The following is a 71544-nucleotide window of genomic DNA, read 5'->3' on the forward strand; positions in this document are numbered from 1 at the left end:
CTCAGTCACACTAGAGTAAAAATAAGACTGCATGCTCACTGCGACTAGAAACAATCTGTACTTGCCTGGTGATTGCACTGATTTTTTTCACACTCAGTGACATATTGCAAGTAGTTGCTGCAACCAAGTGAATACCCAGAGGTTGAGCTTGCAACACAGCAGCCTCTGTCTGAACCATCCCGATCTGATTTGGACACACTGAAATCCCTCTCAGACAGTTTGCAAATAATTGCCATTTAATTTAAGGATAAATGCAATTTCCAACATGTTTCAATCAAACTAAGTCAGTCTGCACTGACTCTACATGATATCTATTTGTCTGATAGACGTCACTTTGCAATAGGTGACTCAACTCAGCTGGTTGCCAGGTATTTGTATTGTGGTTATTGTGTTACCGAGCATCCGTGTCATTTTGCACTTGCTGTCCCGCAGCAACTGTGCCACTATTTGTTGAGGAATTCCTGAAATTCTGTTTCAGATCTATGAGGTTCTGCCTCGATATTGAATGTAAGACGTTTGTTTCTGTGTATGTAAATGACAATCAATTTGTGATTTTTTGATGATTTCTAACAGTTACCAGTTGGTCCCAGACCAAAAGGAATGAGATCACTAGGTCATTGCACAAAGCTTCAACCATTTTGGTCAGTCAGGTCAGTCTTTGTCGTGAGCTAAGTGAACTGTTGCGGTTCGCTTGTGGGGTGGTTGTGGCTCAGGAAGTAATTGGAAGGCTGGTGGTTTGATCCCTCTGTGCATACCAAATCATGCTTGGGGAATATACTGAACCCCAACCTGCTCCCATAGTGTTCATCAGAGTGTGAATAACATAGACTTTATTTATCGCACACTGGGAAAATTCAGTTGTTACAGAAGCACAATGGTCAGCAAGAAAAAGTGAATTAGGGATATATTAGACACATTAAAAATGTAAATAAATAAGAAAAAGGTATAAATTATCTTTTTAAAAGGCAAAAACTTGAATATGTGTAATGTACATGAAGGAGCTGTGATAGCACTCTGCAGTTTACAGCTGAAGGAGCTGCTCAGGGCCTCTACAGTCGAATGCAGCAGGTGAGAGGTGTTGTTCATAATGGATATGAGATTGGCTAACATCCTCCTCTCACCCACCACCTCTATGTAATCAGGGGAATTGTCCAGGACAGACTGGCCCTCCTTACCAGTCTATTAAGCCATATGTGTGTAATGTGTATGAATGTTAGACAGAAAGCCCTTAAGCATAGAGAAAAAAAATCTGGTGTGAATGGCGCTTGTAATAAACACTTTGAGTGCTCAAACAGGGCAGAAAAGTATTGTATAAGAACCAGTCCATTTATTTGCTGTATACATCTTGTTATTTAAAAAAACAACGTTAACTATCTGATACAATTTTGTTAACTTGGAAAACTAAAGTAAATTAATATATTGATGCAATATTCTTATTTTTAGTATTTGATTGTTGAATGAAATGACTAAAACTAATAAAATCAAACTAACCTAAACATTTTCACACAAGAAAAACTAAACTCTTCTCTAAAGAATATGTTGATCCAACAGATGACTAATTATTTTTTTTTAAAACATTAAAGGTTTGTCATTCAGAAATGATTCCACCATCTGTTACATCTGTATGCCTCTAGCATACATGAGTCATCGCTGAAATTTCAGACGCAGGTGTAAAAGGTTCAAGAAGCATTTAACTATTCAAAGTGTGTTTAGTAATTATTTTTGCTTTCCTAACACATTTGAACATGAGAAAGCGCCTTAATGTTTTTTGTTTGTTTGTTTTTTTCGCCCTGTGGGAGTTTATGAACAAAGAACAGCTGACATCAGCTGCCCCAGCTCCCCTTTAGAGACTGCCAAGTGCACATACCTTTTATCTAAATCCACCTTTGCACATTATGTTACAGATACTTGCATTGTGATTTAAGCCCCTAAAACAAACAGTGCCATGAGAACTGCGCTGTCAAGGGACCTTATATCGACTCTGTGCTCAAGGTCACACATTTATCAGTGGGTGACCTTGATCCCTGCACAGAGCTAATGGCACACTGTTCACAGTGTAGCAGATAGAAGGATGTGGCTTACAGTGGATGGCAGTCTTGTGTGATTTATGATGTTAAACTTCATGAATCTGTTCTTTAACCAGCTTATCTACCAGCTGCACCAGCAGCACCATGCACATGAAAATTCTGAATCTGATATGAGCTGTGCAGACATTCACTGTACAGCCCCCAGTGCAACCAAGACAGACCCTCAAATAGCCTCCTTCACAATGGTGGCGGGGCAAAGTGATATTATCATGTCAAGAATATATCCAGTCATTTTCCTTTGAGGGAGACATGTGAAGTGTGCCTAATGTTTTGCGAGAGGGAGGGTAGGAGACTGGGAAATCTCACTGAATTACTACAGAAGAGCGCTCATCCTTGAGGAATTTCAGGTCGTCCTTGTGAAAGGCTACCATCTTACACACACACACACACACCAGCCCCCCACCGCTCCTCCTGCATCCCTGTCTCCACCCCTTCCAACGAAAACCCCCCTTTCCATCCTCCCTCCACCCTCCGCTTGCAGATCACCGTATTGGTCGCTGGGATGGAGCGGCGACTGCGCTCCAGCGAGCGGTTAGCGCATGATCATGCGTTTGGCCGGTCCTTGCGTGGGATGCTGTACAAGTCCGCGGAATAAGTGGACAGGTGTAACGCGCCTTGTTGAATGGGGGAGGCTAAGAAAAACGCCAAGACACACTCTCATCTTACCTTATTCGTGAGCGCACAGCAGCCACTGGCTGCGCCCCGTATCCGCAGCCGTGAAGGGTTTCCCCCCCTCCCGTTGTAATATTTATGACAAAACGGAGGCAAATTATTCCGGTCACGTTTTTGGCTGACAGCCGGCTGTCCTGGAGAGAGCTGGAGTGAATCGGGGGTCCAGTGCTCGAGAAAGCGCAGCGCACCGACACCTGCAGTAGGATGTAAAGGGAATTCCCATTAACCAAGCTGGTAAGTTTAACATCTGTCTAAGGCACTTTTTCTCATTAGACTTGCTTTTATTAATTCCTAGTATCTTAGGCATAAGATACTAGTCTCATTTGACTAGAAAGGTTTTTGGCTGTCAAACGGATACTGCAAAATAAAACAAATGCTGGGTCTCTTATGGCGGGATAAGACAGTTTTATTGCATCTTACAGGCAACAATAACAAATCACCCTGGTGTCAGAACAGCACATTAGGGGGATCTTTTTAATCGCTTTTTTTCGTTCTCAAATATAAAGTGATCAGCAGGACAGCAATCTTTCAGTTTGTGACGGTGTAGATAGGCTTCATCGTTCTGTTCAGTAACAGCAGACAATAAGTTTCTTGTATTGCAGTAAAAAATAAATCTAAATCAAACCTTTTTTTCTTGTTTCTTTTTTTTGGGGGGGGGGGCACTGTGCTGTTTTTTGCTCTTTTTCTCTGATTCTTTTTGAATATGATCAGATGATGATTTTCATCCTCCAAGTCCCCCATTTTTCAGAGACCCACAGTGATTGTTATGCTTCAGCCACATGCATGCGCCACGCTTGGTGAAGGTGCACCGTTTGATCGTTTTAAGAGCGAGGACTCGGTGCATAAACTAACGTTTTGACGTTTAATGTTTTAGTCAGATAAAATTATTCCACATTAAACATGATTTGTTGGTCTCCAACTGTTATAACCCACTGATATCATGATTTCAAAGGACATTTTATCAAGGCTCTCCTGCATTTATTTACATATCTTACATTTATGCATATATGCTTAATAGCATAATATTTTTGGCCGAGCTGCTGCCCTTCATCAAAGCCTGCGAAAAATATCAATATTAATGACTGGATGGTTTGTGCTGTAGAGTTTTGATTTTATGTAAAAAGAAAAAAAAATGTGATGATGTCTCACCGTTAAGCTCCCCGGTCTACCTTAAATTTCCTGGAGGAAATAGCAATGTTTTTTAAAGTCTACATTATTATGTTGATAGTTTCCCGCAGACTGTCTCTTTGAGTGAGGAGCAGGACTGTTTTAAACACTCCTCTCTTCTTCATTAGATATAAAATAGGAGAGCATTGGTACACTGGTCTTGTGAGATAGGTTTCTGTCTGCCAAACAACTTTGCACCTGCAAAGCAACACATTTTCCAGTAGTTACAGTGGTGCTGCCCGTTTGCAAGAAGTCATCTGCATGATAAAAATGAAGGAAAATATTTTGCTACATAGAATCATATTTGTGCATAGCAGGAAGCTTTTTATTATTGCATTAATTAATTCATTAATATGAATTAAGAATTTTTATCAACTTTTTTTGTTCACTCATTTCTCACATTCTCCCGCATTATTGCACTGAATTCCTCTTTCACACACCCTCTGACATGTCGTAATCACTTGTAACACCTAGCGCTATATATACTGCAATAATGTGTCAGCTAATTACAATTTCTGCTGAGCTCAGCCTAAAATACTGGGGCATTGTTTTTATCTCAGTGAATCTAACTAGAAAAAAATACATATAAAAGGGGGGTCACTGTTTATTTTTTACAAAGATAAACAAAACGCATTCAAAATCCAGCTAAAAGGGGCTTGAAGAGTACTCTTCAGGAACACAACCATATCAGTTTTGGTAACTTTTAACCCTTTTTTGGACAAAGATGCATATATAGTAACTTGATTTGGAACATAACAATAAAACCTGTTTTTAAAAAGTCTTGTAATAACAAAAAAGATGAACTCTCTCTGTTGTTAAATTGTATGTTACACAAGACAGATAGATGTATTTCACATGTAGCTTCATGTTGAGTGTCATGTATCAGGAGTACAAGCATGCAAAAAACTACGAGTGAAAACCTTGTTTTTGTACATGTGTGCTCATTTAAGAGCTCTGTTTCTTTTGCATTCCCCGCTGTGAGTCTCAAAAGGGCTAATTGTTTCAGTGTTTTTCCATTTCCATTCACTCTTATATAGTAGCAGCTTGTATGTTTGCTTTGCATATGGGTCATTATGTGTTTGCGATTATGCGTGTATTTATAGAGGAGCTTTGATGCTGCTGGTGGGGACGCATCACGCATGTCACTCTAGATGTCGCAGCACAGTCAAAAGCAGCAATAATTTGTTTCAGCGCAATAAGCAATGGAGTACTGTACTTATAATCTGACATGCTGATTTATATATCAACACTGAAGTGGAGATGATTAAAGGGTACTGCAGGACAACATCAGTGTGGGAAAAGTACACAAGATTTATGGGAGAGCTGTTCCTTTGCTATAGTAAGTTCCCAGTTTCTCTGTTGGCAGAATCTTGTTCTAACACAACTGATTGTTTTATTATATCCCTTTACTTTTTATATGTAAGGAATGTGTCAAATTTGTGTTTAATTGTCAATGAAACTTTCAACGAGTTAAGTGTCACGTTCAATTTTTGTTTGCTTGTTTGTCGTGAATACGTTTTGATGGATGTGTGCAAAATCACTCTGCAGTCACTGAAAATCTAATTTACTGCTGTCCAAGCCTCCAGCAAGGTTTAAAAGCAGCTGTAATTAAGGACATCTGTAGTTAAATTAATCAAACAGTGTCTATATTTGTATGTACCTAATTAGAACAATATTTCCACTGCACTGGTCACATCCTTTTTTCGGTTAACCTGAATCATTGATAAAAGCTGTCAGACCTCTGTGCTATTTTTGAACATGAGGTATAAATGCGCCCACATTCGTGCATAAAATTGTCAGAAATTAAAAATATTTTTTAAAGAAAAGCAGCCTTGGGAATAGCACAACAAAGAAAACTCAAGACTTAATAAATGCCATTAACTTCCTTGTCCACAGATAGAGTGATAAATGATGGCTGAGATTGCTCTTGCTTCTTTTCAGTGCACCACCGGTCACTGTGTGAAATTAAAATCCACACTAAACCTAATTTCCAAATAACACTGTTCCTTGATGTGTGTGAGTGTAGAGAAACAGATAGGTGAAGCAGATGAGGGGGATGATAGTAGAAGCACAGCACACGAAGAGCAAATATAGAGTGAGGATGGAACAATACATCATTAGAAAAGCAGAGTGTAGTGAGCATGTGTAAACAGACTATCAAGTAAAGACAGGCAGAAGCAACAAGGAAGAGAACTCCATTATTCCACCCGTCTGTATACTAACACTGCAGGTTTTTGTTTTTGCTTTGCTTACATAACATATTTGCTTATGATGTAATATAATTACATGTACATATACCTCTGCTACATTGGCTGAAGGTGTGTATAGAAATTATGGTGTTATGTACACCATGTTTGAGCATGTGTTTGTGTTCCCTTTCTCAGATTAAACTTCTAAATGTCATCAATATAGATGCTTACAGTGAATCGTTCCCCTCTTGGCCAATCATGTCCTGTCTGCAGGAGATGAATGAAATTAATTGAGATTTAATTGCCTTCTAGAGTGAGATAGCTCAATCATTTTAACCTGGTGCAGACAACTTCATCATCACTTAGATTTACTCCACTGCACTGAAATGCTTTCAAATCTTTTTTTTTTCTTTAATTTTCAGCTTTTGGACCTCTTGAGCTGCTCCCCAGTTCTCCTAAGCTCAGGCACTGAGTGGACATTGAGTGTGAGTCTGCTTCAAAGAGCAGAGAGAGAGAGAGTGCATAGAGAGATTTCTCTCTCTGTAGGCACTGATTGAAAGCAAGGTCAGGTTTAGTTTAATCTGACTGGGAGCACTACATTAGTGCAAAATTGTCCCATTAGCTTTGAATGATAAATAAAAAAAAAAAAAAAAATAAAATAAAATAGCTGCTCTGTTGCTGACACACAGTTTCAGTGGGTCACTTTCTTTTACACCCTTTTTTGAGATTTTGACCATTAGTAGTGCAGTGGAGCAGTGTCGTTATGCTTGAGTTGCTGTTTTTGCTTGTACAAAGCTGCTCATGCACAAATCAGAGAGCGACAATGGTCTCATGCTTTTATGCTTTTCCACTGATACAACCTTAATGAGCCAACGATTGCAGGGAAACATGCAAAACATTTCGATAAGCCTAAAAGAATTAACCAAATTCGATGTTATTGTGCAGTGAACTGAGCCTAGTCAGGATTGATAACATGAAAATATGCTTGTTTAGCATATGACTCCACAGAACACAGTGAAAAAGATCTTATCTCTCTCTTTGCAAATGCAAAGAAAATAAAGGAGCCACAATCCAACTTGCTGTTTTGTGTTAAAAAAACAAAAATACAATCACTGCATCATTGATTCAAATCTTGCACAATAAGCCTTCATGTGTGTGGGGATACTTTTCTTTACATGTACACTATTGTTTATTCTGCTGTGTTAAGCAATCTTTCCAGATGGAGGAAAAACTTAAGTGTGTAAACCCAATTAATGCACTTGTCAGGATTTACTCTGTTGAAACAATGCTGGATGCCTTCCCAGAGAAAAACAGAAATTTCATACTGAATATCCAAATATTATGGAACTCCAGATTCCCCCAAGGCAGCTAAACAGCATCTTTAACTGTCCACTATTTATGAACCCCTGATATAAAACTTTGAATGCAAAATTTTTGCTATGTATGCCCGAAGCCCTGTCATCTTTAAGATATAAATGATGATGTTTCTTTCTGTGTTTGCAGACATAATCTAACTGTTTCCACAGGTTATGTACTAGATAATTTGGTAACTAAATCTAATGCAAGTTTTCAGCAATAAATAAAATAAGAGTCACCCTTTTATTAAAGGATAAAGAAAGACCAATCCCACCATCCTGGGATAAAAGCTCATGTTTGTCTGAGACTTTGAGCATTTATGAATTGATACATTTAGTGTGGCAATGTAGATATGTGTAAAATAACATGGATTCAAGCTACTCTGTGCTAAATAAGTGGCGCTAAGCCTGTTATCACACAGCTGCTGGTTTGGCATTACCAGAGTGTCATTAAAGTGGCCGCAGAGCTCACACTGTGACTTGACTATTTATTCACAACACTCCAGTACAATATAAATCATGAGAGGTGGGCACAGCACTTGAGCGTGATGACTCCATTCAGACTGGCCATTATTCCTGGTGGAAAATGCTGCTGAAATGGAAAAGTGGAGGGACACATTGCTAATCACAATCACTTTAGAGCACATAAGAAATGAAGCAGCATTTATCTATCCTGTTTTGTTGTCTTATATAATTGCTAATCCTTTCCATTCTGTCATTATGTGGCAGTGGACAGCCTCCTCCTCCACCTCATCATCATCATCATCATCATCATCATCATCATTATTGTTATTGTTATTATTGTGTTTTATTTATGCTTTGACCAGCTCTCACACTTGATTTTAATCGCTGCTTCTTTTAGAAAGCTGTGATTGCACAGCAGCCTTGATTAGTGCTTATTGATGGGTGGTGTGTGCAATAACAAAATTATGGGCTTGACAGTTTAGAGCTGGATAGATGATATAGAGGAGTATCTTTAACGAAAGGGGGAGCCAAATGAAATCCATCGAACGTGCTGTCAGGTGGTAACGATGTCTCACACCCTGTGGACCAGAGCTGTTTAGGGACCAGAGTCTTATTTCTATACAGAGCTGAACTAATAGATTACATACCTGCCTAGCATGGCATCTTTATTAATGTCAAGGTAGCAACCTGTCAGAAATAATGTATCATATAGAAGATGTCTGGATATTCTAGTGTTGTGTTATTTTATGCGTCTCTGATGTAATTTGTGTAATCCATGGGAGGCTCCTTGCACAGTTACATTATAAAGCTAGTTTAATATTAAAAATCACAGTCTGTCCTGAAGGTCTTGAGGGATTACACAAAGATATTGTAGAGTATAAAAGCAAAGAGCCATGTGCTGGTTGTAAGATAGATGGTGTAGGGGGGTGATGCTGCAACTATTCAAAGGAGAAATGGATTGTGGTAGTGAGCGGGGAGCAGACTTTCCCCTCGAGCAAGCACACAACTCAGCATCCATCTGCACACCCCTAAGCCTCCCTCCTATCCATCACTCCCTCACTGCACCTACCTCCTGCTTTTATCTTACCTCCTGCTACCCCCATACCTTTCTCCTCCACTTGTGTGGCTGGGATTCAGCAGTTTCTTAAGCACACAACATGTCATTCACCTCAGATAGCAATCCATCTTTCACTGTATCTGTGGAGTGCAGACGGGCAGGGAGAGCAAGCAGAGACGTGGGCTGGCAGTGGGTGGCAGTTAGTAATACATTGTGGACTACATCGTGTGCTTGTATGTCTTTGGTAAGCTTGGTAGGATTTATGATAGCCCATTTTGAAATTTTTATGGGTTTGTGATTGTTTGGCCTCACTTAAGAGAAGTGTTGTTGAGTTACAGGTGGATATTTCCACCTGTAACAAGCACACAATAATGATGTTGTTGTGTGCGTTTCTCCCGAAGTTCCGAAAGCTGTCCTGATGAGGAGCACATTAGGTAGGTTGGTGCTCTCACTGAACTGGATCTATTGCTGGCCTGTCCAGGCTGCTTTACTGGGAGCCTGCCAGGGATGCTGCTGCCCAGCTGGTGGCTGCTTGCCCTTAGTGCTGCGAGATGAATTACATGGGAAAGTTAAGCCTTTGATCGATTGTCTTGTTGCGGACATCAGGAATACCTAAGAAAACCATGAGTCAGCGTGCCGCATCCGCCATCATCCTGTTTGCATTCACTTTCCCCCCTCCTTATCTCCTCCCCTGTCCTATCACTCTCCCTACTGATTTACTTTCTTCCCTAAATGTCAACTTTTGGTGATAGTCTTGTCGAATCAAAGAACAAAGCCTTTGTTCACATTTTACCATTTTGTACTGACATTTTACAAGGAAAAATCCATCAGAAAAGGAGATAACAGTTTTTCCATATTGTAGATAGGAACCTAAATAAGCCATAGTACAATGAAGCTTCCATCTTTGTACTCAGAGGCAGTGCTCTCTTGGTACAGGTTAATATTATAACATTTTCCTTCTCTCATCGCTTTTGGTAAGAGCCTCGACATTTACATAAGAACACTGACAATCTGACGATCTCCATCCTTGAGGAGAGAGTCACAGTTAAATATCCATCCATCCATTCTCATCCACTTATTCTTATCAGGGCTGTGGAAGGGCTGGAGTCTATCCTTGCTACCATAAGGCAAGTGGTGGAGTACACCCTGGACAGGTCGCCAATGTGACGCAGCACAGTTAAATAGTTTTAAACAAATTAAAAGAGATATTTAAGTCCATCAGGAGAACTTAAGAACTTCTTGCAGTAGGAGACACCAAGTTGACTAACTTAAATCAATCCACAGTGCCAGTAAAAGTACTGCTTACTGCATGGGAAAAAAAAGAGCTGTATATCTGTCATCCTGAAGTGCCTCCATTTCATATTCAACCTTTGACACCTTTGTCTTATTTTTCCAACTTACACTCAGATTCATGAATCACCCAAAGACAACAAACTCTGCAGAGATTCTGTGGATATTGTCTTCTGTAAAAATTAGTTTCTTCCTCAGATAGATGCAGTTTGAGCACTAAAAGCTTTCTGTTTTTTTTACATAATTGGCCCATCATCCCAAGTCTCATACATACCAACCACTGTCACTTCTATATTGCCTAGGACTGAGGTGAAAATTGGAACATGATCCTAGGCACAGATCAGCACTTTCAGCAGCAGCAGGTACTGCAGATACCCTGCCACGCAGCAGCACGATGGACTGAGGTCACGACACGCAGGACCAGATTCAATAAACTGTTTGTGCTTCACTGCAGACTTGCAAGGAAAATGTGTGTGTGGTTCATGTCCAGGGAGTTCTACTAGTTTTGAAGTGAATGTCAAGTGACTTTACCAATTGAGGTAGCATAATGGAAATGACTTTATAGTGTTTTTACAAAGTTGGGTCTCGAAGCCAAGTTCAATGAAAGGAAAGCAGTAAAAAATATAAAAACAGCGGTTGAGTAAACACAGGTGGCAAAGAGCTGTGCCATTAACTTGGAACCTGAATTTTATCTTGACTTCTACTGAGCTACTGCTTCACTCTGAACTTGAGCAGGGTGGATTTTGTCAGCTCCCTGCTAGCTGCGATTGGAACAATGTATTGTACTCTTGCTATAATTATTTATATACAACCTTTTCTTCATCTATTTTTCTCCTTTTCCTCGCTCTCTCACAGTAAGAAATATGGCAAGAAACACCTCACGCCATGTTGTTTTAGATGATGCCTGGGACGCGAGCATGCCGACTGTTTGTCTTGTGCTGGGAAGAAGTAATTAAGCCTCTGGCAGCAAACTTGTTGTCAGGAGTACAAATTAAATACATGGAGAGCTTGTTTGTACCTGTGTGCAGAGTGAATGCAAGATCACAAAGCAGGAGGAAAGTTCGAAAAGAAAGGAGGAAACTGAAGTTTTTGGCACTAACGGGATCTGCTTTACTATTCACCCTCTGATAATGTGAGAACAGGCTTGACAGCTTGTCATCTCCTGCCCAACACCTATAACGACCCCGACAGCAGGGCCCAGGAAGCTGTGAAATCTAGGACACAGTTTGTTGTTTTGGAGAGAGTCATACAAGCTACAGTAAATGAGAGACCAGATGTGATGAAAACATCTGTAAAGCCTGAGTAAAATCTCCCGATGACAGCTACTCATTCGGTTCCGCACCGAACCAAGCAGTCATTGTATTTCGCTTTCAGTACATGATTGTAAATTCTGCTGGTGATTGATAAGAGAAGACCCGTGGGGCTACCCAAACCAATTTAGCAGAATTGAACAGTGCTGCTGCATTAAACTTTAAAATTGCTTCTCAGATTTATTTGCCTGGTTTACCACTAAAGGCAAAGTCGTTTTGCAATGTAAAATTTTGTACATGCCTTAAAAATGTAATAAGTGGGATACTTTGTTTCAGGGCTGAAGGAATACTTAAAAAAAAAAAAGTTTCTTAGCCAAACTTTAATTCTAAGGCACATTAATGCAGGGGTAGCTGGTGTTTGTGTTGCCAGACAGTGCTACAGCATGATCTGATGGCTTGACTATGATGGCTGGGAGGAGAGGATGTGGTAAATGGTGTGCAAGGAGGCATAAGTGCGACGAGAGTTTCGCAGGGAAAAACAGACCAGAGACAGACAGCCCTGTCTCTTTAACCCTGTTCTCAAACATTGTTGTATTTACTGTTTAATTTATCAACTGCCTGCTCTCCACAACGATGGCCCAAAAGGTTGAAATCAGAGACAATGGAAAGAATTTATCTCTAGGCAGCAACGCTTGTCCTCCCTCGATTGTGGGCAGAGTGGACACTTGACTTACTGTCCCATGTTTAAGTACAAAGTGGTGTTCTACAAGGGTATGTTCAGGCCATAGACTCTATAAAACATTGACGTAGCTTCTGGAGCACAAACATTAAGCCAATGCAGAAGTGCATTAACCCTGCATTCGATCTGAAGACCACCAGAAGACGATAGCTGTGGTTTCAGGAAGAGGCTTTCTGTCTTCCTCTGTAAGCACTGTCCTTCTGAGTCCATGGGCTCGGGCCACGTCGCCTGAGCCCACTTTGTTGTGCTCAGTAGTGGCTTACGTATTTGCTTTGTTAATCAAAATGATGCTGGTTCAAGCCCAGCTGAAAACCAGAAAGGGTATCTGGTATAACTGTCTACCACTTACTTTAAAATCATTAATGACATTAATCTTTGAGACAGAGATTCAACATTAACAGAAATACCTGTACTTTTTGGGATTTAGAGATTGAAACTTCAAAGGATCTGTTTTTTGATTGTAATTACGCTCAAACCTTTTGGATAACACTTCAAAATTGGTTTTCTGAAAAATACTATCAAGCACCCATATTAGAATTTAACGATATTAAACTTGGTCTTAAAATGATGGACAGGAAAAGGGAATTACTGTACCACATCTTTGTTATTATGGCCAAACAATTTATCCACAGATGCTGTTTCTTAAATAACGGGCATAATTTTCAGGAATAACATGATTGATTTTTAAGAAGACATGAAACATAAAAAGTAAACAAGCCTTGGACATTGCAAAAAACATTCACCTGTTGTTTTGTGATCAGACATCTGTATTTTATTTATTATCTTCTTAATAATTTATGTCATTTTTTTTTCTTGTTATTAACAGTTACATGTGTGCTCGAGTAATGTCATGCTGGCTATGTTTATGGTTCTGGCACTAGCTGGTTAACTTCAGTGGACATCTATGCAACACAATACACAGACATCCTAGCAGTTAATGTTGGGTTTACAATCAATCCAAAAATCTGTTCCTTTCTTTAACTTCCACCTCTTTTTTCAAACTTTCAAGCAATCGTACAATTTGTACCTCTAAGTTTGTTTTTCCTGTCGTTCCCCCGCCTGTCTAAATTGGCAATCACACTGTTGATGTAATTTCAGCTGGCAAAGTTTCCCCTTGTTTACAGCCATCTTCTGTTGCCACAACTCACTCAACCCAACAACCCACTTTCTCACAACACCCACACCCTGTGACTGATTGCAAAAAGGATGCCACAATAACACAAAACACTTGTTAGAACTAAAGAAATAAATTGATTGATGATGATTCTTGCAACTTTCTTCAGTTATTGCAATAACGACTTGCACGAGCAACCTCAGGTGAACCTTAGTGTTTTAAGTTCTCACTAAAAGAACAGAAACACCTGTGATTTTTATAAAAACTCCCCAAAGTTTACCCGTCTGTCTGCTTTAATTTTATTCTCCCCACGTCCCTGTAAAAACTAGGTTATTGTCAGTTTTGCTGCCCGCAGGTCGAAGTCACAGCTGCTCATATAAAGGCCTTCTGACATTTTGTCTTGCTGGGAGCAAACACATGCTAACTTTGATGTTTTCTACTCTATTGCCTCTGTCCCTTTGTAACTCTTACGGCTTCATCCCAAGTATCCTCTGTCGCAGGAGTCATTAGCCATAGAAAAGGATAAATTGCACTTGTTGAAAGCTATGCCGTCTGCTCTTTGCCGGCCCGCTACACAGTCATCCTCTTGTAATTATTGGCAGGACAGTTAAGAGTAAAAAATGATGACCTGGTGTTTGCTGAAAGAGATTGACTTGTGGATAATTTTATTCTCTGTTTTGTTGTCGCAATGTCTGTGAAAAATACAGTTTAGGTGACAGGTGACTGTTGTGTTACACCTTTCAGTTTATGTCAGCCATTTATTGATTTAAAAGTCTTTCCCAACCCTAATTTGCCACAGTGGTTAAACAACACTCACATGTGCTGGAAAGCACAGTGCTGACAATGTTGCCACTGCGATTGGTTTAAGTGAGTGTTAGCTCCATGACACTCTGTTGCAGCATGTTGTTCGCCATATTGATCAAAGACAAACATAACCAATATCGCTAACATTAAAAGATCTAAGCTCACTTAGTTTTAAAGTTTCACTCCTGTGATGAGGTCTGTGAATTGATTCAGTTTTTATGATTCTGAAAAAATAATCATAAAAATCATAAAAACTTCAATAATAAAAGTGGAAAACACCACATTTTACTTTCGGTCCCCTGAGCCATGCGTGATAATGATAAAGTAAAGAAAACATCTTAAACTGTAGTTAAAACACAGGAATTGAACACAGTCACTCATAACTGTTTTATCCGGCCTCTCAAAATCAAAATGAGACCACAGGTACACTTGGGAGGGTGTGACAGGAAGTGTGTTTATGTGCTCCCTCGCCTCAGGCTTGTTAAATTGGCAGATCGATGATGCTTTAAATCAATGTTCCAGCACCACCGCAAACCCCATGAAACCCATTAGCGAATTAAGATAGACCACTGTTCCGCATTGAGTCCTGCTCTGCCTGCAGGTGCTTTCCACATGACAAATGGGAGGGAAACTGTGAAATAAAACAACGAGAAAAGGGCAAACAAGAGGGTGAGAACAAAAAGTGTGGCAGAGGAAAGCTTGGGTCAGCGCTGCCGCTGATCTGTAGCTCTTCTTTAGACAGACACTCGAGGGAATACTTTAATTCCTTAAAGAAAATCATGAAGGCATCTTCTCTTGACCTAATCACTTTGTATGATTCCCTCTAATGCAGGAGAGCATCCAACCAGCCGTGAATAACATGCTGTACATGCAAAGCAGTCAGCCAGCAAACTGAAAGGCAACAGAGTAGAAAGGGATGTGGAGGATGTAGGAAGGAGAAGGAGAAAGAGGGGGTGTGGAGAGAGGATGCCAGGGGAGCTGGTCTTTCTCTGATAGCATTGTTTGTGCGCCACTGTCTGTGGATCATTGATCTATTCGTCTTCGTTACATTTCCCTGTGAGAACTATTAACTGCTGCCACCCTCAGTTGGCTGCCTGCAATGTTGACATGCACTGCAAATGTCCTTGCTACCAATGCTCCTGCCACCTCTGCTCCTGAAAGTAGAAGCTGAAGATTTTATATAGCCGGTGAAAAAAACAAAAAAACAGAAAGTTGATTTAACAACAAAGCTTGACACTTATTGGATTTGTACGGGTATGTCGTAAATTCACAAGGTGGGTTGTTAATCACTTAGGAATGGGTACTCGTAGAGGTAGATGTTAGACACAACACATAGTACGTCACTGACATCTTGACGGTGCAGGTGTGTTGGTTTATTCCTGTTTATCTGTATATGCTTTATCCAGCCAGCTTTCTGACCCACATAATGTATGTTGCATAAGAATGAATCAAACATTCGCCCACTCATGTTTATGAGGGAATCTTTTTTCTTTTTAATTCTGCATACTATGTGGATTATAGGTATATCACAAAAACACATCTTCACTCGATTGTTAAAATCTATACAGCTCAGAGATGCTTTGTCTCTGTTTAATTCATTCAGACCTTCACGTACACCCCGAGACACATCCTGCCCCACATCCTCCCTGAGTTGTTACCACTGTCTGTATGAAGCATGTTGTTGTTTCACTGTTGAGGCCAGCGAGACATCATGGGTCATCAGCAGCAGCTTGAACTGCACCCCACGACTCCGCTCGACTGCCGAGATCACTTTCACCTCCCTCGTAGCTTCAGCTAGTAGCTTCCCCTCGCTTGTGAAATTTGACAAGTTTGACTTGTACTTGTTGTGCAGCGTTATTTTTGAGTAAACTGACTGCCGAACTGCTTGATCACTCTCTGTCTCTCTTTCTCTTTCTTTTCTCCTCCATGTCTGTTCTTTTTATTTTTCTTAGATACAACCACATCTCCTCCATCGCTGTCTCCTTTGAGCCAGAGAAGAAGGGAACATGGTCAGGTACGCCGGCCTCTGTTGCTATGTGTAAAGGACTGCCGCAGCGTCAATGGAGACCGAAGGCTATCGTGACCTCCTGGAGACCAGTGATGGCCAGGGGGTAGGCCTGCTGGATGGAGGGAGTGAGGTGGGCGTGGAGGAGGGCTGGAGCACGCCCTACCCTCTGGGCTTTCAGGTGTCTCTGACCACTGTGCTGATGCTGGAGCTTGTGTTGGGCTTCAGCAGCAACCTGACCGTTCTTGTGCTGTACTGCGCTCAGTCCAACCTGGTGGACTCAGTCAGCAACCTGGTCACAGTCAACCTCCATGTGCTCGACATACTGGTGTGCGTGCTGTGTCTGCCACTCACTGTGGCTGTGATCCTGCTGCCAGCAAATGAAAATGGAGTTAGCAGCCTGGCCACACTTTGCTGCTTCCATGAGGCCTGTGTGACGTTCACTAGCGTGGCTACGGCAGTCAACGTGTTAGTAATCAGCTTGGACCGATATGACATCTCAGTGCGTCCAGCCAGTCGTCTGCTGACCCCCAGACGTGCTGCGCTACTCCTGGCAACTGTGTGGGCCTTGTCTCTCGCCGTTTTCTTCCTGCCCTTCCTTGAGGGGGACTTCTTCTCTTCAAGGGCTGAGGATGGTGAACATGAGGAGCTGGAAAGGCAGAACAATGACTCTCAGCTCATCACTGAACAGACCACCACCTTTTCCTCACTGTTCCCTTCCTTATTACCCACAACTACACCTCCATCCCCTTCACAACACCTGCCTCCAGTATGGCAGAACAGGACATTGCTTTGTGTTGGAGGGCAGGGGTATTACACAGGCTTGGCAATGTATTACCACCTGCTCCTCCAAGTGCCCTGCTTCTTTATCGCTGTGGCAGTTATGTTGTTCACTTACTCCAGGATCCTACAGGCTCTCAACATCCGCATCGGCTCTCACATGATGAGGAGTACCCGTGCAAAGGACTCCACCTGCAGGATACGCTGCAGGAGGCAGAGGAAGAAGAACTTAAGCCTGCCCACAGAGGTAGTGTCCTCCAACCAGAACCAGAACCTCAGTCATCCTTCCCTCATTCCCTCCCCCACGCCTACACCGACATCACCCCCGCCACTCTCCTCCATGCCCCAAGGGATGTCTGACAGTGGAGCAACAGTCACCACTGTCAGCACTGCAGCGACCACCCCCATCGCAACCACACCCGCCACCCCAGTTTCTCCAACCCCACCTTCAGCCTCAGCTCAGACCCACGCCAACACACCACTGCCAGCTTCCTCCATGGGTGTACAGGCCTCAGTTTCTGCCATCATCGCTTTGCGGCGAGCAGTGCGGCGGCACCGGGACCGTCGGGAACGTCAGCGTCGCGTCCTAAAAATGTCCCTAATCATCATATCCACATTCCTCGGCTGCTGGGCTCCTCTGTCTGCAGTCAATGTTTTAATCCTGTGTATGGGTCCGAGCGACAGCCTGGTGCGGCTCCGTCTGTGCTTCCTGGCGATGGCTTATGGAACCACCATCTTTCATCCTTTGCTCTACGCTTTCACCAGGCAGAAACTGCGCCGCGCACTCAAAACACGTGTTAAGAAAAGGGTCGTTTCACTTCTGCAAGTGGACCCAGCTCCTAGTGGGGGGACAGTTATTCATAACTCTTGGGTAGAGGGAGGAGGCAAAAGAAAGAATCGCAAATCGCGGGTGGAGGCCAGCGATGGCACTGATCGGTGCCTCACAGAGGCAGTGAGGGAATGAGGCTGGTCTTTAGAGTGTGGATGTATGAATATGTGTGTGAATTTGAAGAACTATATGTATCTTACCAAGACAATGGAGATGGATTGTATAGATGAAGTGTAATGATCCATGGGGTGTGAGGAAAACTGACAACCAGCTAGCTTATAAAGGTCAGGAGAAAGTCTCTTGGCCTCTTGCTACATACAGATGTGGAGAAACATGAGCTCTATTAGAGTCTGCTCTCCTTACCAAGGCTGTCATTAGTCCACTTTCTGACTGACAAGATGGCCAGTGTGTCTCTGTGACAATACTAGTCAAAACTTTTTATGACAACATCATAGCCATGACTGCTAATAATACTCACATCCACCCCAAATGTAGGGTAAAGGATAGATAACCGCGAATACATACAGTACAGTGTTGCTCCTGCGTGCACTTTCAACTTGCATGTGCATGTACATATGCACAGGTAGATGCACACACACTCATCCAATTATTGCACATTGATCTATATTTAATCATTATCTGTGAAAGCACATCGATATCTACCTGCACAGATATTCTCAGTGACAAAAACAAAATTATTAATGGAATTCTCTGTTTCCCGTTCTTTGCTTTATTTTTTTCATGCCTTAATTGAGTTATTAGTATTCTTATGGTGCTGATTGTCCTGCTGTATGTTTACAACAATGTATCAACTTCGAGTGAACTTGTTTGCATATAGAGAATCAAAGGCAGATAAATGCAAGCATTGAGATTCAAAGTTTACAGGCTCATACTAAACCAGGAAACTGCAAAAAATGAAGAAGACAAAAAACTGATTTAGACCTGATTTTCAATAAACACCATGTTTTAGAAGAATGTGTGCAAGCAAAAGCTAAAAGGCATGAGTTTTTATTTTTTGTTTGTTTTTAAGGAAAAATGAACTTTAATGACCACGGTTATGGAGAATATTTGTATGATAGCGTTTGTTTGCAAGTGTGCATGTATGCATGTGTGTTTGCAAAAGCTGCGTGGTTGTGTAAATGAAGAAATGTGTGCGTGTGTCACTGATTATGTGCAATAAACGAGCAAAGCAATGACCCAGAGGATGTGAACAAAGAGAGTGTGAACAAAGACCTTTTGGCTTTCAACATATGTGTAACAGAAAGGCAAAAGGAAATCTTCTGATTAACGGGGGGGGGGGGGGAGCTGCTGAACATAAAAGTGAACGATATAGAGAATATGTAACTATGTATAAATGGCAGGAAACTGCTAAAAATACTGCTGAAAAAGGATCAACTTCACTTTTAAAGTGATAATTAAAGGGCAATATTTTCTGAAAACTTCAATAATAAAAGGCTCTCAAGTCACAGCAGGTTAACAAGCATGATGAACTTGAGAGATCAGAACGATGGTGAAATCACCGCAGACGCGAGACACCTCTTTGTGTTAGCTGTTTGTTTCTCTGGCTAGCAGAGTTACTGCTTTTGGTTAGGGGTTTGAATGATCACAGAGACAGACCGCCTCTGGACTGAGTCCTGGACATGTTGCACAATATTGGTGTCTCTTTTTCTCCTCAGGGCTTTATGTCAAATTCCCAGACTTGTTGGACAAAAAAAAAACAACCAAAAAAAAAAATAAAAAAATGAAACAAACAAACAAACAAAAAAAAAACAACCAATAAGCCAGCCCTCAATCAACTGTTGTATTATGGGTGTTGCAGTAAGTAAAGATTTATGTCCATTAAGTAGTTAGACTACACTTTTAACTTTGTATGGACTCAAGACTTGGAGTGCTCCTTCGGAGGGCTTTGGGCTATCTCCTCTTTCATCCTCACCCCTTTTACACTATTTGTGAGACAGACAGAAGGCAGTAATTATTGTGTATTCATGTACATTTTTTCAGGGATGTAAATAATAAAGAGTCTGAGTTAGGTTTTAGTCCAAATAATAATACTAATAAAATCTTTTACTTTGGCCACAATCATCTGCCGGACAGAAAATCAGCCATTGTGATAAACTCTTGGTGAGCTGGAAAGTTACTGTAAAGAGAAGATACATGTAAGTGAATTTGTGTTAATACTGTATGTGTGTACACTGTACTGTACATTTATGACCATGTGTATAGAGAAATATTAGTATTGTATAAGATTTATAATATGTGTCATTGTATAGAGCAGAACAGCATCTGTATTAAAAAGGTGATCAAAGTCCATCTGTGTCACTCAATACTCATATCATGTCCAAGGTGATTGTTTTTGTCAACACTCAAATATTGAACTGCTATTATTAGCCAATTTAGTTACACGGGAGAAGCTGTTTTCCCACATGTCTGCGTCGAGTCATTTTAAAAGTGGTTATGGCTCAGCGGTAGTGCAGGTTGTCTACCAGCTGAAAGGTCAGTGCAGTCGGGATGACCCTACTTTATCCATCAACAGGGAGTGTGATAGGTAGAAAGCACTTAAGGGATGTCTGTGTCAATGTGACTTGTAGTCTAAAGCGCTTTGATTGTTCAGAAATGGTAGAAAAGCACCATTCAAGTAGTATCCATCCATGCATCAATTCTCTTTAGCTTATCCTTAACAGAGCTGTAGGGGGGAAAGGAGCCTATCCCAGCTGTCGTAGGTCGAGAGGCGAGGTACACCTCGGACAGACTGCCATTCTGTCGCAAAACTAACCATACAAATAGTAGTCCGTTTCTGATATTTTATATAAGAAAACTTTCTATTGGTTAGAGGTACTTGGCTAGGAGAGGAAAATGTGAACACAAAGCCGAGCAGATCATATAGAAATGATACAGATTTCTAACCGAACAACCAAGAAGACCTTTACTACAGACAGACTCGATCATCATTCAGAATTATTGCGGACAAGTATACTGAAAGGTCAAACAGTCTTCACTTCAAGTGATGTCTCTCAAATCTCAAGACTGTTTAACATTTGACAAGGATGTGATCTGTAAAGAGAAGAATAAAATATGACATTTGCGTCACTTTAATTATGAGCAAAAGCTTTTAAGACAAATGAAAGAAAGACATGAATAATGTGATTGGTCTTTATCATAATTGCACCCAGTTATCTGCAGTTTTAACAGAGAACTGTTTGGATTCATCGGGACAACTTGGGAATTCCTCCATCCCTTTTTCTCTGGACCCCACTACCCAAATCTGTCTCTTTTTCCCCAGCTGTTCCTTCCTTTCGACATCTCCTGTTTCCGCTCCCTGTTTCTCTGATTCCTAAATTTAGAAACTCCGTCCCAGATACTTGCAGTATTTAGTGCTGACTGTAGTGAACCCTCACTATGCATCACTCTGATGTGACAACTGTGCTAATATCCAATAATAATGAAGATGAAACCTGTTATTCAGGTAAGCATCTGTCAAGGCGGCTCAACCGCTTGATGTTGACACTTCATTTTTAATTTTACCAGAACAAATTGGTCTGCGCGCGTCACGCATGCACTTGTGTTTGTTGCCTTACTGATTTGAGCAGTGAGTCAAAACTGTACATTCCTCCATCCTGCTTGATAATCTCATCAGTCCCCCTCCTCTTTCGCACTTCCATTTTCTTCTTTGGCTCTCCTTCTCTTTATTCTGCCGGTCTGCATCTCTCTCATCTCTTATCCACACTCAGGTCTTCAAGAACAAAAGCGAGGAACAGCTGCAGTGTCTGTGAAGGGAGGAAAGTCACCTTGAGGGATGACAGAGGGACAAAAATGGGAGAGAGAGATTGAGAGAGAATGAGAGGCAGAATGGAGGGGAGATTAGGGGGAAAACAGAGAGGGGACGGGAGGCAGAGAAACTGGCATTGTGATATTGTATGACTAATAAAGGGACAGCACTGCATCACTGCAGAACCCTGTTAGAAAAAAAGAGAAGTGTAGAACGATAAGATTAGCAGGCTTTATGGTTTTCTACTTTAGGCCAAGAGGAGTCCCATAATACTGCTTCAGACTACAATTTTATGACAAAGTCTCACACAGTTTTTCTAAAGGCCTTCTTTAATGTGTGTAAGAGTAAATGTAATTAATATCTGGTAGGATGTGTATCAGGAGCACTTTAAGAATGAAGAAATGTGGGCTTTAGAAGAAAAAAGACAGTGAAGGACAAATTGCAGAAAAATAATCCAGTGCTATGTCAGAGCATTGGAATACAGCATGCTAGTAAACGTAAAATATGCTGCAATTATTTTGTTAAATATATTTATTTTTTCCCTAGTAAATATGTACTATTTTTATTGCCTTCATTTCATATAAATCCCACCCCATCCCAGCTGAGCAGTCTGAGGTAAATAAAAATCTATTTGGCCTGATTGAAGTAGAGTCCCAAATTGATGCATCTAGTCTATGGTGATTTGACCAACAAAATGAACAGAATAAGCTCATTACGATGCTGGATATCAGTTTTATTTTGAAGCTATTTTTATCACGAGCCATAGACAGCATAGCAGCAACAGCAACAACAACAACAACAACAACAACAGTAATAATAATAATAATAATAATAATAATAATAATAATAATGAACGGGAACAGCATGTTATGGTCGCCAATGGCGCCATCTTGTGTCCAAACGTTGGAACAATTGTAACTGATCACAGCTGAAATGCAACATTATCTGAAACTTTTCCGTCGTTTTTCGTTCTTTTCACTGTCTTTGTAATAGCAGTGGCGGTATTATTAAAACCTTTATTTTCGTACTGCTTTATGGCTCCCTGTGGCTCAGGACTATGACGTCTAGCGGCTTGAAGGGAAATTCTACCGTTACCTGAGTCCTCTAGATAGCTTTATGGCTCTATCTACTTACGTCAACTATCAGCTGTTGGGAGAGAATACGAAGTTCACATACGAACATATTTACTTCATACATATCACATAGGTAAGAACCATTTGCTATAGATTTACGACGTTGCAGCTCATACCGCCGAAATAGCTCAGTTGGGAGAGCGTTAGACTGAAGATCTAAAGGTCCCTGGTTCGATCCCGGGTTTCGGCAGTAATGGTGTTGACTTTTTACCTCTTTTTGACCATTCAGTGCGTTATTTAATAGGACTTTAATTTAAATATGAGCATCCACTAAAAGTGGATCATGTAACGTTTTGCCTAACATGACATAGCATATATTTAAGTATTAGCAACAACTTTCATTTCATCGACATAAAAAATACAAAAGAGCCACATGCCATATTCACTCCTACACAGCTTTATAAAAATGTTTAAATTGTTTATTTTAAGCATATTAGGTTTCACAAATATGCATTGTTTTATGGTTTGGATCATTTTTTAACTGAATAATATTCAGTAGTTTTAGAGCATTTAATTATACTAACAAGTCATAAATTAACACATAAAAGTGTACGATCTTAGTATCTGAACACCTTTTTCATGTGCCAGCTGCATGGGTTTGTTCTGTCCTGTGTCGACCGACAAATGAAATCTAATGTTTAGGCATCGACGCAAATCAGCAGCACTGCAATTCGCAGATATTTCCACTAGAGGGCGATCTTGGTCATCAAATCACTCAACATCATAGTGTTTACTTGCAGAGCTCAAAGCAATTAACAGTTAGTTTAGCAAGTTTCAAACTCATAAAGAGCAGTAAACAAGGGGCGTACAGGCGCTTATCGCCAAAAAAGATAATTTCATTCAAATAACAGACTTGTTTCGATTAACAGTAATTCATTTCCAGCATTCCTGGGAATATTCAGAATCTGGAAAAGCCCGTGTACTTAACTTTAATTAATATTATCCATCCTGTCTACATATAGATAGTTTGTAGAATAATGTGTCTGCTTTAAAGCAACAGTTTAGGCACTAAGTTTACTTAAATTTCTTCAAATTTCTTGTGGTGTGAGCTATAAAGGCCAGCTACAAAGAATATATATTATAGCATCTCTTATTTCTGTCTTACAATTTATTGTTTTCAAGGTAATGTAGAATTTATGTATGCAACCATTCAACAGCAAAGCATGAAGACAGGATATTAAAGAAGGAAAGAAAAGACATATTTTTAGAGGTAGGCATAAAACTTGTCATAGTACAGGGTGTTTGAGGATCTATTGGTGGAATGCATTGATGTAATAGTATATTCACATCCCTGCATTACTCATTCAGTGCATGGAGAACAATTCATTTGACGAACAGGAGGTGGGAATCATTTTTGGGTTAAGCTGATCATGAATTTTTCTGCAGTACAATTCAATCTAAATGTAGAAACAACAAAAAAAGCATGGCATGACAGACAGTTTAAAAAAAGTTACAGATTTGGTCTACAGATTTTAGTGCATGGACACATCCTATTTTTTTCTTCTTCTTCTTCTTTTAGTTTTTTGGATCATGTACCGACCTCCGTGCAGCCAGTTACCTTGTCTGTAAAAAGTTTTAAAAGTGTTCAGTCTTTCCTCAGTAACTAGGATCTGTGTGGTCTTCAGAAATTTCTGAAACTGGATATTTCATCTTTCATCTCGCACAATGAAGAAATAGGACCATGCCAACGCAGCTCCTTACACTGTGGACCTGTTATCTCGTCGAGGGTATAAAGGTGCGCCGTTATCAGCAGCTATATGCAAAGAAAGTCGCTCACGTGACTTCTGTGACATCACTTTACACGTTAAATACCTGGAATTTACTGCCACTCATTTTTTTGTTTCAGTATTTCAACACAGTAGTGATCTCTGTCACTTTTGTTTATCATTTTCACTGTTTCTTATTTTGGGTTTTCAAATGGGATCCAGATAAAAAGCTTTTAATCTGTGTGCATGAAGGTATCACTTAAAGACAGCTCTCACAGTCACCATGTCCATATATTTAGGATCAGGCAATCCTTGGAAAACCTACAATATCCTACACACAGAATCCTTTACTTCTTTCCTACAATTTGTAGGCCTCCCCTCTCTCTTTATTTTCCTAAAAATAAAGAGTTCACCTTTCTGGTACATTTAAAAAAGTGTAAACACACACCCTGGGCACCTGCTTCCTGTCACTGCCTCCTCTCCATCTACCACATGTTTCTGACCTTTGTACACAGTAAAAATGGCTCTATCAAAGTCTAAACTTATTCACCTCCGTTTCAGCTTCAACTGGTTTTGTTTCTTTGCTAGTTTATTTATACACACTTTTCCCTTAAAACTCTGAACCCAGTGCTCTGTAAACATGACATAGGAATGCTTTTTTGTGGGGTTTTTTTTTTTTTTTTTTTTTTTTTGTTAATACACGTGTCTGTGTGCTCATGAAGAAAAAAAGAGAGTTCATGTTTGTACTTGATTTTGATTTGCAGAACATGTTTTGTAACAGGTTTACCAGCTTACAGGATTGTTTTTTCCATTTTCAAAAAGTTAACAGTGAATATGAACTATTAAAATCAGATTTTCTTTATGGATTGTGTGAATGTATTTGTTTGTTTACACTGGTTTTGCCAGATGTTTTTTTTCTGGTAAAAGGGAGTTTTTCCTTCCCACTTTTGCCAAGCGCTTGCTGATAGAAGGTCATCAAATTGTTTGTGTTTTCTCTCTAATGCTATATGGTTTTTAACTTGCCGTATAAATTGCCCTGAGATGACTGTTGTTGTTACTTGGCACTATATAAATAAAACTCTAGTGAACTGAACTGAAAAGTTTAAGTCAACACTTTTCTGATATACAGATACAAAAAAGGGCATCATATGAATTTTGGGGGAAATAGTTAAGTGGTTTGCGTTTTAACATTTAACTTTAGTGTTATTATATAACAGAGCATTATATAACAAGGAAGTGCCCGGGTTAAAAAAAAAGGTATTTATGCTAAACCATGCTCTTCCTGAGCAGTCTGAAAAAAAGAAAGATATACTACATGTTTAGTGGTATCCTAACCCATATTTACCTCAGCGTTGTATTGACCAAGGATGCAAATCTTTTGCGAGTTTAATAACACACTGAACAAACTGATGACTCAGAAATTGTGCAACTCACCCCTTTTCAACCCTTTATGGACAATTATGGTCAGGTAGAAGTGTGAGTGTGTGTCTGTGTGCTTGTGGATGTGTTAGTCAGATTAGTCATTACATATTAACAACAAAATAAACTCTTGATGTGTACTGTATTATGTAGAAATTTCTGACTCAGCTTTAGCCTTTCTCACTGAAGACCTTTGGACATGTCACTGCAGGGTAACTCATTAAATTGGACTATAAGCCACTTTCTTTGAAATGACCCAGTAAGCAGTGAAAGGCAAGCAAAACACACTGCAGCACCTTAAACTGTTAGATTGTGATTTGATTCTACTGTCTTGTGTGAAAAAGACATGGAGTGTGTTCAGTTTTTAAAAGTCTGGCCCAGAGGTGACCGGAATGAAAGCAGTTGGGAATCCTTATTCGCTGCACTCGTGCGTTTCCGCCTATAAAAAAAAATCTAAATGTTTACTCAGCATTTGTGTTGAATTTCAATGTCAGCACTGCAGGCAGAGGACAGGATGAGTGCTTTGTTTTGCTAACTTCCTGTACTTACCCAGTCCACTCCCACAGTGTGCTTCCTCTTTCCAGACCTCAGATCCTTTGAAAAAGAGAAATGACAAAGTCACTGGGTAAGAAATCAGACTTCTAACCCAGAGTAACACAGAGACTGACCTCTGAGAAAGTGGAAAAACAGACACTCAAAAAGAGGCAGTCACTGATATTGTTACTTTCAACACATTATCATTGAGCACAGACACTGGCCTGTCTATTAGTTACAGACATGGAGCCAAATGCACAAAAGCCAGTCTGACTTCCTGTCTCTACCTGTTCAAGTCTCACCTGCTCCAGATAGTCAGCAGCTGTTTCATGTTACCACAAATGCAAAATTGCCATTATCACAACAAAAGCAAAAGCAACAGGTTGTGTGATGGGTTTTCTTATCCACCTTGAGACTTTAATACATATTATCTAACACCTGGGATTTGGCAGGTTGAGGAACCTTACGATCGGTTGTAACGTTCAACAGGGGGAAAAGGATCACTTAGAAAAAAGTCAAATAGTAATTTATTTCAGCTGACCCGTGCTTTGTGGATTTAACTACCTGAGTTCAACTAGATATAAGCAGATGTTTCATGAGCTGTATGGCTGATTTTACAACCTAGATACTGTAAGGCTGGCATAAAATGTCAAATTCATTGAGTGAATCAAATCACATCATATTTTCTACCCATTTGTATACTGCAATTAGTTTCACAAAAACATAACATAACATAACAGCAACACATCGTCTATAGATCCGATTTGAAAACTTTAAAGTAAATTAGGACAGTAAGATTTAAATTTCCAGTTTACCAAATTTCACCTGCTTTGAAAACAATCTCTCTTCTTCCACCCGTGGCCTTTCTTTCTTACATCTTTCTATCTCTGTCAGTATTGAACTTCTTTTTCTCCCCCGTTAAATGAAGTGTGTGCACCTTTAGCTAGCAGACACATTTTATGACAAACTCTTCAGGGACAGTTTGAGTCTTTGCTGATATTTTTTGAGTTGCTTGAAAAGCTGCATTTAAAAATGTAATTGTTTATGCTCGTGGTCATATACCAAAGTAGTATGACCACAACTTTACATCTGCACCATTAACGCATCACAGAGGTGAGAAGAAAAAAAGCACGTATCGAGAGTCCACGCAGTCCATATGCAAGGATGATCTTCGTGTCATTACTGGAGTCACTTCCAGGCTGCATCACACCAAAAATGAATAATTGAACAGAAATATGCATTCACCTGCCTATCAGATTAATTGCTCATTATTTGAAGGGGACCGAATGCCTGGATTGTCCCACTTCAACCCCTGGGTCTGCTATTATAATGGTGCCACGGTAACAATTCCATATAGAGAAAAAACAAGCCAAGTAAACATTAAACTCATCTGGCTGTTAAAGTTGTTAATGGCATCTAACAGCCACTGTGGCCCATATCATGTGTTTCTAATGTAATAGTAGTGTATATTTTTATGTGGTATTGTTGAAAATACCTTGTGGGTAGCTGTTTCCTTTGGGGCTGACATGAGATGTATGCAGTTCATTGTTAAAGAGACACACATTTTTTAAATGTGTGTTCATCTATTTATTTTTCAACTTGTGTATGTTCAAGTTATCACATGCCTGTTAATTTCTTTGTGACAGAAATCTTCCACCTCAGTGTTAAATTCAGTGCAAAGGGTGACTTAAGAAGAAAACACAAACAGGCAACAACAAAAAAAATCGAAACCCAAAACAGAGTAACTGCCCCCACCCCCAACACACACACACCCACACACACCCACACACACACCCACACATGGGAATAATGAATAATGAAACAGGCACCCTGACAAGGGGTGACTCAGACAGACTGGGAAACGGGAAGACAGAGAATGAAGGAGGGGAAAGGAAAACACCTGGAGACACAAGGGAAAACTAAAAACAAAACTAGACCACCGATGCATGCAGTAAACACTCCCTTTCATTTTGCTCTATGTTTCATTTTCTAAGAAGGGATGTTAGAAAGTAACATTCATCCAATTCAACCACACCCTGTCAATGAAAAAAACACTAAATAAAGAAATAAGTGGGATAGTTGTTGGTAAGTGCAGCTGTTTCCGATGTATCACCAGAAGACCTGTTTGTAATCATGCTTTATATTTCCAAGCATATCACTGAAGCAGGGAAAAAAACAGAAAGTCCACTGATTGTTTCCATAATAGACTTGTATTAAAGGTCAACAGAGTGAAAGCTGTTGTTATATTTGACATGTAAGTGTATTCTTCTTAAAACAAAACAGAAGCAATATCTATCAGATTAAACAAAAAGAAGGCGTCCTTGTCTTTATTTTTTAATTTCCTTTGCTTTCTATCGTTTTTCTGACTTAGATGTAATTCATCTTAAAAAAATGTAAATTGTAGGAATGCCATAGACAAACCTTGAGCTAAAACTAGAAAGGTACAGAACATTAGGTCAAACTCCTGCCATGCATGTTTGCAGAGCAAATATAAGTATGAGGTAACTTTGTGTCTGTTTTGACTGTACGGAGGTGTCCTTTGATATTATTATTTACAGGTTGTCCCCTTTTCTCACCGTTCTCTTAGCTGTTGATGGAAAACAGTGTAATGCAATCCAGTGAGACACATACCACAGCGGGAGTGACTCTTCTATATCAGGGTAAGAATTCCCATTGACTAGTGCATTGGAAAATCTTTATTTATAGAATGGGAATGAACATTAAAGGAGTGCTTCCACAATTAGTGTTGCAATGCTCTGGGGGTGACTGCTGTCGTGATCGACGTGTTCTTCTCTACCTGTGCCCTGTTGCTCAGATCGAGAGGAAACACATCAAGGGCGTTGGCACATGTGCACGTCTTTGTAAGATAGTCTTACTCAGCCCTGACTCCAGCAAAAAGAAAATTATATTCAAAACCCTCATATATCATCTGACAGCAAGGTGATTATTCCTATAAGTCCTCTGATGATAGGGAATCTGGTATAATCGCACCCCAATGATGCTCCAACTGTGATGTTTGCAGGATTTGCAGAGACAGGGATGTCATCTCTTAAAAACCTCCGGCCATCAGGGAGTCAGGGCCATCATTTGGCATTGTCTTTGCTGGGTCACAGTGTGGCAGGACTGTCAGCTCAGCAGAAGCAAGCTTTTCTAAACACCAGGTGAAGCAACCGCATCTTCGCAAGCCTACCAATCATCCCTCTCTCTACATGCATTTATGTAGACCTAATGTCGTGCGTAATCCGGCCCTTCCCGCTGTTTACACAGATCAGACATTTTCTAGAGGCAGGGAAAGGAGCAGACACTTGGCTGGGAGTTTGCTAAGCTTGGCTCATTAAACACAAAAAAAGAAACTATACAAGTTCGCAATATTAGGTCGAGTCCGAATATTTCATTTATACTTCTTCTTGCAGTAAACATTATTAGATTTTGTGCGTCTATTATAGGTTAAGAGAATGTCCTCCATATAACTTCCATCCAGTGAAATTAATCTCCTTCACAATATATTCCAACTGTGATGACTGCAGACTACACGTCGATCCAGTCTCTTTGAAAGTAGATTGGTGCTAAGATCACTACTTGACAGCACGGGCACCCCAAGTAGTGGGATAATTGTAACACCCTCGAGGTCCTCTCGTCTTTCGCACGTGATGGAAAATAAATGAGGTCGAGGTTGTGATGAGATCATTCTATTCTATTCTTACAGTTTCTCTTGAGAGCATCAAAAGAGCCCATAGGGTTGGTATAATTATCTCTCTGAACTCATTTTATCTTCCACTCACTGGCAGAAACACACGTTGTCCTACACAGGATCGTTAACTGTGTAAGGTGCCCTGAAGTGTTAAGCAGCTGGTTGAGTCTACACAAAGAGATTGTGTAGTGTTGCATTACCACATTCCAGGATCTCAGGACACACAGTGAAGGGGTTAGGATGAACAAATGAAACACGTACTCCCTGAGGAGTCCTGGCACACAATGACATGCAATATCACCAAACATCTGTACCATTACAGCTACAGTACAACTCCAAAAAAAAAGTACCCAGGGCATAGAGTTGTAATTTTAAGCTCGCTATAAATATATTCTGAGCTTTTCTTGTCACAGGGTGGGTAGATGAAACAGACACATTTATAGTTTTAGTTGGATTGGCTCCAACAATTGTATATTTAATTTAATTATTATGAAAGAACTCAGACATACAAAACTGAACATTTGCATATGTCTTTAAAGAGATCTACAGACTTGACAGATATATGTCTATCTAGCTCTTGTTTACTGCCTTGCAACAGTGTTTCAAACTAATGTTAGCTTAGGTCAATGAACAACCAGCATATACAGCATACAAAAAAAACCACCGACATATACTGCATATCGATACAAAAAAGAAAAACTGATCAGGTTTCATATTAGATATCTTGTTAGCATTACTGTTATCAAGCGGGATCAGTGCCAGACCATCACACAGAAGCTGTTAGCAAGTAAGCACGCTGAGGGGTAGCTACTGAGCAATGAAAAGTGTGAATCTTTCATTGGTTACTTTGTAACTTTAAAATATTTTGCACAAAGAAGCCAGTTAGAAGCTAATTAACATGTAACACCATCCATTCGGAGAATTAGCTGAAACTAGTTTTGTGATTTTAGGCAGCTGGCAATTCATCTGTGTTTGCAGGCAAGCTAACAGTAGTTAGCATTACGCTGGAGGTGATGGAGAATGGAAAAACAAATTTCTCTGTTAAAAGCATCTCCCAGCAAAATGCCTTTATTTAAGAACAATGAGAGAGGAGCTGACAAGTGAAATAACTCCCAGTCTGGATTAGCATCAGGTATGTAATGTGATGGAATATTACTGTAAAACGCTTTTGTCTGTGTATATAGTATGATAACCATTAGAACTACTCTTAATTTTAGTCCCCTCTCATAAGAATCATCTTCAGGTATTTAGATTTAGGCAGTCTGACATGTCTTACACATAATTATTCTATTCACAAAATCTCTCATCCTCCATTGCTCCATAGTAGAAAGAACAGAAAATTACTGAGCCACTGCCAGAGCGCTATTTTCATTCTTCTTTTCTAAGCCAAGGCTGTGAAGAAAAAAAAAATCAAGGATCTTTCTCAGTGCATCTGTCACAAACTGTGCAGCACTAACATTCACTGGACGTTATGTAAGGCAAAGGATCTCTGTGGAGGCATGTTAGCAGTATCCCTGACCCTTGGCTTGTGCTTACATTTGCTCCTTGTGGTGATACTTCTGAAATTTCCTCGTCAGCTAAGTTCTACTTAGACGGGATAATCACGCACACCCATGGAAAAAAAAACATCAACACTTCAAAGACATTTATATGAATAAAATAATTAAATGCAACAAGCTTGGCTTAAGTGTCTTGACGTGATTAAAGCAAAACAAAGCTGGGTGTTGACTACGGGCTGAAAACCTGACATCTCACTTATGCAAGAGAAGGTCTGAGTAGCACTCACTGGCTTATGTGGGTCTGAGTGTGCTCAATGGGAGGAAGGAGTGGCATAAACAGAATGAAGATGTAGATAAAAAGCCAAACCACTCTCACTTTCTCACCTCCACACATTTGATAAATCTCTGCTTGCAGTGGAAAGCTACTGAAATTGCTACTTTCTCACATCAGAGAGGCGTCGTTGGCAAGGGCTTCAGACATTATTTAACTATCTAAAAAGCAGTTATGATGTAATGGATTGGAATTTTTGACAGCATAAAATGACCCCGACAGTCTTAATCTCTGTTTGTGCTACAAATCTGCACCTCCATTCAGATCCTTTATTTAGTGAACACAGGCACAGAGATTGTGTTAGGGCTACTGAAAATTATTGCATGTGGATCATTTGTTACATTCATAACACAAATCAGTGCAAGATCCCCATGTCCTGCTCCAAGTCTAACATGGTATACTGTGGACATATACGTAAGTTCATCATCAGGACCACGGATGAAAAACATGCTGACTGGAAACTCTGGGGGATTCTGTCTCAACTTCCTCTTCCTCTGCAGCTATATTTAAGCTGTTCTCATTAACAGAAAATGTTCTCCTGCACAGCCACTAATTTACCAGTCTTTCATTCCTTCATGTGAAGCTTTAGTAAAACTTTCCATCTCATTTCTAATTTTTCTCACATACTTTTTCTTACACCTTGGGAGAACTTGTCCCAGTTCCCAGCGCTTTTTTTGGCAGAGCTTTTTATGAAGACTATGCACCCAATCAGGGAGAATAGGTGGGAAATACGGATTAGCTTAGAGAATCTCTTGACTCCTCAAGCAGCTCATTTCATTATCCCAGCAGTGTATTACCTGTCGGCATAATTACCACTTGACTTATTTCCTTAAGCCTTGTCACTTTAGTGTTCCTGACAGCAAATGGTAACTGGGAACGCTGTTCACTGAGAGTTTGTGTTGACATTTGTTTTCACAGTGTAAGCTGCTATCTTTTCTGGCAGTGCCCTTCGTCTGAGCACAATGTTCTCAGCTGTCTGTGTGCTCAGGGAATAGAGCCAAATGCCCTTTGCTGCCTGCCAGTCAAACGGCTTTACATCCATGACTTCTTCTGTTTCATCCTATCTCTTCATTGTTCTTTTTGTCCTCCTTTTGTCTGGACCCTTTCTTGATCTCTGGGATTTACCGCTCGTAGTTGTGATGATGGGCTTGCGGGTCAGTGTTATGCAACCCTGCGATTATTACATGGGACAAATTGAGTCAGACAGGCTGAAAGGACTGTACATAGGCCAGGGCTTAAGATAACATTGCTGTAGAGCCATCACTGAAAAGAATACACTTTATAATATTAGAAGCTTAGAGGAGATGGTGATGTCAATGATGGTATATGCCGTGTATATAAAGGGCTAACATAGGGATTTGTTCTTAAGTTAGTATGAATTAACATGTGAGTTTCTTACTGCTTACTTATTAAACTAGAGTTTCATTCCACTCTTCCATTCTTTTGTAGTTGTTTTGACAGTGTCCCAGACTTTTTACATACAAGGACAGATGATTGGCATCTGTGGCAGTGGCCTAGACTGGCCCAGGTCCCAAACCTCTCAGGATTCTCATAAAACTTCTCCTGTCACTGAGGCTCACTGGGTCCAGTTTCCTTTGGCATCAGAAAGTGACAGAAAAAGAGCAGCAAATGATAGGATGACTCAGGAGGAGTGGCTGGTTTTTCTCAAACATACATACATACACATCCGCACTGGTGCGTATTTGTTTTCCTGGATAGATCTCATGTATGTCAAACTTTATTAATTAACTTTCAGTTAATGTGATGCTAGCTTAGCTGTTTGCCAAATAGTTGCCTTGACATTTCTAATCCAATATGGACTGGTTTTATATTCCACTGAGCTCCAGTTTATGTTGCAGGATACACTACTGCAGACTGGATCAAAGCTTTCAACACTGTGCCCTGAAATCTAGTTTACTTAAAATAAGAATAAGATGCCATCTAATAAGAAGTAGATTACAAATCTTTGCAATCAGAAATAATATTAAATCAATTTTCTCTCTGTAGATGAGTGTAACCTACCTGTGTTGCATTATTAGGTTATAAAGGCCACAGTGTGAGGAATGTTTATCCCCCTCCTGATGCTCAGCTTTTTGGACAGGTTCACTATCAGCTGCCTTTTTCTTTTATAGACAACAGGCTGGTAGAACTGGCAATAACATCCACTGTCTGCTTTAAAGTGGGTAGTCCTGCTCCACCATTACCAAACAAGTCAGTGTTTTCTTTCTTTTATGTGAGCACTGGTAACAGTGCAGGCATAGAAGGCTGGGAAGCAACAGAGTGGCACAAATTTAAACTGTAACCCTATTTACATGTTAATATTAGCATTCATTTGGCATCTATATGATTTTTTTTGAAAGATGGAGACTTTTTAAAAGGCTGCTTGAAAAAAATACAAATGATATCGTTATTATAAAGAAATTGAAAGTGTAAGCAAATTACAGATACATTTACTCAGCAATACCCACTACCACAGCAGTCTATTGTAACTGGACTGAATTTGGTTGAAAACGTGATATTTTGTGATATTATAACCTTTCCTTAGTGGTATTTGATAACTGTATTTTTGGCATATTCAATTTTGCGTGATCTTCTAGGTTTGATTTTTCTTTGCATATATCGCTGCACTGACAGCTTATTCACTTGTTATAAGTTGATTTTATTTTTCAGGAATCCTGTATGCTGCCATTTCTCTCATTGGAGAATGATACATCTAATGGTTAACTGCACAGAGTTAATGTTTTGGGGTGAGTGCATGCCTCGTCGTGTGCAGGACAGAAAGTATGAGAATATCACCACAGAGGTTACTGGAGATGTCCACTGGGTAAATGATGTCATGCTCTACACATCTGGTGACGCAGGGCAATAATCTAAAGAGTAGCCACACACACACACACACACCCACACACAGTTTCCCACTCTGATTACCTTTTACAACGTCATCATTTTAACACTGGCCCAACAGACTGCAGCAGAAATTTTCCCTTATGATTTAGCCACTAAATACCCGGAGTCGCAGACATTGCCACGTTATCTCAAATGCTCACTGCTGCATCGTTGTCACAGTCACAGATTGTCATTAACACATTTCCAATCACCTCCTCCACGTTTACACCAAAGATGCTGCAGTATCTGACTGTTTGCTGTTTGTCAGATCAGTTGATGGGAACTCGTCGTCCCTAACAACTAATCTAACCAGTGCTGAGAAGTACCGCACATCCTCCGGCCGCATAGTGAAGCTGAATTTTATGACATAATATAAATCTGTGAGCGGTTTGTCATATGTGACAAATACATATGGAGTTATTTTGCCAGAAGTAAAAGCATTCAAAAAAAATGCAGGCCCTGTTAGCAAGTAAAAAAAATAAAATAAAATAAAAAAAGTAAGAAAACTACAACTACTTTCACATATATATTAGGATATTATGCACTGTTTTTGTGCATTTTTTTTAATTATAGTGCTATACTTATTATTCAATTTACATCAATATGCTCACATCTATTATCCTATGTTGTGGGTGCTCGCCAACTCTTCAGTGCTGCTTCTGTGTCTGGTATTTTTCCAGTGAATTCATGTAGGGAGGTGAGGTGATGGATCTATCCTCACAATGGCTCAGTTCTTTTGTGATGTGTGCTAAGTAGCGCTCACCCTGCCCTCCTCCTCTATCCTTTTCATCTTCCTGTACGCCATCACTCTGAGCCTCGGCACTGCAGCACTTGCTCTGGTTGGAAAATTCCACACTGCAGCAGAGCGAGGGGTGGCAGTGGAGAGGGAGACGCAGGTGGGATGGGATAGAATATGCTTGAAAGAAGTAATCCGTGCTGTGGGTTTTGCAATAAATCGTGGGAGGATGCTACCACTTTCAATGATAAAAATATTATAAGTGACAGTAGTTAAAGAAAGAAATTGGGCTTTCGGTTATCTGTGATGCAATGCAATGAACAATGTTGAAATGCATTACATTGCAAAACTGAGAAAAAGGTTTTGTTTTGTTTTTTATTATCATTATCTTACCTTGATACTATGCAATAAAATACAGGGATATGAAGACAGAGGTAGATTTTTGAGCTATTTAAACAATCATGTTAATTTATGTAAATCCTTTTGGAGATAAAGGAGGGAGTCCTGTATATCAGCAGAAAGAGGAAGAGAGACCTTGAGGGAGTGGGTGATGGAGGGATGGAGGGATGGAGGGATAGGAAAATGTAGTTCTTTGGCTACAGCCTCTGCAGAAACGTGCATCAATCATCACGTGCTTTGAGAATAAGCAGAAAAACACTGCAGCGCCCTAGCACTACAGCTTAGAGCTGGCACCCACAAACACTTAGCTACAGATTTAATCCAAGCCCCCAGAATTTATGCTAAGACTACTCACAAAGATTATTGGAAATGTGCATCATGCATTTTATCATGTCTGTCAAATCTAATCCATTTGCAGGTGTCCTATACACACTATTACCACTGATATGAAATACACAATAATACAGCAGCCTATGGTAACACAAGGGTCACCATAAAAACTTACAAGCTGATTTTCAGTCCAATGTTATATAAGTATCTCAATGAAAACTTAAACTACATTAAGTGATTTTTCTTTTACTTTTTCTAGTCAATGTGAACTCATGAGTCCAGTGGTTACTTATCACCTCAGGTTGTTATTGCAAGCCTGTTTGCAAATAGTCACAGATATTATTTAGATATTTAACTTATGGGCAATATTATTATTCAGATGGAGACTTGAATGGAACCTGATCCAGGAGAGAGAGGCAGTGATGGGATGGAGGTGGATTCCACAAAGCGTCTGCAAGGAAGAATGACAAATGTGCAGTGAGATTTAAAGTATGCAGAGTGAAGACTGATTGGCCTGAAGAAGGCCAATCAGTCTTCACTCTGCATACTGATTGTGACAAGCTGATTGTCACAATCAGCTTGACAGTGTGGGAATGTGGAAGTGATATAAACCTTAGATTAGCCACCAGGACTCCCGAGGAAAAGAAAGCAGTCTTATCATGGCAGGAAGATCCTACCTACAGGGAAATTAATGCATGAATGTTGGCAGTAATGCATGGCACAGGGCAAGGCGTAAAATGCATAACAGAGAGGGAGAGTCTTTGATAGGCTCGGAGCTGATGTACAGCAGAGCGCAGAGAGCCTGCGAAAGGCTGCAAGTTGCAAGACAGAAAAGAGAAGAGCGTGCACTAAGGCTCAGGGCCGCTGAAGGCCAGTTGACAACAGAGGGTCTTTGAATGGGCTGAGAGTTGCAAAAACAGCAGCAAGAGCAGAAGGTCTGCAATAGGCCTGAGAGTTTGGCAAAAGTCAGGAGAGAAAGGAAATCCTGGTTTAAAGTTCAAGGCCACTGAAGGCTGGGACAAAGCCAGAACATGCAATAAGGCAGAGAAAGCAGAGAGCCTGCGATAAGACTGAGAGTTGCTAAAGGAAAAGGAGAAAAAAGAGCCTGTATTAAGGCTCAAGGCCACTATTGGCCAGGATAGATCACAGAGACTGTAATGAGGCTGAGAGTTGGCGGAGCAGGAGAAAAGACAGAGACCGTGATACCACTACCAGCTATGTGCTGATGTGCCAAGAGTTTTAGACTTGAGTGATTTGGCATTATATAAATAAATGGGATGGAAAGGCTTGTAAAGCTGCTGAGGCTGAACTTGAAATTTCACCATGAAACAGCAGAGATGGAGATACTGATTTACTAGTTCTAATTTCAGGTCATTTCGAGGATCCATCTTTAGAATGCACATATTGCCAGCTTGACTTTATAAGAAGCATGCTTGAATAATTCCTGTGGAGGACAGGAAACAGCAGAAACTCAGGTGGGCTACTCCTTCTAACTATTACTGACAATAATAAACCTGAAACACCTGGTTTTTGGCACCTGAAACATGGTGCCAAATGTTTAAAACCTCGAAGACAGAAGAAATATGAAGACATAGAAAAGGACATACAAATCAAAATATTGAGCAGGTATGGCAAACCTTCCGAAATAACCTTTAATGGCAGAAAGTAATAGAAGTCGCACTGGAGAGCCAGGATGAATAATCACAAGAAAATGATTGTCGGCAATGATTTGAAGACAAACAATGGCTTGAGTAAAGAGAGTCAGATGGCCAAACAGGGGAGGAAGCTAAAGTTTAATAGATGGTTAACTCATTAAGATTATCTAGGATACTTAAAATGCCTAGAAACTGCACACATGGTATGCAAAATCATCTAAGAAATAAGATGGCCTAAGATGAGGTGAAAGCTTGAATTGGCTAGTAAGGGTCAGTAAGCCAATAATCAACATGTGAACAACAAGAGAGATTTACCTAATGGATGTTTCTCAGACTAACAGAAAAGTATCATTATTATTATTATTATTATGTAAGGCTCATTGTACTGAACTGAAAGAACTTCTGTACAAATGGCTCATGTGGATATAAAAATCAAAGCTAAACATATCATCCTATCAGGATATACGGACACAAGGTGTTCCTGATTAAAACGAGGATATGAACACAGGCTGAAGCTGCGATATACAGAGGCTTCTGGAATCCAGGCCTACCCGATAAAGTTGCTGGGACCCCTCAACTGAATTCTGCAGATAAACATTGACTACTTCATATAACTTGGTAGTGAAAAACTTAAAAGCTTTAATGTGATAATTATTGCAGTGTAGTGGGCTTATACAGGTTAGGGTTAAGGAAATGCACCTCATGACCCTTAGAACTAAAAAGGCATTTATCTGTGCAGTTAATTCAAAACATGACCCTACTGAAATTTTAGAAGGTTTACGAGGAGGAAGCTCCGGAGGGTTAAATGCAATCGTTTTAGCTAGAATTGCTGCAGATTTAACACTAGATGAATGTGAATGATCAGGCTGTTGGATTGATTGGGCTGAATGATGAGACAAGGAATTTAAGTTTGTTAACAAGGAGTGACTAGCTGAAGCAAGTATTGAACTGAACTGAAATTTAGTGGGTTTTTTAGTGTTGACAAGAGAAAATTCCAGACAAAATTAAGATGATCGCTAAATAGCACTAGATAAGTGACTAATCATAGCTAACTGCTATGAATAAACTGAGGCGAATGGGGATTGCAGCAAGAGACCATTTAAATTTGATTTTACCTTGCAGATTCTTGAATTCTTCTGCCCACATTAAAGACACATGGAAACCAAGGAAGGGAGAAATTTGCGAGTTGCTGCACTCTCCAAAACTTGCAGATAGAAGTTCAAGATATGAAAATGGAAACAAGGTCCTGTAATTGGGTAAGTGTACTGAGCTGAGGCTAGATCTTAATTGGCATTGCTGACATTGAGAATTGCCGAGAGGATGTTTGCCATTATATGCGAATTTGGTATTATATGCACACTTCTAGGACTGCTTGAAAGACCTGTAACAGTGATGTCACAATAGCCCCTTTTCCAGTAGTACCTACTTGGATCGACTCAGCACAGTTCGCCACATACCTGGTACCAGGTTTTTTTTTAGTACCTGTGGGGTTCGAAGTGATCTGAGAAGGTACTAAAATGTGACATTGTCAGACTCAGTGCCACCGATTAGCTGGTCAGTAGAATCACTCGATAAGTCATGAGAGCATCTCGTTCACAAAAAATAAAACCGCCTTTTTTGAAACCTGGCAATGAGGAAAATGACTATAAAAAACAATGCCGTGGTTTCCGAGTCTGATGAAAAGCCACACACCAAGCAGCAGGTATACTCTTGCCGTGACCTCCACCTTTTTTGTAGTGTTCATGTTGCATATTAATTACGTCATGAGACACTGGGATGCATTGCTATGGCGACAACCATGCACGTTAGACAGTGCTGGATTGTTATGGAAAAACAGTTGATCTCAGCTGAGTCGATCTCAATCATCCCTTTGGTGCACACGTTGGAGGATCTCAGCTTCCTTAGGAAATAGGGCTTACACACCCTCCGTGTTGGTCTTCCAGTTGTTGTCAGTGTGCACCACATCAACATCCTGTGCCATAAAAGACACAGGTCATCACCATCTCTCTCTGGCCTTATTCATACTCAGAAGCAGATGAGTCCCCCCAGACCACTACACAAAATCATCCACTAGCGCTTTGTGCTCCAACCACAATAAAAATCCAACCACAATAGAAACATTCGAGTATTGCTGTAGGTGTGCCAGGTTAAAGTTGTACTGAAGGCCTGAGATGTACAAGGTGAACAGGAATGGAGACAGCAAAGCCCCCTGTAGAGTTCCTCTACCGCACATCGACAGATCAGACAGAGGCTTGCTTGCTTTGTGTCGTTTTTAGTCAGCAGTGATTTTCTCCTTGGAGCTCTCCCATGGATGCCATTTTTGCCCAATCTCTTTCTTATTGCTCAGTCATGAACTCTGACCTTAAAGGGAACCCCGGCTATTAAGACATGTTTGCGCTAAAATATGCACTGTGCTTTCAATAACATATGTGTGGTATTAGCCGGGGTTCCCTTTAAGTGAGGTTTGTAGTTCTTTAGATGTTGTTCTGGGTTCTTTGGCAACCTCCTGAATGAGTTGTCCATGCACTTGGAGTAAAGTTTGTGGGCTGTTCACTGCTGGTAAAGTACACCACTGTTCCAAGTTTTGTTTTCTGTTTCTGGATAATGGTTGTCGCTGTGATTCACCAAAGGCCCAAAACCTTAGAAATGTCTTTGTAACTCTTTGACTGATAAATGTCAGGGACTTTGTTTCTCAGCTGTTTCTTTAGATTGTTAGATTGATTTAGATTGTAAATTGAACTCATTATATTATTTATTATCACTTATTTCCACACTTTGAATATGCATACTCATAGCACTTGATGTTTTCACCCTTGTGAACAGTGCTATGCACCAAAAATGACATCATTGACACCCACTGTGCTTTGGTGTTGTATTAGCTTGTTGATTTTTGTAACTTGTGCACCAGGTTGGAAACACAAGTTTATCAGTGGCTCGGTTTTTACCTCAATTAGAGTGATATGTAAGTGCTCAGGAGCTCAGAGATACTCAGATTACAGATGCTGCAGCAGCCTGAAAAGAAAACAGCCCATCCCAAGCTAAAGGTCATCAGTCAATGAAGCCAACAGGACGACATCATCTACATAAAGCAATGACTTGATCCCAGGACCACTGAGCACTTATCTACACCTGTGTATTCTGTCCATTAAAGTTATGAACAGAACAATTCACTGTGGCTAGATATCAACGTGACATTAAAACACAGGGCCAGAAAAAAGCCACTGCAGTGTTGCAGAACAATCACTGTAGCATACAGATTGATTCAGAGTAACTAACCTAATGTGTTATTGAGCAACAACATGCAGACTGCAGATGGGCTGGCAAGTAGTTAGAAAATAGGGGAGGACTGTGACACGTGAATACAAAATGTGTGTTGTGCCAGCTCTCATTCAGTCCACTTTTTTAGATACCACTATTTGCAATGAGGCTAAGTCCAAAGTGCCACTCACTCTCCTTTATCAAAGTTCTGTTTTTGGCCTGTTTCAATTTTTTTCAAGAGTGACTCGCACTGACTCGGAAGTCAAGTACTGCTTTTGAGTCAGCACTTTCAGGGATGTTCAGAGAAATCTAACTTTGTGTGATGCTGCTGCAGGACACAGCAGTACATATACCTCTGAAATCTGCAGGTTTACTTCTATCATGGGGTTACTTCTTCAACTAAAATCAGTGTGTTATAAAGTAGGCTCTGACCGTTTAATATTGAAAATGAAAGAGTAACACTCCACAAAACTAATTCATGTTGCAAAGAGCTCGAGTTAAGTTACTAAGTGCATGTAACTTACATTGAGATCTGAAATACAATTGGCTGTTCTAAAAACAGAATGCACTGATCTGCAAAACTCATGCAGCCATATCTTTTCACAATAGAACATAAAATCATAAATATGTTTAAACTTAAAAAGAACAAACCTTTTATTTGATGGCTCCAACACATCTCCACAAAGTTGGGTTGGGGTAACAAAGGGCTGGAACAGTAAGTGGTTCTACTAGAGTTGGATGTCTCGAGACCGGTCTTGGTCTTGAGACCGGTTTCGAGACCACTTTTACGTGGTCTTGGTCTTGTCTTGGTCTCGACAAACTTTGGTCTCGGTCTTGTCTTGGTCTCGATGTCTCGGTCTTGCTGTCTCAGATTGACATAGTGGTCGGGAGATTTGGAGTCAACAGTATCTATGACATGACGTTCGATAATGTGTCATGCGCAAAAGCTTCAGCTCTAAGAGCTGTGCTTAGAGAGTGCTTTGTAGTGAATCAGAAGAGTCGACTCCCATTGAGCAAGAGCCGGCTCCTCACTTAATTTCCTTTCGCTGTTCAGTTCTCACACAGTGGCTCAGCTATGCTCCAATCCCTCCATATTGTGGCCAATCGCATGCGAGGATATAGGATAATATCATTATGTGAAAAACAGAGAAGGTGAGAGACGCGACAGCATGTGTCTGTCCTCTCAGTAAGTGAGTGAGACAGTAGACAGTGGTGAGGAGGGCTGTGCGAGTGCAACGCAAAAACACATAAATATGCCTGACACCCGTAAACGAAGCAGCATTTGGCTGCAGTTTAAAGACTTTTTTGTCTCGGTCTTGTCTCAAATTTGTCTTGGTCTTGACTCGGTCTGTCATGGTCTTGGTCTTGGTCTTGTCTTGGTCTCGATACCCTCTGGTTTTGGTATTGTCTTGGTCTTGGTTTAGGCAGTCTTGACTACAAGTCTAGGTTCTACAAAGAAAAAGCTGGAGGAACATTTTGCTGCTTGTTAGATAAACTGGAAATGTTTACCACTGTGTAGCATCTGTGTAGCATGTGTGCTAACAATTTTGGCAGAGAAATGAGGAATTCTTGTCTGAGGCAACAGCCCTGGGTCCTCTTTTTCATATTTTTAATATAATGATGTGCCAGATGTTTCAGTTGCTAAAAGGTGTGGCCTACAGGCAGGAAACTTCAGCACCACTGTGAAGCTATGTTGTTGTAATGAAGCAATATGCAGTGTTTTTATGAAAAATGATTTTAAAGTTTGATTTGTCTGACAGAACAGACAGTGCATTTTAAATGAACGTTGGCCCGGAGAAAACAACAACATTTCTGTTGATGATATAGCTTTGACCTGAATTTGTAGATGGCACAGTGGACTGTATTCACAGACATCGATTTCTAGTGTTAGAAGTTTTCCTGAGACCATGAAGTGCTTTTGATGACAGAACCATACCTGTTTTTAATGCAGGCCTAAACGCCAAGGCCATGTCCCTTGCATACAGACGTTTCTTCAAATTCTCAGAATCTGTTGATATTATATACTGTAGATGATGACATTTTGAAACTCTTTTACATTATTCAGAAATTGTTCCATAATTTGTGGATGCAGGTGTTTGCAGATTGGTAAACCTCTGCCTAGTTTTACTTCTGAGAAGCTCTGTCTCTCTAAGAAGCTCTCTTTATATCCAGTCATGTTACTGAACTCTTACCAATAAATGTAATTAGTTGCTAAATGTTTCTCCAGCCATTTCTTTTTAGTGCCACCTACTTTTCAGACCTTTGTTGCCCCAATGTAACATTTTTAAGAAGCGTTGCTATCATCACATTCAAACTTTTATCAGTTTAAAGATTTGATATGTTTTCTATGTTCTATTGTGAATGAAATTTTATGACATTTGCAGAGATTTGCATTTTGTTGTTTTTTACATTTTACACAGTGTCCCAACTATTTTGGAATTAGGATTAGAGATGTCTAAGCAAAATGCTCTGCAGTGGCAGATAACATTTACTTTACTTTATTCCTCTGATATACTCTCAGACTATGATATGAAACTAAAAACATTCAGTTCTTAGAAACATAATACTAAGAACTGCACTTCAGTTTTTGGAACAGAGATGGACTTTTGGGAATGCATGCTCTCAAAGTGCTTCACAGTAACTCTTTTCTGACAGCAGCCTTGGGAACATATGAACCCTGGTCTCTTTTTTTCTAACTTGTACCAGAGTAAGTAGGGATGTGATGGCACTTTCAAATACATGCTGATGTGAACGATATTGGCAGTGAGCCCCACAAAGCCAACACCATCTGGACAATGTCTTAAGCAACTCGTTATGGACTCATGCAAAAGAGCAGTTTCTTGTGGCTGTAGGTTTGTGCTGTAAACAGATCAACTCTCAGCTTTTGCATTGGTGTGTTTCAGTGCTCAGGACTAAAAGCAGATGCAGCACCAAAGTCAATAGTAGCCTAGTTTAAAGCCATTCTATGTGATAGAGTATTGATGGTTTCTCACAGTCGTCAAGCTACTCAGTCTTCAGTATTGAAGTACAAACTGGCTAGGTCACTAACTAAACATCGAGAGTTTTATAGTACATCACATGACTGAGTAAATTTCAAATTTAATTCAGAACTGAATACATAAATGGGAAAATAGGGCATGTAAGAAAACCTTTATGCTGACTGATGAACTTAACCTGCTACATCACGATCTCTTTCTGAATCTCAAAATCATCTTTTTTGCCCTGCAGTTAATTCTCTGTTTTGAGCTAAAACGAAACATTTTAGCTCCCTTTAAGACGCGTCTCTCTTTAAGGACTTCCCACCAAAATATTGAACTATTTCCTAGTTTCTAGGGAGTTGGATAACTTCTGGAGGTTCACATTCTTTCAAAGTTTGCAGTTCTAAAGACATTTAACTGGATTGATACATGAGGCCATGCATTTGACTTGCATCATTGTCAAAGGCTGCTTGCTGTCCAAACTTTTCTTAATGCAGTGAAAAATAAAATCCTGTTTTTGCTTTTTTTGGAGGTGGTGAAAAATGAAAGTGCAAAGGTTCTGTACGCGAGTCCTCACCACTATATGTACTTTCTTTTTCCAGGAAAAATGAGGTAAACATTATGCGCTCAAAGTCATGCTCAAAACTCCTCCCAGCTTGAACTGTCAGAATTGACAGGGGCAGCATATACGAATTAGAGGTTAGGCAGTTTAATGGTAAGTCTGAAATTAGTTGCAAGAGCATGGCTGTGTTTTTGAATTCGTAGAGCTGCCACCTCTGGACAGCCTGTACTTTGTATCAATATAATGTCATGGGGTTCAGATACAGACAGATTAAATTTACTGGACTGTTACATAACACAGCATGAGAAGACAGGACCTATATTCACTCCTTCCCTCTCAAACACGTACAGCTGCACATGCACACAAACCCAGAGGCATGCACACACTCGCACAAGCTCAGACACCACTGGTATGCAAGGGAACTCCAGAAGCCCTTATATCTGCAGAATAAAAACAAAAACCTTACTCTGTGCAGCCAAGTGGGAGGAGTCTTGAATTTGACTTTTAACAGATGATGTTTACCCCATTTTTCCTGGAAAAAGAAAACTGGTATACACCACAGAGTAGTGAGGAGGCCACTGCACACGGCAGGAGCACTCATGTACATGGCTTTTGAAGTTGGAAAACAATTATGAATTCACTTTTCACCACCACTAGAAAAAAGTCAGTCATGCCTCTCCAGTTTGAACTAAGAGTTATTTCCATGTGCCCTAATAAACTTGAGTTTCATGAAAGCCCTTGAATGGTAATTGTATCCCTGCACTGTTTGTTTTGGGGCTGTCTCTTCAGCGTGCACAAGTCAGAGCTCAGACTAATCATGCCTCATGTGTTTGAGTGTGCACGTGTGTGTGCATGAAAATCAAAATATTATGGTTCTACATTTTGATGGTTCTAAGCCACGTGACATCTTGTGTAACACGTGTAGAACTGGAGGAGCGAGGGGGTGTTTTTAAGAAGCTTTTTTTTTCCTTCACTCAACCTCAGCATACTTGGGTCATATGGAACTTGTTAATGTACAGTTAGGTACAGGAAGAGCCCAGCACAACAAGTCCTGCAAGTTTGCACAGTTTAAGACAGATAATATCATTTGGACTAATTTGCGTGGTTGGAAACTTCGCTCAGCTTCATAGTAAACCTCAAAGAATGCATTCATGAGACCAGATTTTAGTTGGAAGTCAAGGGCAGTTAATATTTATGACTCTCCGCTGCTGTTTTGAGAAAGCAAAATAGAACATGCATAGAGGTTCAAATTGCATTTCATGAAAACAAAGAAGTACCCATTACTTTGCTTATCTGCTGAATAAGTTTTTTTTACCAGCACAAAATCAAATTAAGTGTGGACTGTGTGTGGTTTTGTTTTGTTTTGCACTTGTCCTGTTTACAGCACTGGGAAGCATGGTGGCTTTAAACTTATGACCACAGTGCTTGTACTGAATGTACATGTTGGCGATTAGCATCAAGAGGAGTTGATTTGTTGTTTTTCAGTGAAGTATACTTTGTGATTGTTTGTGTGCATCTCTGTGTGCATGTGTGTGTTTGTGCACGTGCATCAGACTTTGCATGTGCATCAGAAACCATGAGCCATGCAGCATGCTCCTAAATCGTGGAAGTGTTGACATTGATTTGGAGTGCAGATACAGTGAGCAGTAAAACATTGAGGATTGCTGTGTTGATAGGATGCTTTGTAATCTTACAGATGAAAGTATATTGGGGGTTCAGACACAAAAAATATCCATAATGTTTTCCAGTGACTGGGTATAAAAAGGAAAAAAGTAAGAGAATGTGCAAAATAAAAAATAGAGATAGAAGTATTGCACCTTTTATCATCAGAAAATCATCATCATCACATATATTTCATGTTTCACAAAGCTGCAAAATGAACGCTGGTGGCAGTGAGTGCAGAGCAGATTTATGGGATGATGAAGGGTTTATGCAGCACTGGATAGGATGTGTTAAATGTGATAGGTTGCCCTAGCTATAGATGTTCAATAATTCCCTCCAAGCGCCGATTCATTCTGGTCCATTTGTCCGAGACTGACACATACTTTCCTTTAACTTTAGCGAAAATTGGATGCGATGGTTGGCCAGTCAGGATGTGGGGCACGGGCTGGAGGGAGCCGGGCTACTGGCGACTGTCTGGGTCAGATCATGTGAAACAGACTTGGTGCGGCCGCTTGGCTTGTACCCAAAGCCCACTTGCAGACAGAACCTGGCCACCTGGATCCTGGACAAGGAGCATAAAAATCTGACCTAATTTCTTTTCCAGGTCTTGAGGAGCTAGTATCAGTGTACAGTGTTAGTATAAATCTAACTTGTAGTTGTTTACTGGAGGTTAGGAGTCAAGGGTAAGGTTGTGTGGGGGAGGAGGGGTGGTATTGGCAGTGGCTTGGTTGGCAGTTCATACATGAGAAAAATGTGTCAGCTGAGCTATAACAGATCACCAGACAGATGTCGAAAGGGGCCTGACGTCGACGTGTCCTATGTGTTCATGTATATTAATAAGTGAGTCCAACGTGAACTCCTTATTTGACTTTTCAATTACACCTTTAAATTTCTCTTTTAAAAACTAGTACTTCTACTTTGGAAAACCAATCTGCATCTTCTCCTAAATTACTCCAGTCTCTGGGCACCATCCCTTCCAAACTGTTCCCATGGTGACGTGCTGTTGCAGGCCAAGCACTGATGTGCTGCACGTACTGTAGAAACTAAGCCATAACAATGAGGCAATAAACATGTCCCAGTATTTCCAAAACAGGCACGTGAGTGATGACAAATACAAAGACGGAACCATAAACTTTGACACTACCAGTGATCTGTTTGACCATAAAGTTTCTCACGTATGACATGTTTACAAGAGATTCCAAGCTTGTCCACACCTTTCCTTATACTTAAGAGAAATAGACAAGATGTTTCCTGTGGGTGTGGGGGTAGGGGGCGGGGGACGTTACGCTCTAGCTGATTGTCTCATGAAAGTCTGCGTCTCAGAGCATAGCATTATCTTCAACATCAGCTTGATGAGGACACAGCAACTTTAATCACTGCAATTATCTGATGTCAAGGCATCTGGTGAATGCATGCATTTGTCTCCACCAGTTTAACAAGGATTTTGCTGCCATAGCTCAGTGCACCGAGTAGCTTTCTTTGAAGCAATACATTAATATTTTAAACTGTCACTCATACGCACGCACCTTCAGCACTCAGAAGCACAATGATTTGTGGCCTCCAACTTCTAAAACTGAATGTCCATGTTGCTCATTAACATCATCAGTGAGGAGGACATCAGCAACATGAACTTTTATGGGGATAAACTATGCAGACCGCCTCTCCCCTTTTGTCATCCCACTGTAGGACGTGACTGCGCTTTGGTCTAATGGGCTCCATGTAACTCCGGGAATGTACTTGAGGAATGTGTTAGTGTATTTGAAGATAATGCTGTTAAATCCGTCAGGTTGCTTAGGTGCCCGCTACAGTTTGAGCAACCACATGTCATATCGACACAAGGCCATTGCCAGCTCAGATTTTGTATTACTTGGGATTTTGTATCATTGGCATTTTGATTCAGTGTAGTCTCATTTTTGTTGTTCTTGTGACCATTTCTGATGATTAAAATGAACTTACCCCTGAGAACCACTGGCAGAAGATACTATTTACATAAGCCTTTTTCCACCCCCAGTACTATCAGTCTGTGTAAAGCCTAACTTTTTTTGGCCACATATTACTTTCTGTCCTTATTTAAGCACCATGCCAAAGATTGTTTTTCTTATATACTTAGGAGAGTTTATTGCATTTCCTTATCTTTTAGTTTTAAAAAGGAAATACACACCAACAGCAGAGAAACTCTTATCATTCCAATGAATTATTGACTCAGTGACTGAATATTGCCTTGTGTCACGCTTTATGATTTTATTTACTCTTAACCAGGAATCACCATCCAGGAACTTGTGCATTTGTATATATATTATCTGTGCTATTAATTATATTGACAGATCCACAAAAGCTGACAAAGAGGTGCTTTGATTTTATTTTAGCGCCTTTTTTCCATTCTAGACAAAGGGAATGACTGAAGGAGTTATATGAGGATTGTGGGTGGCAGTGGGGAGTGCAGGAATAAACAAGCTTGTCCTTGACTTTGCATTAGCTGTCAGAGTTCCAACAGGATTCATCACTATCAGCACACAGGGCAGAGCTGGTAAGCTCCCCTACACACCCATGTGTCACTTCCTCACGAGAGCAGGAATGATTAAAAGGCCTTACAGACTGACTGGAAAATACCAAGTCAAATTAGGAGCATAACACTGTTGTGATGTCCCCAAGAAATTCATCTGAAGGCGTAGCTTCATGGCACTCATTTTCATCCACAGTGTAGGCTGCAGTGTGGCATACTGATTTTGTTTAAGCTTTTACTTCCTTAAGTTAAATTACTTTAACTATGGCCCATTTGCATTATTAAGCTGTAGCTGTCCAGTGACCAACCAGTGCCATTTAAAGAAATGACTGGCATCAGTTTGAGTAAGAATACAAAAGAATAGTATATTAAACAAACTGGGTATATTGTAGACAATTGTAGACGGATAGTGTTTCCTAAGCTTGCTATGGAAAAACAAGATAGGTCACATTTTCTAGATGTAGCTACCTTCAGCTGTACGTGTATTCTCTGTTATAAGTTGAGCTGATTATGGTTTGATTATGACCTGATTATGACCCTTTGAAAGTTGCATTGCTCTGAACAAATCCACTATTTCTATTGATATAGGCTCGATCCACCCACCACCCACCCACCCATCCACCATCCATCCATCCATCCATCCATCCATATTCATCCATTAACCCATTTTCTTTGATTTTCACGGGTGTGCTGGGCCCAATCTCAGCTGTCATAGGCTGAGAGACAGTAGGCACCCCGGACACATCACCAATCTGTTGCAGAGCTAACACAGACAGAGAAGCAGACAACCACTGACTTTCACATCAACATCTATGGCGAACTGAGAACCACCAGTTAACCTAACCCCATGCATTGGAGTGTGGGAGGAAGCAAGAGTACATGAGAGAACCCACGCAGTTTCAGGGAGGACATGCAAAATCCAAACAGCAAGAATCCAGGACTTTCTTGCTGTCAGGTAACAGCGTTAACCACTAATTTGCTTGACTGCTTATATGTAAACATGTATTACCATGGCACTAAGAACCTGCCACTAATATCAGACCGATCCATTTATAAGTAGTACTGAATTTAAAAGTTGTTGCATTAAAACAGACCATTTTTGTTTTTCATTGGTTAAGATACTTATGCCTTTGTTCAGTGAGTTTTCTGCTGCATCTATGGTGGACAGAGTTTGCAGTGATTCCTGGGTTTTGAGCATTATGTGGTGTGCATATATGAAGAGAGGTTCAAGGAAATTGAATCACTGCTCTGATTCACAGCTGGATTGCGGGTCCTGTGGCACAACCAAGCACTCTTTTCCAGAGACATGGATCCATGCTAAGCTGACATAACACCGATCCATCATTTGTGGCTAAGGAGACTACGTTGGAAAGCTGACAGCTCATTATGTTTAAATACCCACACGATTTGTTGTATCCTCAGACTGGATCTGCTGTAATATCACAACTGTTATGTAGATTTGTGAACTCAAAAATTGTGTACATTTAATGTTAGTAGCACTGTATTTTTTGATTTCACTGTGACTTGGAAATATAAGCCATTTTTGCACCCTGCCTCTTTTGGAGCTATCTGGTGATAACAAGCCAGGTGGTCTCTTCCTCTTTCATAAATAATGCTTTCAAGAATTTCAAGCTTTTAAGTACAAGTGGGTGCCTTCTCTGTGTGCTGACCATTAAAATCCTTCCCTGTATGGCTCTGGGATATTTTCCTCTTGTGTGTAATCCCAGTACAGAACTGGAACATAAGAGATTAGTGCATGCACCTTGATGTGGCCTGGTACACTAGTCAAACTTATTAGGCTAACTGACACTCAAAAATAAGTTTTGGGGCTTTTCAATGACCTCTTTGATATTGAAGGGGACTTTCGGGTTATATTACCTAGCTTGACTAGAAGATTCTTTCAGAGGTCTTTCATTCTTCTTTCTTGTATCTGGAGTCTGTTTGGACAAATGTTCAATTCATAAAGGAATAATGGAAATTATTAATGGAATGTGCACTTTATTGAAAAGGATGTTGTTCTTTAAGATACAGACGGGACACTGTCAAGATAGTGAAAACTGTATCAACAGTAACATGGTTTGTTTGTATTCAGTGTAAATAAATGGCTCTGATGCTGTTAAAGTACTTTAAAAAAAAAGTTGTACCTCCTCAGTTATTCACTTGAGTTTACTGCTTGGAGACAGCTTGGGTGCCACACAAAACCCAGGTGTTGAGCTCATGAGAGCTGTTTTCATGTGTGTATTATTATCTCTGTAAAATCAACAGATGGGGTTGCGGAAGGAAATGGTTTTGCAAGAGAGCTGGCAAAAGGCTTTTTGGCACGTGATCTGGATAAACAACTTTCCCTGAAATTGCACTGGGGAGATGCAGAGTGACAGATAAATGTGCTATGCAAACTGGGCTTCCTGGATTGTGTGCCATTTTGTTATTGGTACCTGATGAAACATGGTCATCCCTGATGACTGATGACACTGTGTGTGTCTTTCTTTCAGTGCATCTCTATTTTAGGTCTGAACTTAGGTCTCACGTTGCCAGCCCAGTGTTCATCTAAGTATAAACTTAAAGACTGTACTTCTGAGGTAATTTATAAGAACTTATGTTGTTTTGGCAACACACATTTCAGCCCTCACACGACCCATGCGTGTTAATGGATGGTATGTGCAGTTGAAAGTTGTAAACAAGGAAGTGATCTGTATGATCTGTTCCATATGAGGCAGTAGTTATTAACTTCTTGAGCTCCTGCTTTAAGGCAAACGCTCTCATTCTCATCTAAAAAAGATAAGAGCTTTTTTTATGTGAAGCCACCTGAGCCACCTTCCCTTATGACATTAACACAAGCAACATCTAGATTTCATACCCATCTCATTTGTTGTGTATTTCACTCATACACCTTTCACACCTTTGCCCTGATCAATGGGATGTGAAAAAGTCCCCCCGAAAAGAAAAAATAATCAAAGAGGTATAGTGTAAGAACAATTTGGATTTCCTGCTTGCTTTGGTGTTAAATTCACTGCTTGTGTTTGGTGCAAATTAAAATAACAGGACTTGAAAACTGTAGCCGATCTCTAAAGCAAAAACATCGATGAAACCTTCAAGTACAGCAAACTTAAAAAAAATCTCCACTGTTTTGTTTTGTATGAAGCATTTTTCATGTTCTACCCTCCCCCATGTTTTCTCTCCTTCCTCTTTGTTTGCTTGATCCTCTCCTAGGTATCTCGTCTCCTCCCAGCGACAGCTGCGTGTTTCTGATTGGGTGATTTTGGAAGAGGGGTGGGGCTTGCTCACTGCTTCTGCTGTTTTCTAGCAGGCGGATCAGCCCAGCTGTCAGTTTCGGTAAAAGGAGGCGACGAATGTGGTCGCTGCTTACGCTGCTTGAATTTCTTCAGGCAGCTTGTAGGAGCTTTATAATCATTTTTTTACTAAATGTACAAGCACAACGAACATACCGCTTAGTCGGCGAGCCTTATAATTTGCTCTCCGGGAAAGGAAACTAATCGGAATACGGGATTTCGTCGTCCTTCCTGTTCAGCCCTTTGTTTTTTACTGCTTCGGTCAAGTGGGAGAGCAGCAGCGCCCCCCTGTGAGCGAACAGGAAACAGCCTGAGGATAGGGAGCCAAACGAGCGGCCGAGCCTCTTGCCTCCCGTACGACGTGGGCCCCCCCAGCTCAGCTGTCCGATGCGGGGTGAGGATGAGTCCCGCTCTGGAAGCCCTCATGCAGGCGGAAGGGACTCCTTATCCCGGAAAAGGGGTGATGCTTGAGCCGTTCGTGCACCAAGTGGGGGGCCACTCTTGTGTGCTACGGTTTGGGGAACAGACAATTTGCAAACCCCTCATCCCCCGAGAACACCAGTTCTATAAGAGTCTCCCACCAGAGATGAGGAAGTTCACCCCTCAATATAAAGGTGAGTCTGTGCATCCCAAATATGAACTATTGAGCTGCCCGTTAGAGCAGCATGCATCTTTAAATTTTCTCACCTCTGTGCATGCGTTATATAAGAGTCTCATGGGTGCTTTTAATATTGCATTGCAAAAAACAAAACCTCTATTACATGAAATTTTGCGCTTATTTGCCGTTGCAATACCTTAAAGTGCATTGTGTACACAACAACACTACAGAATGTATGTTGAATATTTGTAAGCTGAATGCATTGGCTTCAAAATAACTCACGTTACATTGTCAGTCATGTTGGAGCCTTTGGCAGACACAGCTATCCGTTTTCTGGCTATATCCCTCATGTGCAAGGCAGGGTTTCAAGTAGCGTCAAACCTAATGGCTTGACTTCCTGCCAAGAGAATGAGTAGCCAGAGTATCCAGAGGTCTTTGACTGTGTGACGCTTTTAAGGCAGCTATAGTTTCAAGATGCGTATTAGAGGGCCACGGCAAATCTAAAATAACTGCGGCAGATCACCAGAGTAATAATTTACAAGTCATTTGAGGAGATTTCCAGGTCTGGTTTCAGGGAACGCACGCATAAAGACTCACACACACACACAGACCTGAAGCAGGAATGCTATGTTCCCTGGTTGCATTCAGGTCCACAGTCTCTCACAGTTTCCCCTACAGACAATTACACCTAGTACATGCTGATACGGAGATCTTCAGGCAGAGATCTTTTGACGTGATGTGTGGTAACTGAATCCACGGTCATGCAGCATGGGGCTATAAAAAGGTCCTGGATATGGAATGGGATGTGAGGAGCTGATAGTATAGTAGACGTCTGGGGCCTTCAAATGCTCAACCCCACTAGCATTTTCCAGTCTTACATTTCACATTATGATGAGAGACGGGGAAAGAGCTGTGTTCTTCTAAAGGAATGTAAGGTTCTTTATCCGCGATTGTAGATAAATGTGTCTCAGCAGTATCTGATGATTTAGGGACATCTCGCAGTGGAATACTGGATTGGAAACATTAAGACTTTTGAGCAGATGTAGATTAAATTTATAAGTTAGGGATCACTTGTGTTGTGTAGAGGATACTATATTGCAATTTAATGTCACGGCACTGACCTGAAAAAAGATTGGACAGGAGCGTTTGTACCTAATAAAATGATATTGATAGCAATAATAATGTCTAAGTCAGTTTAGCCCTACTCCTGTACTACAGTCGATTTGCGCAACTGGGATGCAATAATCGTGCACTTGATATACGTTTATCACAAATTTATGAGCCTTTTTATTGAAAGAAACTCGGAGTGACTCATAAGTTCCTTTGCTGGCTGCAGTGGTGTAATGACAGTGCAGTGCTGAGGCACACATTCCTTCAGAGGCGGGGCTTCCTGCAGACTGATGACGTCAGTGCGCATGACATAAGTCAAGCCTCCGCCTGCGTAGAAGGATGGCACCCATGATCCCGGGGCCTGCCATTTAACATCCAAATCCAGTGCCATGTTATTTGCATGGCTGTTTTTTGTTGTTTGTTTGTTTGTTTGTTTTTTGGTCATTGTAATAAACTGTCATTTAATTTTCTAATTCAGTGGCTGATTTGTAATGACTCCTACTGCTGCTTGGTTTTGGTATCGTGTTTTGCGTCATGTAACTTGGATGTTACATCCAGATCTAAAACAGTTCCTCTTGAACTGTTTCGACCACATCCCCTCCCTCCTTCCTGTCTGTGGTTGATCTGTTTCGGCCTTTGCAGCTGTGATGTTTATTCTCAGTGCAACACCTCCCCCACTCTGCCTGCAATACGCAGGTCCTTGTAGGGAGTTTTATTTTGGGGGGGGGGGTGACCCCGGTGGCTTTTTGCAGGTCATGTCAGAAATTAGCATTGGCATCAAAGTACACTGGGTTTCTTTTTTTCCCCTCTGAAGGCCTTCCAGAAACATCCATTAGTCCATGAGTTTATCAAATTGTGTTAATTATTACTAACTGAAGCCCTCAGAGCACAATGTGGTAGTGCATTTGAAATATGAACTATGTAGATATACTTGCTGCTTAATATCAGTATCTATATTCTTATCTGTGTGTCTGAATCATTATGATTTGACACTTTAAAACTCTATCATGGAGGACTGCTTTAACTACTACAGTGTTACATTTTCTATCTCTTTTACTCATGGTGGATCATATAGTTTTCTTTGTGCAATTGCTTTTTCAAATTGTGAGAATTTGTAAAAGTAACAAACATGAAGATAAAACCTCTCCTTCTATTTCTCTCTCTCTCTCTCTCACTCACTCTCTCAGGTGTAGTTTCAGTCAGTTTTGAAGAGGATGAGGAAGGGAATTTGTGCCTCATCGCCTACCCCCTCCACAGCGAATCAGGGGACCTGGAAAACAAAGACCCCTCAACAGACTGTGAGCCCAAGAGCAAGATGGTGAAGTGGAGCAACAAAAAGCAATCCCCTTTGGGCCCTGAGAATGACAACTATAGCAAAGACAGAGGTAGACACAGTCGTAAAGAAGACAAGATTATGAGGTAAGAGAGCACCTTTATTGTTTCACGGAAATAAGAGTCATGTTGAAGACGTGTATTGTTATGAAGCTCTGTAGCACTGAAGCTGATGTCTTTCTTCGTTCTCTGCTCTGCAGTTATAATCGTGATGAGATGCAACAGCAGGCAGAGGTACTTTACTTTAGCCTGGAAAAAGGCAATGTGGTGTCACAGATCAAACACAACCCCTGGAGTCTCAAATGTCACCAGCAGCACTTACAGAGGATGAAGGAGAATGCAAAGCACCGTAACCAATACAGTATCCTTTTACCACATGCTTGAAGATATGAGAATTCTCAGTGTCTGCTGAAGTGGCTGAAGTGTTCCCTTTTCTTTTTTTTTGCCATGTGATCCTTGACTCTCCCTTTACAGAATTTATCCTTTTAGAAAACCTTACATGGCGCTATAGAGTACCGTGTGTCTTAGACTTGAAGATGGGAACTCGTCAGCATGGAGATGATGCATCAGAGGAAAAGAAAGCCAATCAGATTCGAAAGTGTCAACAGAGCACATCTGCATCTATTGGGGTGCGACTTTGTGGCATGCAGGTAAAGTATATTTATAAATGAAACCATATATACGTGTGGGGTGTTTTGTATTTACTTGTTTATGTGCCGCTGTAGTGCTTATGTTGCTGTGTGACCTTTGCAGGTGTACCAGTCAGAGCCAGGCCAGCTGATGTTCATGAATAAATACCATGGGCGAAAGCTGACTCTCGCAGGCTTCAAGGAGGCTCTCTACCAGTTTTTCCACAATGGGCATCGCTTGCGTCATGAGCTGCTGTCTCCAGTGTTGCGGAGACTTCGCGAAATGCAAGCTGCCCTCGAGGCCTGCGAGTCTTACCGCTTCTACTCTAGCTCCCTGCTCATCATCTACGATGGCGACCCGCCCAGGGCTCCCACTAGACCTAGACATAGAGGTGGGGAGGAAGGTGATGAGGATGAGCCATCTGATGAGGAGGAGGAGGAAGAAGGTGCCTTTGGTTTCCCTCGCTCCTCCTCTGCGGGTGTCGGCGCAGGTGTGTCCGGAGGGAGCAGCAACAGTGGCGGTAGTCGCTCATCCCACAGCGCAGGAGAGGCTAGTAGCCCTGTGGTGGATGTACGCATGATTGACTTTGCTCACACCACCTGTCGCCACTATGGAGAAGACAGCGTAGTGCACGAAGGCCAGGACAGTGGGTTCATCTTCGGCCTCCAGAACCTGATCACAATCATCTCTGAGCTCGAGGATCACAGTGCAGACTGAGGCTGGACTTTAGTCAGCATGGTCTAAATTTTAAGCGTGGGATGAGCTCACTGAGCTGAAACCCTGCTACACCAAGATGCATTATCCCTATGCCTATGTAGGGGTCTGCTTGGTGGGAACGTTGGACGCCTCTGCGTGAGGGGATAGTTTCAATGGTGGTACCTGTGGTCTCACTCACCTGCCAGAGGATTGGGCTGCCTGTGCCCTTTTTGCACTTTTCAGAGACTGCTCCTTTTTTTTTTTTTTTTTTGTAACACATGATAGGAGAAGTGTAGTATGAGAGAGGTCCTTCAACAGAGACTTCTGTAGCATCCTAGGGCTCTCTTCCCTCCTCTCGCCCCCTGGTACAGATACAGTTCTTTATTGTTAAGTTCTCTCTGAGAGAGAAAGCCTGAGGCAGAGAACATTGAAGCTGTAGGTAACTAGAAACCTGTCGTGGTGCTTTACCTGTGATACTTTTTTTTCCCCCTTGGGATGTCGCTTTGACTGCTGGTCCCCAACAGCACAACACAATCATGGGGAAGCTGATTGAACAAGCTGACCTTGGCTGGCTGGGTCAGCAGCCTTGTAGCAAATGAGAAGCTTACATCAAATAAGGACATTTTGTGTCTATTAAGACCCTTATATGGTTTGTGTGTTCAAGTAAGCACTTGGATTTACACTTTTTGGTGGAAGAATATTATTTAGTTCAATAAGAAGGGATCTGCCTTTTTCAACAGTTGTTCCCCTGTACTTATTGCCTATAAACAAAAGACTTTTTGGAAAGGGAATATTATCCTTTTTTTCTGGTCATTATCTTTTTCCTCTTTTTCATTCCTGAAAATTTGACTTGACAAAGAGAATATATTGATAAAACACTAAAAAGACTATAGACTATTTATTTCAACGGATTGTTAAAAATGTAAACAAGTACATTCCATATTACCACTTTAAATGTTACGTCCTTCTTATACAGACTTGGATTTCTTTTGTTATTGGAAGAGCTCTCTTGTATAACTGTGTGTTAACAGTATCTTGAAAATAAAGGCATTCATTGAGATAAAATTCATTGTCTGTGGTTTGTGTTTATAGTATGTTTGGGGTTTGAATTTCAGAAACAAGTATGGGTTATGAAATAGATCGTGAGGATCCTAATGTGTGCCAAAAACTGTGTACTTTTGACTAATAGTAGTACTTCCAGTTCCCAGTTTTGATTTGGGAACACAGACACCCTCTGCCAGTGTCAAGATTAAATCTTTCCTTTTCGATAAAGGATGTGGTTAGAGCTGGATCAGGTGACCCTGAACGATTCCTTAGTTACGCTGCAATAGGCCTTGGCTGCTGGTGACTTCCCAGGATACAATAAGGTTTTCTTCAGTCACCTCCTTTTACTCCATGTGTTTATACACTGCTGTGAATTTCATCCCTAGTTATTATTAAACTCTGGCTCTCTCTCCTGAAGTCTGTCTTATGTTCTGTGTCCCTCCCCTGATCAGCAGATGGCTGCCTCTCCATGAGTCTGGTTCTGCCTGAGGTTTTCTTCCTGTTAAAAGGGACTTTTTCCTTCTCACTGTTGCCAAGGCCTTTCTCATGGGGTGGTAGGGGTCATCTGATTGCTGGGTTTTCTGTGTATTACTCCACGGTGTTTACGGTACAGTTTTAATCACCTTGAAGTGACTATTGTGATTTGGCGCTATATTTAAAAAAAAAACAAAAAAAAAACAACACAACAACAACAACAACAACCTGAAATGAAATTGTTTGTGTTGACTATCATCTGCATTTGAACTGGAGACATCATATTTAGATCACAAGTGAGGTCATCTGTGAGGTATTGGATGTTTTCATAGTGCACTTAATGTTCCAGTGTGAATGAATCAAACTTGAAGCTGCACTTCAATACACCTAAGGCTGTCAAAGATTGAGGAAGACGTGACTCATAATTATCAGTAAGAGTCATTTGCTGAACTGGAACTGCTAGAATGGGGAAAAGATCAAATATCACAATGCTGAAACTAGACCTGCTGTAAAACTGTAAAATAAGGAATCAATGGTGTGGAAAACATGCGTCTTTTTTTTGCACCTGATACTACGAGTTTTTCCATCCATTATCCATTGTTCATATTAGGCAGGTACAAACAATGCTTTCTTTTATGAAAGTAACATCTCTCCTTAATGCTGTATAGTACAAAAAGAAAGGAGTCGTTGTTTCAAAGAAAAAACATGTTTTCATACTTGAAAGTGTAAACGTAACTAAATAAAGTGCAGTGTTAATGTAGCATAAAAACATTAACCTTCACAAAGCAAACAATTATTTTGAGTTGAGACCATGTTGACAAATGACAAACAGTTTTTGTGCGCAAGTTGAACTTCAAAGGATCATTTTTCCTAAGAGAGTTCACTAGAGGTGTGAAATTGTGAACATAGGATTGCTTTTTGACCACACAGAGACAAATGTTTTTTCTCTGAAGAAGTCTGGGATTTTATGAAAGCTCAATTTAGTTGTTAAGCTCGAATATAGGGAAAGATTAAACCACTCCTGCCTTAATCGTGATGTGATGTGAGTGATGAACCTCATCCTCATTCTGATAAAGGTTTCAGCATAAAAACCATTACTATAGTACAAGTGTGAAAATATCAGACACCCTTTCACTCTGTTTAGACAGAATTAATCTGTGGGGGTGGGCAATGATTTTTTCCAAGTGGCAATAAATAAAGCAAAATTGAGTTCAGCTTATTGGTGCAGCCCTCAACAACAATGCTAAATTCTCATCTAGCTTCTTGGGGAAATTAATTGGCCACCCTGACACAGAAAGCTTCCCAAAGAACTGGCTTTGGGTTTTTCCTTTCCTTTCGCAAGTTTGCATAAACACAAAGATTGCTTACGCTGCATGCGTCACTGTTGTTACAGAGTTCATTATTAAGCAGTTTAGTTGAGGTTTTTGGCACAGTTGCTCTTTGGCGGTGACATTGGTGACTGATCTGCACAAAGCTCAGATTACAAACTTCTATTCAATAACAGTTCCATAGTGATAAGCAGGAAGAATGAGAAGGTGTTGCCAGCAGCTCAGATTAGTATTTTCTAACATACTGTATGTACCCTAAGCTCCACAGTGAAATGTGTTGCCTGTTAAAGCTGGCAGCTTTGTAGTCTGCCTAATCAGCTTTCTAGTGCTGGAAAAGAGTGTGGAAAGTATGGCTAGAATTTTGACACACCTGCTGGAAGGGTGGAATGAAATGTGACAGAACAATAACTTTGTATAGACGTATAGCAGGTACTGGTTTTAACCTTGCAACAACCTGATGTGAAATGGGTGGAGAAAGTTAACACGAAGAGATGGTTTAATCTATTAGGATTTCTTTTTTATCTTTCCATGTTGGAAAAGTAAATATGGTGAACAGGTTCTTCCATTCTCGCATTTGTGTGTGTGAAATAAGATGTGACTTTAAATTAGAATTAAGGTTGGAGAAGCCTGTGACCAGAAATGAGGAACAGAAATACCTGCTGAGAGGAAGCAGTTCTAATTACAAGAGAAATGAAACAGAAAGTCAGTCATGCAAATCATCTGATGCCACGACCACTCATCAAGCTTAGCTTCATTTACAACTGGTTGGACTCAAAGCCTCCAATTGACCCACATTATCCTACTTTGTGTGCAACATTCCTCTCCCTTCTTTAGTTGTAGTTAAAATTCTGTTTATGGACAGAAATTCTAGTTGCAACCAAGGGGTGTGACAGTGTCTGGCCTTGGAGGCCTCAGGATCACCTCTCTGCTTTTTGCAGAAGATGTGGTTCTTTAGGCTTCGTCAAGCAGTGGCCTCCAACTTGCAGTTTTTAGCTGAGTTTGAAGTTGTTACCACTAAACCGCAGTCCATAATGAATTTAAGTTGAGCTAATGATGTAGCATCCATGAGCAGCTATCAGTGCATGTATCTTTGTGCACGGTGCAACTGCAGTGCTCTGCAATTTCATGGCCAAAGCACTAGTTAGCAGTGAAGTTTCTCTCTTAGAAATGATCTGTTCACTAGAAAAATGGCAGCAGTGGAAGAAATAGCCAGAAATGGCTAGGAGTGATTGAGGGTTGCATTGAGGGTGCATGTCAGGTTTTGGCATTAGTTGTGGTTTTGAGAAAGGTTTAACATAATGTATTAATCCCATATCAGCTGGAAAATGGTGGAGTGCCCACTCCAAATTAGAGAGGAATTTCTGTCCCAAGTGGAGAAGCTTCATTATTTGGGGTCTTGTTCAAGAGTGGGGGGAGAGTAGAGAAAGAGACTGACAAACAAATCGGTGTGGTGTCAACGGAAGCTGCCTGTTGTGGTAAAGAGAGAGTCAAGCATAAAAGCTCTCAGTTTACCACAGGCTTTACGTAATGACTGAATGAATGAGATCATGAATGCCAGCAGCAGAATTGGTCTTCCTCAGTAGGATGTTTGGGCTGAGCCTTACAGGGAGTGGAGAATTATTAGGCAAATGAGTATTTTGTCCACATCATCCTCTTCATGCATGTTGTCTTACTCCAAGCTGTATAGGCTCGAAAGCCTACTACCAATTAAGCATATTAGGTGATGTGCATCTCTGTAATGAGAAGGGGTGTGGTCTAATGACATCAACACCCTATATCAGGTGTGCATAATTATTAGGCAACGTCCTTTCCTTTGGCAAAATGGGTCAAAAGAAGGACTTGACAGGCTCAGAAAAGTCAAAAATAGTGAGATATCTTGCAGAGGGATGCAGCAGTCTCAAAATTGCAAAGCTTCTGAAGCGTGATCATCGAACAATCAAGCGTTTCATTCAAAATAGTCAACAGGGTCGCAAGAAGCGTGTGGAAACACCAAGGCGCAAAATAACTGCCCATGAACTGAGAAAAGTCAAGCGTGCAGCTGCCAAGATGCCACTTGCCACCAGTTTGGCCATATTTCAGAGCTGCAACATCACTGAGTGCCCAAAAGCACAAGGTGTGCAATACTCAGAGACATGGCCAAGGTAAGAAAGGCTGAAAGACGACCACCACTGAACAAGACACACAAGCTGAAACGTCAAGACTGGGCCAAGAAATATCTCAAGACTGGTTTTTCTAAGGTTTTATGGACTGATGAAATGAGAGTGAGTCTTGATGGGCCAGATGGATGGGCCCGTGGCTGGATTGGTAAAGGGCAGATTGCTCCAGTCCGACTCAGACGCCAGCAAGGTGGAGGTGGAGTACTGGTTTGGGCTGGTATCATCAAAGATGAGCTTGTGGGGCCTTTTCGGGTTGAGGATGGAGTCAAGCTCAACTCCCAGTCCTACTGCCAGTTTCTGGAAGACACCTTCTTCAAGCAGTGGTACAGGAAGAAGTCTGCATCCTTCAAGAAAAACATGATTTTCATACAGGACAATGCTCCATCACACGCGTCCAAGTACTCCACAGCATGGCTGGCAAGAAAGGGTATAAAAGAAGAAAAACTAATGACATGGCCACCTTGTTCACCTGATCTGAACCCCATTGAGAACCTGTGGTCCATCATCAAATGTGAGATTTACAAGGAGGGAAAACAGTACACCTCTCTGAACAGTGTCTGGGAGGCTGTGGTTGCTGCTGCACGCAATGTTGATGGTGAACAGATCAAAACACTGGCAGAATCCATGGATGGCAGGCTTTTGAGTGTCCTTGCAAAGAAAGGTGGCTATATTGGTCGCTGATTTGTTTTTGTTTTGTTTTTGAATGTCAGAAATGTATATTTGTGAATGTGGAGATGTTATATTGGTTTCACTGGTAAAAATAAATAATTGAAATGGGTATATATTTGTTTTTTGTTAAGTTGCCTAATAATTATGCACAGTAATAGTCACCTGCACACACAGATATCCCCCTAAAATAGCTAAAACTAAAAACAAACTAAAAACTACTTCCAAAAACATTCAGCTTTGATATTAATGAGTTTTTTGGGTTCATTGAGAACATGGTTGTTGTTCAATAATAAAATTATTCCTCAAAAATACAACTTGCCTAATAATTCTGCACTCCCTGTAGAAGTTAAGCAAGGAGTATGGTCGTGAGGGGCTCATGCTGCTCCATATCGAAAGAAACCAGTTGAGGTAGTTTTGGCATCTGACAGTGGCACTTTTTGGGTTTCTTTAAGGTAAGGGGATTTGGCATATCCTACCTGGAGGAGATCTCAGGGAAGATCTAGGACACACTGGGAAGAGTCTGTCATTCGGCTGGCTTGGCAACAGTTTAGTGTCCCACTAGAAAGGTTCGACAAGCAGCAGAACTGGTGTGGACTTCAGCTCTGCCTTCAACACCATCCTTCCAGACCATCTCCGAGGCAAGCTTTCCCAGATGAATGTGCCTGATCCCATCTGCCGGTGGATCACCGACTTCCTGACAGACAGGAAGCAGCATGTGAGGCTGGGAAAGAATGTCTCGGACTCCCGGACCATCAGCACCGGCTCCCCTCAGGGCTGTGTTCTTTCTCCTCTGCTCTTCTCCCTGTACACCAACTGCTGCACCTCCACCCACCACTCTGTCAAGCTAATCAAGTTCGCAGATGACACCACCGTTATTGGGCTCATCTCGGACGGGGATGAGTCTGCCTATAGGAGGGAGGTTGAACGTCTGGTGACCTGGTGCAGCCACAACAACCTGGTGCTGAATGCCCAGAAGACAGTGGAGATTATTGTGGACTTCAGGAAGCACACAGCCCCACTCCCCCCCATCATCCTGACTGACACCCCCATCACCTCTGTGGACTCATTCCGCTTCCTGGGTACCACCATCACCCAGGACCTGAAGTGGGAGCCCACCATCACCTCCGTCATCAAGAAAGCCCAGCAGAGGATGTACTTCCTGAGGCAGCTGAAGAAATTCAACCTGCCAACACGGACGATGATGCAATTCTACACTGCAATCATCGAGTCCATCCTCACCTCCTCCATCACCGTGTGGTACGCTGGAGCCACTATCAGGGACAAACAGAGACTGCAGCGTGTTGTGCGCTCTGCTGAGAAGGTGATTGGCTGCAGACTCCCATCTCTGCAGGACCTGTACACCTCCAGGACACTGCGGCGTGCAGCTCGGATCTCAGCTGACCCTTCTCACCCTGGACACAGTCTGTTTGACCTGCTCCCCTCAGGCAGGAGGCTCCGGTCCATTCGCACCAGAACCTCTCGCCATAAGAACAGTTTCTTCCCCTCTGCTGTTGGACACATGAACAATAACCACATGACTGTCCCCGCCACTAACACATGACCCTACGCTGTGTCACTGCATCATTTCATGTTTGGCACCGATCACCACCTGCACTCATGTATATATCTTTCTACGTAGCACTCATAAGTCTTATTCTCATGTATATATCTCATGTATATCTCATGCACATATCTTTCTTTCTACATAGCACTTTAATTCTTATTGTTTGCACTGAAGCACCGCAGCAATTTCCTAATGTTGTAAACCTCAACATCTGGCAATAAACCCCATTCTGATTCTGATTCTGATTCTGATTCAGAAGATGGATGGATGGAAGGATGGATGGATGGATGGATGGATGGGTGGATGGATGGATGGATTTCTTATCAGAGGTGGGACCAAGTCATTGTTTTGCAAGTCTCAAGTAAGTCTCAAGTCTTTATCCTCAAGTCTCAAGTCAAGTCTCAAGTAATGTCAGGCAAGTCAGAGTCGAGTCTCAAGTCACTGGTGTAAAAGTCCGAGTCAAGTCACAAGTCTGAAACTTTGAATTTCAAGTCCTTTCGAGTCTTTAAAAAAAAAAAACCGAAAAAATAATGTTGCAGTTATGCTAAATGTAAATATTAGACCATGTAATTTTAAAATCTGTGTTTTTCTCAACACATGACAAAATAGTGAACTTAGAAAATATACACAAATTGTGAAATTGCACCTCTTTAAAATGCAGCTCAATTAAACCTAGCTCCAAGAATAATTTTCACCGACAGTTCTGAGATAAGCTGCATGTTATTCTTGGATGCGCTTGTAGGACCAGCTTTAAAATCGCATGACAAAAATATCATACACATTAAAAAAAACTGCATCACCAACGTAGCCTGGACAACATTTGCTAGTTAGATGAAGTCAGCTATCTCATTGTAGCATATTTATGTGCATATTTATAATCATACGGTTCTTGGAGTGAGTGCATACACTCATGAAGTTTAGTAACTTCAGGTCACTGCAACAAGCCCAGGTACAGTTTACCGACGGATGGGTACAGGACCTTGAAATGCACCGTGTAGAACGAAAGACCATCGTACGTATCATAAGTTTACCAGTCTCACAAATTGTCGTCATAAATACACATTCCTTAACCGTTTATTAATAGGACCTTTGAGCTCAACAGTAATTAATTAGTAGTGGAAATAATTTCTGGTACCCATCACAGAAATGTAGCAGTGATAATAATATTGTATGCTGTAATCGTACTGGACAATTAGTGATACAAAACAACTGTTTTATCCTGTGAATAAAAGTATATGTTTTTGTCAATGTACCATAATAACAGAAGCGAAACGCAATATTGTGTCAGGACAATTCACTATTTATGCACAATAAACACAATAAATAAAGGAGCATAGCGCGACAATTTCTGTTCAGCGCCAGACTTGCTTGTAACCTATATCACTAATTATGTTATGAAAATGACGTATTAACTACTAAAAAACACTGACCTTCGTGTAAATGCTTGGAGCAGACTAACCTGTGAGCTGGAGTGTTCTGGGACGTTATATTTGGTCTTTGAATGGCTGCAATCCAGTCGCCTCTTTGTTACTTCGGAAACATGGCTTGAACAATTTCTCTTCAACGACGTAATCCGATAACAACCGATCTCTTTACCCGTCGGCTTCCCGTGGCTGTCATGCGACCGGCTATTGCAGTTAATAATACAACAGCTTCTTGACATTTTTGTGTTTCTTTTTATCGCTGTATAACTGATTTTAATTGAAAGCCTGCGTGCGCTAGTACCGCTTGCCACGAGTTCCCAGAATCCTTTGCGGTTCTACCCGTGAATGACGTCACATTTTCAATCTCTATATAATATGCATGTTAAATTTTATATTTGGGGTAAAATATCAAGTCTTTTCAAGTAAACCGGTTCAAGTCCAATTCAAGTCCCAAGTCATTGGTGTAAAAGTCCAAGTCAAGTCACAAGTCTTAGAACATTTTTTCAAGTCAAGTCTAAAGTCATAAAATTAATGACTCGAGTCTGACTCGAGTCCAAGTCATGTGACTCGAGTCCACACCTCTGTTTCTTATCAACAATATATTGTTTTGACATTTGTTTTATCAGTTGACTTCTAATCTTTTGGCCCTGCCCACTATGTTAGGGGATTCGGTTCAGTGAACATCAACTCAGGAAGGTAAACAGAGATGCAGTCAGTTTAGGGGCGATGATAGTAGGAGGCATGAGAGGAAAGAGATTATAATTTCCTTGTTTTAGATCTAAAAATAACTTCACATCTGCTGCTCATGTGCTGCCTGCTGCAAAACAGATTTGTATTAATGTTTTTCTCCTCATTGGAATATACTGCTGGTTGTTTATATGGGTTTTGTGATGAAGCTGAAAAAGCATATGTAATCAGCAAAGAACTCAGAGTGGATACTTTGATTTGCTATATTTTTTAACTTTTTGCATTTTGGGGATGACTCAAACTGTTTTGCTGTGATGACATGACATGGAGCATGACATGGAAAGACACAAATTAGAAGCATAATACCAACAGCTTTGTAATAAATGTGATCAGGTTGAAGGTTACTAGATCAAAGTAGGCTAAAGAGACCTATTCAGGCCAAGGATGTAGGAAAGCACTTGTTATTATGTAAGATATTGTGTTATTAATCATACTCTAATAATGCATGAATGCAGCTCTCTTTGCATATGTGAAGATAAACACATAAGTGTTTGTGTTTATTTGGTGCAAGGAAAACTGCAGTGCATATCTGACAGCCCTGTATGTGCTATTACAGCCTTTACTGTTCAAGGGTTATAAATGTTCTTATCTGATTGCGTGTCAGTCCAGCTCTGTGTGCTTGAATGACTTTGAAAGGCATTTTGTTGCAAACACTGTCTTATTCTTCACAAAAGAAGTTGCTTCTCAGCAAAACAAACTACCAAAACTGGATTTGAATGCTATATGGCACATGCACTCTACTCCTCCCTCCAGCAACAACAGAGAATAGTGTACTATTTCAAAAAAGCACAGAAATAAGCAGAAAAGCAGGATGGTGTCTTCAGACAGTGGACAGAGAAAGGTTTCTTTGCCCCAGGTGCTATTTTATAAAATGATTAATGTATGAAACTTGAAAGCCTTAAGATGAAATATGGCTTGGAGAACAAAGATTTCTTTACCTTTCACCGCTAATTTATCAGCAGTAAAGCCCAGCAGAGATATGAATAGCATGAGTGAAATTACTGTTTGCATACCTCCAGTGTACCTTGTATTATTCCAGTGTTCTACAAAGCCTTTGGGTAGAAGTGCAACATTATACTACAAGAAGAATTCAAGATTTAAGTTGAAGATGGAAAAATGCATAGTATACTGCCAGTACCTATTACAGAGATTTTTCCTTGCAGATTATTTAAGTTATAAATATATATTAAAAGGATTGTGTTTAAAACCTCTTATTCTAGAGAGACCTGGCAGTAATGTACAGATGTACAGAATCTCCATAGCAAGCAATACATAAGAACTATAAAGCTTGTGCATTTCATTGTGTAAAGCACAATGAAATACCGTAACTAACCACCTTAGGTAAAGATCAGGTGCATTCATATAAAGCAAAGGTATCAGATTTACTCCTAATAGAGAAACATAATTTATGTTTGAGCTTTTTAACGTGAATTTTAAGTAACAAGTTCTAATCTATAAAGATACCAAAGTACTTACTGTCTATGTTGTGACCATATCAGTTCAACCCTTTGATTGGTTTTGATTAGAGGAAGTTTCGATGGCTTTGCCATTTCAAAATAACATTAATTTGCAATTGCCTGCATTTAACACAAACTCAAGCTGAGTTAAATGGGACCGATCAACATCAAAGAGGGGCTGCAGAAATTCGAGGGTTTGTATTAGTGACGAACAACAAATAACTGCATCGCAGCGCTTCATATATCTACATATAGAGAGACAGTCAGTGGTTCTAATATAAAGCCCTGAGCAACTTCTTTGTCTACGGGGGGGAAAGAGGATGAAGACCAAGCAAAGTAAATACACTGTTCTGGCCAATACTGTGACGTCTGTTAAGCAACTGTGTCAGAAACATTTACAAATTAAGAAAAACAATGAAACAGCATTTTATTTAATCCATCTCATTAACAGGCTCAATTTTCATGTTAACAGCAGCAATTATTGTTGAATAGAATTTTCATCTAAAAAATCTTTTAATTGTTCACTGATAAATTTTTCAAGAATTTGCTAAAACATACAACATAGATATTGGCCTGCAGTTGTTATTTTTTATCTCAATCACTTTGATGCAGTTCTCACATCAGGAACATATCTCTACACCCACAATAGCCTTTGTCTGTTTGTACATACTGCTATTGTTGCTATTGTTACTTCACTGTTGAAGTTTTTTTTTTTATTGTGCTGATCCATTTCTCATCTCAATTGCAATACTCATCAAAACAGTTTTTTATTTTTTTAATCAGTCAGAACTACATATCTTTCACTCATCTTAATGCTCTCCAACATTTCATTAGTGTTTTCAATCAAATTAATTCAAACGTTGTTTCATACATGTATGAAAGCATGAGACCAGTCGCATACTGATGGTAGTATTTGCTACCATCAGTATGTGACTGACACACATGTTCATGTCTTGTATCACATGTGCATATCATGGCACTCCGAATTATACACAAGCATGTACGTACATATGTGATTTTACTTGCTTGTGAGTGGAACAGTGCAGATTGCCAGTAAAACCATGCAGAATAAAACCCCCTTCATCTCTTAAAAAATCCACAGGGCACAAGAGCAGGACCCCCTTGATCAGTGTGCAAACACTGTTTAGCAGATTATACTTTGTTTCCAAAGTACTTTTTGTTTATTGATAGTGATTTGTACAGTGCTGTGAAATTCTTCAGTTTCCTGTGTTTACTGTATTGTACTGTGTTGTATGAACATTGAAGGGGAAATAATTTTTTTGTCCAAGTTACACATGTGATGCTGAAATAAGCTTTTCTGGAAAATTCACTTTTAGACACAATAGAAGTCAACTATACTCCGCATAAAAGAATAGTCAGATACAGCATGCATTCAAAGTAAATGAAAACTGCTAGTCATTATGACAAAGCACTGAAACATTTTCAATACCCTGCTTTATATAGGCTCAACGCAACTTGTCAATTTGGTGAGAATAACTCATTGGTTGACCAAAAAAAACCCACCTTTATCTTGACATATGCATCTTTAATGTTGGAAACTTCAAAATAAACATGAGCCAAAGCAACTGACAAAAACTGTTACAGCCTTTTGCAAGTTAACTGTTGCATGTACTATGAGCTATTTTGGGAAATGCATCTTTATTGCTGAGAACTTAAGAAATGTCCAAAGGCAATTTAGAAAATGGTAAATGCTGAGGAAGCAAAGTGTTTTACCACATTCAAAAGCACAAAATAAGTACAAATAAGATTGTCTCAGCAGGCGCATGTGTTTTTTATAAAAGAACTCAAACTGCTGTGGATAAACCACACACGTGTCATATTTTTTATGACATCACAGTATGTTATGCAACCCTCCTTGAACCGTACATAACATACTGGTCAGATAAGGCTTCGCCACCATTAGGAATAAAATTATGGTTGACTGTCAATTTATGATCCTATAAAGCTGAACACACTCTGCTCGGCCAGTTCTTGTCCCATTTTCATATCAAGCAAGTGGGGTCACAGTCACTTGATAGCTGTGCTATAACTCTGCTTGCTCTGTCTTATCACTTCTTTAACTTTTGGTCCTGGTTAATTAATAAACACTTGATGAAATGTATAACTTTATCCAAGCAGGTAGGCGGGTTGAAATGATCTCAAGGGTCGTGTAAGTCACAGTTTGTTGAGGAACTGAAGGACAAAGGAATGTCTGTGAGACTGAACAAAAATGGGACTGGGGTTGTGTAAGTTCTTATTTTCACAGACTGTTGTCTGTTCTCAGGGTTGTGTCAGGACATCAACATCAATTTGAACATTTATTTATATTACTTAATCCACAGTCTGTTGTCTGTGCAATTACTTTGTGCTGTCTGTTTCTTATTCTAATGCAGACTACAGACTTAATGGATTAAAGCAGAAGTGAACATAGTGTGTAATGTGTCAGACCACCATTAGCCTGTAGAAAGTCTATGGTATGGATTGTTTAAGTTTCTTAAATGAGTGCCATTTTTTCAAAAGAAATTCCTTCATTTGGTGTTTTGGCATCAGAACAGGAGGGCGCTGCTCATCTAAACTCATTTGTGGTGACCTTTTCTTGTATCGAGGGCAGTGTATCCAAACTGCAAACTGCAACAGATGGGATCACTGTAACTTTTAGGGCTATACTAATCTGATATATCTAAATCCAGGTGTTTCTTTCAATTTGTTACTCATCTGTAACTTACAACTGTTAATAAACATGAAGTATTTTGTTCATAAATAATCTATAAGGCTTTATGTGGCATTTTATGTGGTATGGGACCTCTGTGTGGTTCTGACTACCTTTTGGCCTGATTTATTAGATGTAACTGTAGTTGACAAACTCAAACTTGCAGATATCCACTGTGAAGATGAATTTTCTTTATATGACGGCTGAAGCATGTTAAGATGTGACGTGGGGGCAAGACTGAGTAAATCCTTTATGTGCACTCTAAAACAGAAATCCTTTTTGTCAAGTAAAAAACAAACAAAAACAAAAACCCACGCACAACCCTAATACTGTACAGGTACACTCATTCTCCCCGAAGCAAAATCCAAGTGGACTGTATGACTCTGTATGTGTCACAGATTAGTAGGCAGAGGACTCACTCGCAGGACTCTGAAGTTTAGAGAGAAGGTGAGGGTTTATTTGCAATGTGACACCAAGTGAGAATATATACATATATACAGTGGAACAGATAACACGGGGCTCCAGGGAGTAGGGCGGGGTCCGAAGGGAAGGTCCAAGAAGGGGGTACACACACGCTCTTCTTCCACTTGATCCGTAACTCAAAAAATGTCCACACTAAGAAGCTCACGCTCACTCACACACATCCACAGAAATCCAGACGGCAGGGAAGACGGGCAGGGAGTCTAGAAGGCCTGTACACAGAGGAAAAAACAAAGTCAGGAGGAAACTCTAGGGGATCAAAGGAACACTTTCATAGGCAACGCTACACTGACACTTGGTAATGTGACGATCCAGCGAGGAAGCAGCCTCTCTTGCCATCTTAAGTAGTCTGCCAGGATCAGTGTGAATGAGCCACAGGTGTGTGTTCAGGGTGGGTTCAGGGTGGGTTCAGAGGCGGGGAACCAAGGTCCAGTTCCGCCCTGGTGGGAGAGGTTAAGACAAAAAATACACACACCACGACCTCTCCAGATCTTGAGAACCATGACAGTATGCTTAAAATATCCCAGACAAGATGAGACAAGTGCTAGAGAAGGCATTGAGTGTTCAACTCAATAATCTGGATTAAGCGTGATGACTACAGCCCCGTTAAAGATGATTAACTCCTGTGTGGTTATGTTCTGGATTGTCAGTTACAACACATTCCCTGGTCAGTGGGACTGTTTTTTGGTTTTCTGCTGGGTAACTCTTTCCATGGAATAACTGCATTTCTCATGGAGGGATGGATTATAATGAATATAATGAGCAAGTATGTGGGTGGAGGAGGTGAAGGCAGGATGTTTCTATGATGAACACGCCCATACATTTACAGCATAATGATGTCAGCAAAAAACCTTTAAAGTATATATAAGTGAACTTTGGCAATAGTTTCAAGGAGCACTGGCTGTCTTGATTTTAAAATCTTCTACATTGCTTTTTTTTTTAATTGTGCTTTTAAAAAACATATTATATGTTCTGACCAGATAA

At 40.5% G+C, this 71544-nt stretch overlaps 2 protein-coding genes and 1 non-coding gene across 3 annotated transcripts; all 3 read left to right on the forward strand.

Annotated features, from left to right (window-relative positions):
- The first annotated feature begins 1573 nt into the window (after positions 1–1573).
- Positions 1574–20111, forward strand: LOC120731622 (G-protein coupled receptor 22). Its single transcript, XM_040028723.1, has 2 exons — positions 1574–2993; positions 16142–20111. The coding sequence occupies exon 2, from the start codon at positions 16250–16252 to the stop codon at positions 17936–17938; it is 1689 nt and encodes a 562-aa protein (XP_039884657.1). The 5' UTR covers positions 1574–2993; positions 16142–16249; the 3' UTR covers positions 17939–20111.
- A 2708-nt stretch (positions 20112–22819) lies between these two features.
- trnaf-gaa lies at positions 22820–22892 on the forward strand. Its single transcript has one exon. It is a non-coding gene; the product is annotated as a tRNA-Phe (tRNA).
- Positions 22893–52168: 29276 nt separating this feature from the next.
- ip6k2b (inositol hexakisphosphate kinase 2b) lies at positions 52169–57576 on the forward strand. The gene is made up of 5 exons (XM_040028724.1): positions 52169–52755; positions 55037–55268; positions 55382–55542; positions 55656–55831; positions 55935–57576. Exons 1-5 carry the CDS (start codon positions 52542–52544, stop codon positions 56526–56528), a joined length of 1377 nt encoding a protein of 458 aa, XP_039884658.1. The 5' UTR covers positions 52169–52541; the 3' UTR covers positions 56529–57576.
- Positions 57577–71544: the final 13968 nt, after the last annotated feature.

This window comes from Simochromis diagramma, unplaced genomic scaffold, assembly GCF_900408965.1.
Source record: "Simochromis diagramma unplaced genomic scaffold, fSimDia1.1 OVJJ01000483.1, whole genome shotgun sequence".
Taxonomy (NCBI): Eukaryota; Metazoa; Chordata; class Actinopteri; order Cichliformes; family Cichlidae; genus Simochromis; species Simochromis diagramma.

What these genes read in the sequence shown, in the direction of transcription:
- LOC120731622 (XM_040028723.1), top strand. Translation starts at nt 16,250, where the DNA reads ATGGAGACCGAAGGCTATCGTGACCTCCTGGAGACCAGTGATGGCCAG.
- ip6k2b (XM_040028724.1), top strand. Translation starts at nt 52,542, where the DNA reads ATGAGTCCCGCTCTGGAAGCCCTCATGCAGGCGGAAGGGACTCCTTAT. An exon ending in GTTCACCCCTCAATATAAAG is followed by an intron (nt 52,756 to 55,036) that starts GTGAGTCTGTGC and finishes TCACTCTCTCAG; the next exon opens with GTGTAGTTTCAGTCAGTTTT. An exon ending in AAAGCACCGTAACCAATACA is followed by an intron (nt 55,543 to 55,655) that starts GTATCCTTTTAC and finishes CTCCCTTTACAG; the next exon opens with AATTTATCCTTTTAGAAAAC.